At 65.9% G+C, this 67479-nt stretch overlaps 6 protein-coding genes across 6 annotated transcripts; 3 read left to right on the forward strand and 3 right to left on the reverse strand.

Annotated features, from left to right (window-relative positions):
* Positions 1-218: 218 nt before the first annotated feature.
* On the reverse strand, positions 219-37139 carry DCTN1 (dynactin subunit 1; the record flags this gene model as incomplete). The annotated part of the gene is made up of 27 exons (XM_057399889.1): positions 36965-37139; positions 33337-33585; positions 31893-31971; positions 29103-29134; positions 14605-14793; positions 14040-14237; positions 13215-13419; positions 12347-12425; positions 11451-11610; positions 10422-10526; positions 9566-9757; positions 8726-8842; positions 8119-8271; positions 7496-7656; positions 6792-6960; positions 6484-6552; positions 5736-5798; positions 5515-5664; positions 4706-4867; positions 4342-4473; positions 4089-4217; positions 3831-3973; positions 3060-3226; positions 2529-2543; positions 2021-2154; positions 718-907; positions 219-359 (listed from the first exon to the last, which is right to left on the reverse strand). Coding segments are annotated over exons 1-27 (3616 nt in total), but the record flags the coding sequence as incomplete, so codon positions are not given.
* Positions 37140-42557: 5418 nt separating this feature from the next.
* LOC130594163 (uncharacterized) lies at positions 42558-45708 on the forward strand. Its single transcript, XM_057399886.1, has 4 exons — positions 42558-42603; positions 43587-43741; positions 43823-43989; positions 44317-45708. The coding sequence occupies exons 2-4, from the start codon at positions 43591-43593 to the stop codon at positions 45607-45609; spliced, it is 1611 nt and encodes a 536-aa protein (XP_057255869.1). The 5' UTR covers positions 42558-42603; positions 43587-43590; the 3' UTR covers positions 45610-45708.
* Positions 45709-45852: 144 nt separating this feature from the next.
* Positions 45853-48238, reverse strand: LOC130594157 (retinol dehydrogenase 12-like). Its single transcript, XM_057399880.1, has 6 exons — positions 48075-48238; positions 47217-47456; positions 47052-47141; positions 46790-46978; positions 46163-46269; positions 45853-46077 (listed from the first exon to the last, which is right to left on the reverse strand). The coding sequence occupies exons 1-6, from the start codon at positions 48229-48231 to the stop codon at positions 45883-45885; spliced, it is 978 nt and encodes a 325-aa protein (XP_057255863.1). The 5' UTR covers positions 48232-48238; the 3' UTR covers positions 45853-45882.
* A 2656-nt stretch (positions 48239-50894) lies between these two features.
* LOC130594160 (DNA-directed RNA polymerase II subunit RPB1) lies at positions 50895-51679 on the forward strand (the record flags this gene model as incomplete). The annotated part of the gene is made up of 3 exons (XM_057399883.1): positions 50895-51014; positions 51156-51298; positions 51550-51679. Coding segments are annotated over 3 exons (393 nt in total), but the record flags the coding sequence as incomplete, so codon positions are not given.
* Positions 51680-51921: 242 nt separating this feature from the next.
* Positions 51922-59444, forward strand: WDR54 (WD repeat domain 54). The gene is made up of 10 exons (XM_057399881.1): positions 51922-52011; positions 52673-52895; positions 53951-54013; positions 54717-54783; positions 55355-55411; positions 56059-56186; positions 57277-57377; positions 57446-57608; positions 58630-58704; positions 59248-59444. The coding sequence occupies exons 1-10, from the start codon at positions 51992-51994 to the stop codon at positions 59377-59379; spliced, it is 1029 nt and encodes a 342-aa protein (XP_057255864.1). The 5' UTR covers positions 51922-51991; the 3' UTR covers positions 59380-59444.
* A 1399-nt stretch (positions 59445-60843) lies between these two features.
* Positions 60844-65914, reverse strand: LOC130594164 (rho-related BTB domain-containing protein 2-like). Its single transcript, XM_057399888.1, has 7 exons — positions 65692-65914; positions 64657-65603; positions 64410-64528; positions 64148-64298; positions 62941-63029; positions 62644-62749; positions 60844-61050 (listed from the first exon to the last, which is right to left on the reverse strand). The coding sequence occupies exons 1-7, from the start codon at positions 65811-65813 to the stop codon at positions 60887-60889; spliced, it is 1698 nt and encodes a 565-aa protein (XP_057255871.1). The 5' UTR covers positions 65814-65914; the 3' UTR covers positions 60844-60886.
* Positions 65915-67479: the final 1565 nt, after the last annotated feature.

Consider the following 67479-nt stretch of genomic DNA (forward strand, 5'->3'; position numbering starts at 1 on the left):
GACCCTCACCTGACCCATAGGGACCCCCATCTGACCCATAGGGACCCTCACCCGACCCATAGGGACCCCCACCTGACCCATAGAGATCCTCACCTGACCCATAGAGACCCTCACCCAACCCCCAGAGACCCTCATCTAACCCATGGATACCAACATCTGACCCACAAAGACCCTCACCCGACGCATGAGTCCCTCAGCTCACCCATAAAGCACCTCACCTGACCCCCAGAGCCCCCATGCACCCCACAGAGCCCCATCCTGCGCCCCCCCGCCCCTCCTCACCTTGAGGCTGTCGATGGCGTTGCTGAGGGCGCAGAGCCGGGCCGTGTGCTCCAGCAGCCGCGCCGCCGAGCTCCGCGCTGCGGGACCGGGTGTGAGCGGGGCCGGGGCAGCCCCGAGGGGAGGGAGCTGCCTCCTGCCCGGAGCTTCGGTCCAGCCACGCACCGGCACCGGCACCGGTGCCTGGCACCAGGGGAGGGCTTTGGGGCCTCCCGGCAGGGCTGAGCCTGAGCCACAGTGGCCCCAGGGAGCAGCTTCAGCCCCCCACGTGTAACCTGGTGCCCAGAGCCCCGGGGACGGGCGCCTCATGGGGACACCGGGATCTCGGTGCCGCAGGGGGGAGCCAGGTCAGCGGGGAGCACCCCGGGATCAGGGAATGGTTTGGGTTGGAAGGGCCCCAAAGCTCAGCCGGTTCCGACCGCGCAGCCCCGGACCTACCGGACTTGGCCTGCTTCACGTCCACCACCTTGGCGTTGGCGCTCATCTGGTAGAGGGTCTCCAGGAGCTGGCTGCTCTGGCGGTAGAGCTGCTGCGTGGCCAGGCCCTCCCCCTGCTTGCTCCTGGCCACAGACACCTTGGGCACCTGCAGCGGCGGCAGGCTGGCCAGCTCCATCCGCATCCGCATGCCCTGCCAGCCAAGGAGGAACGGCGTTAGGGCAGGCGGTAACGGGAGGAACCTGGCATCTTAAACACGCTGCATCCCATGCACACCACATCCCACATGGACTGCATCCCATGCAGACCACATCCCATGCACACTGCATCCCATACGGAGCACATCCCATGCACACTGCATCCCACATGGACTGCATCCCATACAGACCACATCCCATACACACTGCATCCCATGCACACTGCATCCCTCATGGACCACATCCCATGCACACTGCATCCCTCATGGACCATATCCCATGCACACTGCATCCCATACACAATGCATCCCCCACGGACCACATCCCCTGCACACTGCATCCCGCATGGACTGCATCCCATACGGACCACATCCCATACACACTGCATCCCATGCACACTGCATCCCTCATGGACCATATCCCATACACACTGCATCCCTCATGGACCACATCCCCTGCACACTGCATCCCATATGGAGCACATCCCATGCACACTGCATCCCACATGGACTGCATCCCATGCGGACCACATCCCATGCACACTGCATCCCTCATGGACCACATCCCATGCATGCTGCATCCCATGCACAGTGCATCCCTCATGGGCCATATCCCCTGCACAGTGCATCCCGCATGGACTGCATCCTACATGGACCACATCCCATCCACATTGCATCCCTCATGGACTATATCCCATGCACACTGCATCCCTCATGGACCACATCCCATGCACAATGCATCCCGCATGGACTGCATCCTACATGGACCACACCCCATACACACTGCATCCCATGCACAGTGCATTCCTCATGGACAATATCCCATGCACGCTGCATCCCATACACACTGCATCCCTCATGGATCACATCCCCTGCACACTGCATCCCGCATGGACTGCATCCTACACAGACCACATCCCCTACACACTGCATCCCATGCACAGTGCATCTCTCACGGACCACATCCCATACACACTGCAGCCCATGCACAGTGCATCTCTCACGGACCACATCCCCTGCACACTGCAGCCCACAGGACGTTCCTCCCCAGCCTCCTGGACCCGCTGCAGCTGGAGCCCAGGGCCGGCCCCAGGACCAGGCTCTCCTCACCTTGAGCTGGTTGTTCTCGTTCTTGAGGTGCTTGATGGAAAGCTGCAGAGCATCGATTTGCTGGAGGAGAAGGGGCGAATCCTTCACCTGGACAGGTCCTGAGCCACCTCCTGGCGCCTGCCCGGCACCGGCACCTACGGATGGACACAGCAGCACCAGCGTCAGCCACCACCACCATGGATGCCACGATGGGTCAGGATGCTGCGGTGGTGCTGGGATGGCTGTGGTGGTTCTGAGCATGCTGTGGTCGTGCTGGGATGTCTATGGTGGTGCTGGGCAAAGGGACAACCTCTGCCCACGTGTGCCCCATGGGAAGAGCTGGGGCTGCGCCAGGCTCTGGGCCCCATCACTGCCAGGGCTCCTGGAGCTGTTTGGGAATGCTCTGAGCAGGCGCCGGAGCCATCCCCTGCTCATCCCAGCCCCACGCTGGGTGACCCGGGATGCAGTTCCCCCCCCCGGCATGCACGGGGCTGGGAGCATGCGGGAGCGCCCGTGGAGCAGCCCCTACCTCGCTGCGGCTCCTCTGCAGCAGGGACGGGAGCAGCGGGGGACAAGGAGAACCGGAGTCAAAGCCAAGTCAAGGCCAAGGGAGCTCTGCTCCTCCCCACCGCGTCCCTGAGCCCGGCGGCAGCACCGGGCCCCACGGCCCAGCCCGTGCGGGGCTGCAGGCAAGACACACACACCCATGGGTGCCCCAGGGCAGCCCGCAGCGGCCACCTCCTGCTGAGCTGCTCCTTCCGCGCATCCCCATGCAGGGATGCAGCAATGAGGACCCAGAGAGGCACCGGAGGCCCCGTGTGCCCTGGGCTGGCTCCGTGGAGGTGCCACCACTGCCCTGCCCATGCAGGGATGGATCTGGATCTGCTTGGACACCGCTGCGGGATCTCCACGCTCCCAGGCCCTGCAGCCCGAGGCCCTCCTGCCCTCTCCATCCCCTCTAAGCCGTGCCCGGCTCCTGGCTCCATTCCAGGCTGCAAATCCCCCCCCTGCCCCAGGAGCTGCAGAAGCATCCAAGTGCTCCGGGATGCTGGGACCCCACCTCCGGCAATGCCGGACACGATGGAGGCGACGCCGGAGGCCGGGGCACCGCGCAGGCCCTCGATGGTCCTCTTGGACTGGTTGTTCAAGCGCTGCTTCAGCTCCACCTTCTCCGACTCCAGCTGGTCAATGTCGGCCTGCAGAGCGTCCATGGTCTCCTCGAACTCCCTGGGGAGAGCACACGGGGACATGGGAACGGCCGGGGATGCTCCTGCCAAGGGCTCCTGCCTTTGACCACTTGAGCACTGCCAGGGATGGGGCAGCCACAGCTGCTCTGGGCACCCTGTGCCAGCGCCTCAGCACCCTCCCAGGGAAGAGCTTCTGCCTAAGAGCTCATCTCAGTCTCCCCTCGGGCAGGTTCAAGCCATTCCCCTTGGCCTGTCCCTACATCCCTTGTCCCAAGCCCCTCTCCAGCTTTCCTGCAGCCCCTTCAGGCACTGGAGCTGCTCTAAGGTCTCCCCTTAGGGAGTCTTCTCTCCTCCAGGCTGCCCCAGCCCAGCTCTCTCAGCCTGGCTCACAGCAGAGCTGCTCCAGCCCTCGCAGCATCCCCGTGGCCTCTCTCCAGCAGCTCCACGTCCCTCTGGTGCTGCTGCCCCAGAGCTGGGGCCCTGAACAGGAGCTTTCCCAGGCCCCTCGTGCTCTGCCCTGCACCATGATCACTGGTGCTGAGCGTGCCGCTTCCTCTGGGGATCCTCCTCCCACATCCCCAGACCCCCCAAGCCCTCCTGCCCGCTCCTCCCCACGGCCCCTCCCCGTGCCCCCCCCCCCTCACTTCTCTTTCTTCTTGAGCAGGGTCTGGGTCTCATCCAGCTTGGTCTGGATCTTCTCCACGCGGTCATCGGCGTCCTTGGAGGCGCTGTCCAGCTTCTTCTCCAGCAGGCTGAGCCGCACGTTGGCCTCGCTGAGCTCCTCGCCCTGGGGCAACGGGGGGGGCAATGGGGGGGCTAAGGATGCCCGGGGGAGCCTGGCCACGGGCACAGGGCCCCTGCAGCAGGCACCGGCTCCCGGCCGCGCTGCAGGAGGAGCTCACCTTGATCTTGAGGGACTTCTTCAGCTCCTTGATGACCGTCTCCCTGTCCTCCAGCTTCAGCCCCAGCCCCTCGGCGTCGGTGATCTCGGCGCGGAGCGCTGCCGCCCGCAGCTCGGCCGGGGGGGTGGCCTGCGAGGGGCAGCACGGGGCAGCGTCGGCATCGCGGCGCCTGCACGGAGCCGCACGGCAGCGGGGGACCCGCGGGCACTGCAGCGCGGGCCCGGCGCTCCTCGGGGGCACAGCTGAAGCCCACCTTGGTCTGGGGCCTGTCGGCGTCGTACTCGCCCTCCTGCATGGCCGTGGCCATCTTGTTCATGGTGGCGATGAGGATGCTGCAGGACTGGCGCAGGCACTCGTAGGGGTTGATGCCCTGGGCGCCGTAGATCTGCGAGAGGCAGGAGGTGATGGGGGCCCCGCTGCAGCCCCCTCCCGGCACCCGCAGCCCCGAGAGCTGCAGCGCTCTGGGAGCACAGGATGGAGCCGGGAGCACAAAGCTCCTTGCCAGCCCCTGCCCGCATCCCCAGCTCCCCACAGCTCTGCCCCCGAGCTGGAGGGTGATGGGTCCTTGCTTCCCCCGCACCCATAGGGAGCAGGGGGCGTGGGGAAGGCTCCCCCACCTGCTCGCTCGCTTTGAAGGCCAGGTCCTCGAGCCGCAGCGCCGGCAGCCCCTCGTTCTCGGCCAGCGGCGCCAGGAGCTGCGCGCCGGCGGCTGCCACCTCCTGCAGCACGGCCACCACCCACGTGAGGTGCTTGCGGCACTCGAGCAGCGTGTCCGAGACCTGCGCGGCACGGCCGGGGTTGGAGCGGGGCGAGGAGAGGCTCCCTCCCCAGGACCCGGGCCTGGACCCCCCCTGTGCTGGGAGCACCCCGGAGCGGGAGCAGCAGCGCCGGGAGGGGATCCTGCCCCTCTGCTGTGGGGTGGGGAGAGCTGAGAGCGGCTCCAGGGGCTGAGGGGGGTACAGGGAACGTGGAGAGGGGCTGGGGACAAGGGAGGCAGGGATGGGATGAGGGCTTCCGGCTGGAAGAGGGAAGAGCTGGGTGGGATGCAGGGAAGTTCTTCCCTGTGAGGGCGGTGGGACACGGGAAGGGGTTGAAGCCGTGGCTGCCCCATCCCTGGCAGTGCTCAAGACCAGGCTGGACACAGGGCTTGGAGCAAGCTGCTCCAGTGGAAGGGGTCCCTGCCCGTGGCAGGGCTTGGGGCTGGATGGGATTCAAGCTCCCAACCCATTCCCTGATTCCTTGACTCCACAAAGGGACGCTCCAGCAGAAGCAGCCGAGTGCTGGACAAGGGAAGGCCACAACGTCCCCGTCTCCATCCCAAGCAGGAGCCCAAAGACCCCCCCCAGCCCCTGAGCTCTCCCCTTCACCCGCAGGGCAGCGCCCACCCCACCCCACACCGCGCCATGCTGCACCGGGCCCCGCTCACCGCCGGCCCGAAGCCCAGCGCCGCGGGGATGCCGGGGGCCTCGGTGCCGGGCATGCGGCGCCGGATCTTCTTGCAGAACTGGCGCACGTCGCTGCAGGAGGTCTCCAGGTCCTTGAGCAGGATGGCGAGGTCGGAGGCCTCCTGCCCGCCCTGCGCACACGAGGGGGCTCAGCACCCGCCGCGCGCTCAGGACCCCGCGGGACGCCCCGGCCCCGCTGTACCTGCAGGAAGGCGCGCAGGCGGCACAGCTCCACACCCATGCAGTCCAGGGCGCTCTGTGTGAACTGAGAGCGGAGCAGCAGCCTCAGCCCCGGCGCAGCACGGCCACGCGGGCATTATGGGATGGAGCCTCCATAGACCTTAGTGCTGACTGCCCCGTCCCTGGCAGGGCTCGGGGCCGGGCTGGACGGGACTTGGGTGACACGCTCTATAGGGTGAGGCGTCCCTGCCTGGGGCAGGGGCTGGGACTGGATGATCCCAGTGCAGCCCTTCCGTGACTCCACAGCCCCAGGGCTTACAGGAGCAGCAGAGCAGGCACCAGGCAGGTTCTGGGCTGCTCCAGGGGACACGGGTACTCCCCATAGGAGCTCAGGGCACTACAACACTCCCTACAGGCACCGGGTTCTCCGTGCTCTCCTGCTGCTCTTCTCTCCCTGTGAGACATCTATAGGGCACATGGTCCTGTGTCTGCTTCCCCGTTCCCTGCCCTGGGAGCCCTCATCCCCTCTGAGCCACCCCTGGGTGCTGGCAAAGGGCCTGTGATGGGAGAGGGGGAGCGGATGCACTTCACCTCTCGAGGGGGCAGAAAGGGCAACGCCAGGTTGGACACAGGGGCTTGGAGCAAGCGGCTCCAGTGGAAGGGGCTGGAGCTGGATGGGGTTAAGGTCACTTCCCACCCAAACCACTCTGGGATCTGATGGCTCCATGAAAACCCGCCCCAAGGACGGAGCCAGGTTTTGCCCCCTTCACCTTGATGTGGTCAGCCAGCTGCATGGTGCAGTCCTCAGCCTGGTCAGACAAGTGGATGCTGTAGAGATGCTGTGGAGAGACAGCAGAGGTGAGCACCCTCCAATGCTTCCACACACACAAACAGCCCCCCGGGGAGACCCCAAAGCCCCAAACGCAGAGGGTTTGGCCTCAGTTTTAACCGGGAGTGAACTCCCCTGCATCCAAGGGCTCCACTTCCAACCACAGCACGCCCCAGCGGGGCTGCACCAGCTCCTGACCCTGCAGGACCCCCCCAGCCCGGCCACGGGCACTCAGCCCCATGGCCCCACCTGGTAGTACTTGATGGCCTTGGTGAGCGGCTCCACGTTGACGGTCTCATCCAGCTGGTCCTTGTGCAGCAGGTCGATGAGGAAGTCCAGCGAGCGCTCGTGGACGCTCATCTCGGGGTACAGGGTCCCCACCTTCTTGTACACCTCCACAGTGCACTTGTTGAGGGCCCTGCGGGGCAATGGGATGCGTTGGCTCTGCTGGGGGGGGGGAAAGGTCCAGGGGTGGAAGTGGGGTCTCGGGGACCAGAGGTGCCGCGGTGTTAAGGAAGGGGTTTAGGGCGGAGCGGAGCTGCAGGGATGGGCTCCACCAGGGGCCCCAGGCAGCGCCGCCTGCCCTGAGCACGCGCTAGGAGGAGCAATGGGGGGTGGAATGGAGGCACCGGGGCCAGGATCTCGTGTGCTCCCTGCGGGGATGGGGAACCACACGGCCCGGGGGGAAACAGGAGCCGTCCGCTGCTGAGGCAGAGCCAGCGCGCCCGGCTGAACCCTGAGCCTTAGAGCTGAGCCCAGCGAGAGGCTGGGGAGCGGCTCCCGGCAGGATGGAGCCAAGGAAAGCACCAAAGCTCCGGCGAGGAACGAGCAGCAGGCGCTGGAGAACCGGATCCCGGCGCGGGGCGGGGGGAACCGAAGAGGGATTGAGCCCATCCCTAAGCACCCAACGGGATCCCTCCGCTGCCCCCGGGGACGCCTCCCGGGGTACTCACTGCTCGTAGCGGTGCAGCGTGGCCTGCAGCAGGCTCAGCGAGTACACGAGCCCCGCGGCGAAGCTCAGCTGCTCCCCTGCAGCCCCGCGCAGCCCCGCGCGCTCCGCGCAGCTCTCGCTCAGCTCGAAGCGCTCCTGCGCCTGTTTGCTGATGAGCTCCGCCTGCGGGGGGGGACGGGGACCCACGGTCACATCCTGCCCCCGCTGCCCCTGGGATGGGGTGAGGGGACCCTAAAGCTCCTCCAGCCCCTGCCACGGGCAGGGACCCCTTCCACTGGAGCAGCTTGCTCCAAGCCCTGTGTCCAACCTGGCCTTGAGCACTGCCAGGGATGGGGCAGCCACAGCTTCTCTGGGCACCCTGTGCCAGCGCCTCAGCACCCTCACAGGGAAGAGCTTCTGCCTCAGAGCTCATCCCAGTCTCCCTCCCCTCTGGCAGGTTCAAGCCATTCCCCTACAGGCCCTTGGCCAATTTGGAAGTCCTCAAAGAAGGAAGCATCCCAAATCCCGGATGCGAGCGGCACAGCAAGGGCAGAGGCATCCCCCGGAGCCACCAGCTCCCGGTTAACCCCGGCTCGGTGATGATCCCCCCCCAGCCCCACGCAAGGCCCCGAGGCCCGGCCCCACCTTGCAGATGAGGCGCGGGATGAGCAGCAGCACCAGGACGCAGTCGTGGTCGCCGCCGTGGCGCAGGAAGCTGTCGGGCATGAAGGAGGTGAGCAGGGAGACGTGGCGGTTGGCCTGCTGCACCTCCATCTGCCGCAGCTCCATCTCGATGGCCTGGGGGGGACGGGACAGCGTCGGGAAGGCTCAGCCTGGAGCAGGGGAGGCTCCAGGAGACCTCAGAGCAGCCCCAGCGGCCACAGGAAACCCGGAGAGGGGCTCCCTGACACCCAGTGGTGCCCTGGGCAGGTGCCCAGCCCCAGGCACGGCAGGAGCCTGGTCCCACCGCCGCAGCAGCAGCAGCACCGGAAGGCTCTGGAAGCAGAGCTGCTTTTCCTCCTGCTCCAAGAGCCCTGCCCTGCACAGCTCCGCTGCCCACTGCTGAGCCCACGGGTCCCATCCATTGCGCCCCACGCTCCTCCCAGCAGCCACCCAGCTCCTCCTCGCTGGCACGAGCCCCACGGGCGAGCACCACGAGGGAACACCCGGAGCCTGGTGCCCGGACGCTGCTGCCGGTGTTGGGGGGGCCAGGAGCACCCCAGGAGCTCCCCAGGAGCCGGGGCTGCCCTACCTTGGCGTGAGCCTTTGTCTCTGCAAACTTGATCTTGAAGTCGAACATCTCGGGCGGAGGCTGCTGCTGCTTCTCGGCAGAGGCTTCCTGCTGGCTCATGAGCTCCCGGTTCACGTCCTGGCACGGGGAGAAGGGAGATGAGGCGCGGGCAGCAGCACGGAGCAGGCACAGCCCCACAGCCCCTGCAGGGCTGGAGCAGCTCTGTTCTGAGCCAGGCTGAGAGAGCTGGGCTGGGGCAGCCTGGACAAGAGAAGGCTCCTGAAGGGGAGACCTGAGAGCAGCTCCAGTGCCTGAAGGGGCTGCAGGAAAGCTGGAGAGGGGCTTGGGACAAGGGATGCAGGGATGGGATGAGGGCTTCCAGCTGGAAGAGGGAAGAGTTGGATGGGATACAGGGAAGTTCTTCCCTATGAGGACGTTGGGACATGGGAAGGGGTTGAAGCTGTGGCTGCCCCATCCCTGGCAGTGCTCAAGGCCAGGTTGGACACAGGGGCTTGGAGCAAGCTGCTCTGGTGGAAGGGGTCCCTGCCCGTGGCAGGGGATGGGGCTGGAGGAGCTTTAAGGTCCCTTCAACCCAAACCCTTCCATGATTCCCTGACTCTCCATCCCCAGCCGAGCTCCCCACAGCCCCTTCCTCAGGCGGGGCCGGGTGCAGCACTGGGCGCTCACCGCGCGCCGCACGCAGCGGTGGGTGCAGGTGAGGAAAGGGAACACGGGAGCTTCCCAAGCTCTCACCGGCAGCACCGCGGTAAAGCCAAGGCCTCCCCATGGACTCCCCCCCACCTCGTCCCTGCCAGCCCCGGGCAGCTCCGTCCACCCCAGCCCCGGGGGCTCCGCACACACCTGCAGGTGCGCCGTGAGCTGCCGGTACTTGCTGATGGTTTGCTGGTAGTCGGCCAGGGTCTCCTGCGCGGCCTCGACGCGGCGCTCGGCCTGGCGCACCCGCGCCGCCGCCAGGTCCAGCTGCTCCCGCAGCTCCAGCTCCGTCTCCCGCGCGTTCTCCTGCAGCTCGTCGTTCATCTCGTTCATGGCCTCCTGCGGGACGCGGCCACGGGGGTTGGTATTGGTGCGGGGGAAGGGGCATGGGTATGGGGGGTGGGGCATGGGGTACGGGGTGTGGGGGTGGATATGGGGTATGGGGTATGGATATGGGATATGGGGTATGGAGTATGGGACATGGGGTAGGGGGCATGGGACATGGGACATGGGGCATGGGACATGGGACATAGGGCATGGGACATGGGGTATAGGACATGGGGTATGGGGAATGGGATATGGGGTATGGATATGTGATATGGGACATGGGGTATGGGGTATGGTATATGGGGTATGGATATGGGATATGGGACATGGGATATGGGGTATGGGGTATGGGATATGGGGCATGAGGTATGGGATATGGGGTATGGGGCATGGGGCATTGGACATGGGACATGGGACACAGGGTATGGTATATGGGGTATGGATATGGCGTATGGGATATAGGATATGGGGCATGGGATATGGCAAACGGGACATGGGGACATGGGATATGGGATATGAGATATGGGATATGGGATACAGGACACAAGTCACGGTACATGAGACATGGGACATGGAATATGGGACACAGGACATGGGATATGGGACATGAGACACAGGACACAGTCACACCATGGGGGCACCCTCTGCCACCCCCCCACCACACGACCCTGCTTACCAGGTCCCCGACGGTCTCGCGCAGCTCCCGGACCTTCTCCTCCAGGTCCAGGTTTCTCTCCGTCAGCGTCTCCACCATCTCCTCAGCTCCCAGAGCAGCATCCACCTGCAAGCACACAGCACATCTCATCCCATCCCATCCCATCCCATCCCTTCCCATCCCATCCCATCCCATCCCATCCCTTCCCATCCCATCCCATCTCATCCCATCCCATCCCATCCCATCCCATCCCTTCCCATCCCATCCCTTCCCATCCCATCCCTTCCCATCCCATCCCGTCACCCCCGAGCTGGGGGTGCTGCAGTGCTCCAAACTCCTTCCCTACCCCCTGGGATCCCCCTACCAAGCTGCCCCCATGGCTTGTGGCTGTGTCTCGGGCCTGGGGTGAGGCTTTGCTCCTCCTGGGAGCAGAGCAGGAGCCCAACAGCGACTCAAACCCGCGGCCCCTGAGGGTGGGAGGTTGAGGGGGGCCCTGGCTTCGGCTCTTGGCTGCTCCGGGCTCTTCAGCTGCAGCACCGGGCACGAGGCTGAGCAGCTCCACGGTGCTGATCCCCCCACTGAGACCTGAGAGCCCTGGGTCGAGGCTCCCCGTGCTCCCTGTCCCCTGAGCACCCAGTGAGCGCTGGTGCCCCAGCACTGGCAGGGCCACGGGCAGGCCGGGCTCTGCACGAAGCAGCATCACCCCAGGGAAGAGCCCATTGCCTGCACAGCTCAGGCCAGTGCTCGGGGGCTGCAGCGGGGGGATTCCCAGCCCGCTCTGCAGTGACTGCAGCTCCTTCCCAAGGGCAGCCCCATTCCTGCCCCGGGGCCCAGCCTGGCCGGGACAAGCCCCACAGGGGTGACCCAGGCAGGGACAAGTGATGGAGCGGCGCTGAGCGAGCAGCGACCCCAGAGCAGCCCCAAGCCCCACGGACGCCCTGTGCCCAGGAGCCAGCCGTGGCCGGGCAGGGCCCAGCTCGGTTCCATCGCCCCCGTTGCAGGCTGTGGGGTCACTGAGGGACGGGCCCCATGCCCGGCCCGGGGCCTCACCTGCTCCTTCAGCTCATCGACCGTCTTCTCCGCCTGCTTCACCTCCTCCTGCAGCTTCTCCCTCTGCTGCCGCAGCGACTCCAGCTCCGTGTTCTTCTTCTCCATTTGCTTCTGCAGCTTCACGTGCTCCTGCTTCTCGGAGGCAGACAAGTCCCGCATCCTTCAACAGAGCAACCGGAGCCGTCAGAGCCTGCAGGGCCCCGGGAGCCGGCAGCAGCGGCACTGCCCTGCCCAGGCCCTGCTCCTGGGGGCTCCAGCGGGGAGCAGCTCCGGGGGTACCCAGAGAAGAGCTCGTGGGCAGCGGGGGATGAGGAGGCACCTTCCTTCAGTGCGATGGGAGCGACAGGGAGAGCACAGAGATGGGAATGTGGGAAAGGGAGCAGGAAGGGAAGGAGAGGAAAGGAGAGGGGAGAGGAGAGGAAAAGGAAAAGGAAAAGGAAAAGGAAAAGGAAAAGGAAAAGGAAAAGGAAAGGAAAGCTGCGAATGGGACAGGCTGAAGCACAAGGACAAAGAACCCAAAGCAAACGGAGCCGCATTCATTCACCGCCTTCCAAGCGGGCCCAGCTTTGGATGTCCCTGCCAGGCACTCCCTGGTGCTTCCCATCGGGAGGGGACCCTTCCCACCCCTCCTGGCGCCCAGGCCCAGCCACGGGGGAGCACGGGGTGTTCCCACACGGGGGGCTGAGGGGCACAGGGACAGCGCTGGGGGCACCTCCAGGCTCTGTGGCCCCAGGGGATGGGCTCATGCAGGGAAAGGAGCCGCAGAGCTGAGCCTGGGGCAGGACCCGTGCACAGGACGGAGCCGCAGCTGCACCAGGGCAGCCACGACCGGGCCGGGTCGAGGGGACCTTGAAGCCACCCAATTCCAGCCCGGGGCAGCGCAGGCCGAGCCCTACCTCACCAGAGCCTCCTTGAGCCGGGCGTTCTGCTCCTCCAGCTGCTTCACCTGGTAACTGGAGGCTGCTCCATCCGAGCCTGGCGCGGAGCAGTGGCACCGGTCAGCGCCACGCCAGCGCCCGCGGGGCTGGGGCAGCTCAGGTCCCACCGGTGCCACGGGCGCCCTCAGCCCCTGAGCCTCAGGCTCCAGCCAAAGCAAACTCACACCAAGGACCCTGCGCATCCCAGTTACTGCTCCATCCCCTGCACACCAGTCCTGTGCTGCCTGTGCCCTCCAGTGCCTTCCCATCCCATCCTCCCATCCCATCCCTTCCCATCGTATCTCATCACATCTCCATCCCCATCCCCATCCCCATCCCATCCATCCCATCCCACATCCTGCCACATCAGCTGCTAGGGGCATGGCTCTGGTTTCAGGTGAATGCCAATACTAGAGGTCACAGAACCACAGAACCCCAGACTGGTTTGGGTTGGAAGGGACCTTAAAGCTCCTCCAGCCCCAACCCCTGCCACGGGCAGGGACCCCTTCCACTGGAGCAGCTTGCTCCAAGCCCCTGTGTCCAACCTGGCCTTGAGCACTGCCAGGGATGGGGCACTGTGGGATGCACCTCTCCGTGTGTTTAACGGCTCCTCTGCTGCTGTGAGCAGGGTTTAAAGCCCACCTTGAACACCAAGAGCTCAAAGGCCCCAGGGAATCCAACCAAGGCATCCCACAGATGGGGGGTGCTCAGTGCAGCCATGGGGCTGGAGCAGTAACGGACAGAGCCCCTGCGTGACCTCCCATGCAGCGTCCACCCCGGTCCAACACCCTCTGGGGTGCGATGAAACCTAAGCCTGAGCAGGAGCCCAAAGGCCGCCCCTTCCCACCTTTCTCCTCAATCTCGTGCTTCAGGATCTCCAGGTCCATGGTGAGGTATTCCACCTTCTCCTTGAGGGAGTCCACCTCCTGCTGCAGGGACTCTGCCCGCTCCTCTGCCATCTCCTTGTCCAGGGTGGCCATCTCGATGGCGTCAGCAGTGTCTGCCATCTCCTCCATGTAGCGCTCCTTGGCCTCCAGAGCATCCTTGGCTTCCTGTGGTCAAGCACAAGGAGGGGAGGGGAGGAGAGCCAGGAAACCTTGTGGCAAGCAACGGAGAGACCCCCTCATAACCACGGAGTCATGGAAGCATGAGCCAGGGTGGGAAAGAGCTTCGGGATCATCCGCTCCAAGCATTCCCCACCGGGGAAGGGGCCCATGGGGACACAGGGATGCACTGGGAGGGGCCCATAGGGACACACTGCAAGGATGGGGACACACATGGGGACACACAGGGATGACACACTGGGAGGGGACACACATGGGGACACAGGGATGCACTGGGAGGGGCCCAGAGGGACACACTGCAAGGATCCCATGGGGACACACAGGGATGCACGGGGAGGGGCCCATGGGGACACACAGGGATGCACTGGGAGGGGCCCATGGGGACACACAGGGATGCACTGGGAGGGGCCCATGGGGACACAGGGATGCACTGGGAGGGGCCCATGGGGACACAGGGATGCACTGGAAGGGGCCCATGGGGACACAGGGATGACACACTGGAAGGGGCCCATGGGGACACACAGGAATGCACTGGAAGGGGCCCATAGGGACACACTGCAAGGATCCCATGGGGACGCACTGGAAGGGGCCCGTGGGGACGCCCTCACCTTCTTGGCCTCCTTCAGACGCCTCTGGAGCTCAGCCTGCTGCTCCTGCATCTTGCTCTTCCACTCCTGCACCTGCTCCAGCTGGATCTTGTACTTCTCCAGCTCCTTGAGCTTGGCCTTGTCTTCGTTGCGCTTTATCTTCAGCGTCTCCAGCTTCTCCTCCAGGTCCCGGACCTGAGCCCGCAGGTTCTCCTCCTCCTGCAGCCCCAACCCGGCATCGCTGCAGAACCCACCCCGGGCGAGCTCCCTGCGCCCTGCCCTGCTCCCTCCTCGCCCTCCTGCCCCACACCCTTCCGCAGCTCCGGCTTTAAGCAATGATGACAAAGCAGGAGGGAAATAAGGGTGTTAAAGAGCAGGACCGGGGTAAGTGCTGATAGATGGGAGCACCACAGACACCCCCCTGGGAGGCATCGGTCCCACCGGGGTGCTCTGTGTGTCTCGAGGCGGGAGGGTCCCCAGCGTGCATTCACCCCGATCCGTTCCTGCTCCCCTGCCCGCGCCCCCCCCTCCTGGGACCCTTTGGGGTCTCCCCCTGCACCCAGCACCCCCCAGGCCTCATCTTTACCTTTGTGGGTGATGGGACGGGGGGCGCGAGCGGCGAGGCCAGGCTGGGCGAGGGGATGATGGGTGCCACCAGCGGGGTCTGCGCGGGGGTGCTGGGCTCGCTGCTGCTCATCTCCCCCCCCGAGGCCGAGGCCGAGCCCGAGGGTCCGGCCGTGCCGCTGGACGCGGCGGAGCTGGGGGTCCGGGTGGGCTGGAACAGCAGCACAGAGGGGTCAGGGGGGGCCGGGACAACGGGGGTGATGCTTCCAACACCAGGTGCCAGACCCACACTTCACAGAACCCCAGAGTGGGGAGGGTTGAAGGGACCTTAAATCCCATCCAGCCCCAACCCCTGCCACGGGCAGGGACCCCTTCCATAAAGCAGCTTGCTCCAAGCCCCTGTGTCCAACCTGGCCTTGAGCACTGCCAGGGATGGGGCAGCCACAGCTGCTCTGGGCACCCTGTGCCAGCGCCTCAGCACCCTCCCAGGGAAGAGCTTCTGCCTAAGAGCTCACCCCAGTCTCCCCTCGGGCAGGTTAAAGCCATTCCCCTTGCCCTGCCCCACAGACACCCACTGCTGAAGGCAGGGACCACGCTGTCACCCTGCCTGGTTCACAACCCAGAGCAGGTCTCATTCTGCTGCAGGAGGCAGGAGCAGCCCCGCTCCCTCCCGCAGGAGCCGGGATTCCCTCTCCCTGCAAACCCTCCCGCACCCACTCCTCACCCTCCACCCAGCCCCATCCCATGGGTCAGCCCAGCCCCATCCCATGGGTCAGCCCAGCCCCATCCCATGGGTCAGCCCAACCCCATCCCATGGGTCAGCCCAGCCCCATCCCATGGGTCAGCCCAGCCCCATCCCATGGGTCAGCCCAGCCCCATCCCATCGGTCAGCCCAGCCCCATCCCATGGGTCAGCCCAGCCCCATCCCATGGGTCAGCCCAGCCCCATCCCATGGGTCAGCCCAACCCCATCCCATGGGTCAGCCCAACCCCATCCCATGGGTCAGCCCAGCCCCATCCCATGGGTCACACCCAGGGATGGAGCAGGGAACCGCGTGTCCTTGGCAGAGGTTTGGGTGCTCCAGCCCCAGAACCTGAAGCACACAGAGACGGGAGCAGGGATGGTTTTCCCCCATCCACCTCCACATCTGCAATCCCAACGGGACACATCAGTGCCCAGGACCACAGCAAGGCCACCCGGTGCTGGGGACAGAGCACTGAGCCCAAGGGGGAAGGACAAGATGACTCAGCAGCATCCAGGGGAGCTGGCGGAGCCTGGAGCACCCAGAGCAGCAGGAACTGCTCCCACAGCACTGGGGGGCTGCTCAGACACTGCCCCCGCTGCGATGGCCCCGGGTCCCTCAGCACCCCCTGCTCTGCCCCTCCTGGAGCTGTGCCCTGCAGCCCTCACCTCTGCGTGGGTGAATTCAGTGCCTGGCTCCCTGCGGTACCCCCGGAGCAGGGGCTCAGCACCTCCACCCCATCCCACCCCTAAGGCAGCAGCAGGCAGGTCCCCAGCACGCTGGATCCCCTGCCAGCTCCTCAGAACCAGAGCCGAGCTCCCCCAGCTGCAATGGGTGCAAGGGGCCGGCAGCCCCGTCCCTCCCGGGCTGGGAACGGTCTCTGGGGCACCGAACACCATCCCCAGGAGCTGCTGCAACGGAGGCGTTCTCATTCCTGCAGCTCCGGGGGTTTAAACCCTTCTGGGAGTGAAGGAGATCCAATGGGAAGTGCCCTCAGAGGCTGGGAAACAGCAGGAGGAAGGAAGCAGCAATGTAAGAGGGACAGCGAGAGCGAGCTCTGCCACCGGCCAGCCCGGGCATCCCTGATGCTCCAGCCCTCAGAGGAGCTCCGGCTGCGAGCACCGGGTTTGCTATGGGGCTCTGCACAAGGGGGGTTGTCCCCAGTGATCCAGACATGGCTCCAGAGCAGCTCATCCCTCTGGATGGGGACACGGCTCCAGAGCAGCCCATCCCTCTGGAGCACCTCATCCCTGTGGAGCACCTCATGGCTCCGGAGCACCTCATCCCTCTGGATGGGGACACGGCTCCAGAGCAGCACATCCCTCTGGAGCACCTCATCCCTCTGGAGCAGCTCATGGCTCCGGAGCACCTCATGGCTCCGGAGCACCTCATCCCTCTGGAGCAGCTCATGGCTCCAGAGCACCTCATCCCTCTGGAGCAGCTCATGGCTCCAGAGCACCTCATCCCTCTGGAGCAGCTCATGGCTCTGGAGCACCTCATCCCTCTGGAGCACCTCATCCCTGTGGAGCACCTCATGGCTCCGGAGCACCTCATCCCTCTGGATGGGGACACGGCTCAGAGCAGCACATCCCTCTGGAGCACCTCATCCCTCTGGAGCAGCTCATGGCTCCGGAGCACCTCATCCCTCTGGAGCAGCTCATGGCTCTGGAGCACCTCATCCCTCTGGAGCAGCTCATGGCTCCGGAGCACCTCATGGCTCCGGAGCACCTCATCCCTCTGGAGCAGCTCATGGCTCCGGAGCACCTCATCCCTCTGGAGCAGCTCATCCCTCTGGAGCAGCTCATGGCTCCGGAGCACCTCATGGCTCCGGAGCACCTCATCCCTCTGGAGCAGCTCATGGCTCCAGAGCACCTCATCCCTCTGGAGCAGCTCATGGCTCCGGAGCACCTCATCCCTCTGGAGCAGCTCATGGCTCCGGAGCACCTCATCCCTCTGGAGCAGCTCATCCCTCTGGAGCAGCTCATGGCTCCGGAGCACCTCATCCCTCTGGAGCAGCTCATGGCTCTGGAGCACCTCATCCCTCTGGAGCAGCTCATGGCTCTGGAGCAGCTCATGGCTCCAGAGCACCTCATCCCTCTGGAGCAGCTCATGGCTCCGGAGCACCTCATCCCTCTGGAGCAGCTCATGGCTCCGGAGCACCTCATCCCTCTGGAGCAGCTCATCCCTCTGGAGCAGCTCATGGCTCTGGAGCACCTCATCCCTCTGGAGCAGCTCATGGCTCTGGAGCAGCTCATCCCTCTGGAGCAGCTCATGGCTCTGGAGCAGCTCATGGCTCCGGAGCACCTCATCCCTCTGGAGCAGCTCATGGCTCCAGAGCACCTCATCCCTCTGGAGCAGCTCATGGCTCTGGAGCAGCTCATGGCTCCAGAGCACCTCATCCCTCTGGAGCAGCTCATGGCTCCGGAGCACCTCATCCCTCTGGAGCAGCTCATCCCTCTGGAGCAGCTCATGGCTCTGGAGCACCTCATCCCTCTGGAGCAGCTCATGGCTCTGGAGCAGCTCATCCCTCTGGAGCAGCTCATGGCTCTGGAGCAGCTCATGGCTCCGGAGCACCTCATCCCTCTGGAGCAGCTCATGGCTCCAGAGCACCTCATCCCTCTGGAGCAGCTCATGGCTCTGGAGCAGCTCATGGCTCCGGAGCACCTCATCCCTCTGGAGCAGCTCATGGCTCCGGAGCACCTCATCCCTCTGGATGGGACCGTGCTCCGCACACGGTGCCGGCCGGAGCCGGGGGCGCGGCGCTGCTCACCTTGGCCCTGCGGGCGGTGCTCTGCAGGCAGCGGGAGGCAGAGAGGAGGGACAGGACAGGACAGGACAGGACAGGAGAGGACAGGAGCAGAGACAGAGCCCGCAGCAGCGCCCGGGCACGGAGAGAGACAAGAGACAAGAGACAAGACAGGAGGGCCGTTAGTGCGGGGAGCCCGGCGCCGCGGGGAGCCAGCCACGGGAACAGAGCCCGGAGCATCCCAGCAGGCTCTTCCCTAACCCAGGACCATCACCACGGCACCGGCCGGGCTGGCCATGAGGGGACCCCTAAGGAGGGGCTGGGCAGCACGACCAGGGCTGTCCTGAGCAAGGGGCTGTATTCAAACACCATCTTCCCCTCCCCTCAACCCCTTGGGTCGCTGGAGGGACCCGGCGGTCACCACCAGCCCCGCACCGCGATGCTGCAGCCCCGGGCTCTGCTTCCCCCTTCCGGACACAACCCCATGCACAGCACCCGCCTCCCCCCTTTATCCCATTACCTCATCCGCAGCTTAAAGTACCCAGGAGCAGAGGATCAATAAAGCCTCAACCACACGATCCCATGGGATTGAGGCACTTAAAGCCCATCAGCAGCCGCTCAGTGCCTGCAGCCCAGAGGCAGGGCCTGATGGCCACAGCACCGCTCCCACCACCCCGTTTCTCCCCAGCACCCAAAGCCATGTCCATATTCCCACCCAAACCCAGCTGAGAGCCCTTCCAGCTGCTTCCCTCCCTGTTTCACCAGCACCCCCCCGCCGCAGCAATTACTCCTGCATTATCCCAAATCCTCTTTGCTCACTTCCAGCCTTTCCCAGCAGCCTGCACTCAACAGGAGCCTCCTTCCGATACCATCTCCCATAACATCTCCTGCTGGCACAATCTGCCTTGTAATGGCCACAGGAAGAGCTGAAAGCCCTCAGATAAACACGGGCTCACTGAGGAGCAGGGGAAGGCTCCTCAGGAGCACTCCAGCATCCTTGGGACTTCTCATAGGGCTAAACAGGGATTGCATTGAGTAACACCAAAGAGCTCATCCCAATCTCCCCTCTGGCAGGTTAAAGCCATTCCCCTTGTCCTGTCCCTTTAGGCCCTTGTCCCAAGCCTCTCTCCAGGTTTCCTGGAGCCCCTTTAGGCACTGGAGCTGCTCTCGGGTCTCTTGGAGCTGCTCCATCCCATCTCCAGCCTGTGCTTGTGCTGAGACTGCTCCCACAGCAATAGCAAGCCCATGGGCCGTGGGCTGGGCACTGGCTGAGGAGCATCTTCCCCAGCTCAAACCACACCAGACCCTGGAAAGCAGGGAGAAAGCTCTCAGTAACCTCTAAAAGCCATCGAGGCTGAGTGACAGCGATGATCCCGGTGTCATTCTGCTCTGCTGTGAGGTGTAAGGCCATTTAAGTCCCCCTCCATGGAACAGATCATTGAATCCCAGCCTGGTTTGTGTTGGAAGGGACCTTGAAGCTTCTCCAGCTCCAACCCCTGCAGGGCAGGGGCACCTTCCACTGGAGCAGCTTGCTCCAAGCCACGTGAAGCCCATGAAGAGCTGAGGTGGCAGCTCCAAGATCCCTGGATCAGCAGCTCCTGGCACAGCGGGTGCAGAGCGATGCTCCAGCAGGGATCCCACTGCTCCGTCCTCCTCTTCCTCGGAGCCGGACCCTCCCGCACGCTCCAGGCTTTGGTCCCTCCTGGATCCCAGCTGCAGCTCCCCCAAACCACACTGGGTGTTTCTGATGCTGGGTAATGGTGCTCCATGAACATCTGATGGCCTGATCCAGCCCTGGCTCCCCCGGTGGGTCCGGAGCAGCCACACTTGGGAACAAACTCTGCTCCCAGCAGGGAGAACTCTGCCAAAGCCGCTCCTGGGCACCAGCAACCGCCCGTGGTGGGGACAGCATCGCCCATGTCCAACGTGGGGCTGCAGGTCCTGGTCCTGCAGGTCCCTCTCGGCCTGGTTCTGCTCCGAGTGCGGGGTCTCGACCCAAACTGGATCACGGATCACTGGCAGGGCCGCGAGCCCATTGGTGCCAGCACCTCCTCGGCGGGCAGGATGGGCGCTGCCTCATGGAACACGGCTGCTGGGCAGCGTCTGGAGGCTTCTGACGCAGGAGAGAACTTCCCAGGCTGTGAGTGCCGCTGCAGAGCTTCCCCTGAGCACCCCCAGAGGGTTTCCAGCAGCTCCAGCATTAACCCAGCGATGGGCAGGAACCAGCTCCCGCTGGTGCTGATGCCACCAGCACAAGGACACGTCCCTGGGGGGGCTCCTCCTGGGGTGGCATTAACGCTACAAGGGGGGTTGTACATCAAGCACCTGCACGTGTGCTCCCCCCGATCCCGGGCAAGGGGAAGGAGCAGGGCAGCAGGATTGGAGCCAGCGGCGCTCGGGTCTGTTCCCCCGTGCCAGATGGGTGCTGAGCCCGGGGCTGCTCCCTCTGCCCCAGCACCGGTGGAACTTTGCCTCTGGAGGTGGATTAAGCAGCAGCTCTTCGAGTAATCCCCATAGAGCAAAGTATTCCCCGTGCCTGGTGAGCTCATGGAGCCACGGAGCTAAATCAGGCGCTGCTGTCACGCCGCTGTGAAGCCTCCTCCCTGACACAGCACCGGCAGAGCTGCACCCCTGTGCCCCTGCCCAAACACCCTCACTTCTGACTCCCGGAGGGGAAAACCTCAGCGTTCCTCCTTGAGCGCATCCTGGATGTGCCAAAAATAAACCCGAAGGAGGCCCCGGAGCCGGGACCGGGCTCGGGAACAGCCCGGGGGGGTGCAGACACCACAACCCTGCGGGGATGCTGCGAGCAGCGCCCGGGGTTCCGGCTCCCGTCGCTAAGGTGCAAAATCCCGTTGTTAGGAACATGGAAGACGCGGGAGGCAGCGCCGAGCTCCGCCGCTGCGGCGCCGCTGCAGGCACGGGCAGGTGACACGGAGCGATGGCAGCGCCGGGATCCAGGAATGCTGCCGCTTCCTCACGCTGCTTCCCACCCAGCATCATACCCCCCCCCCCAGCATCCACCGGGACCGGGGAGCGGCTCAGCCCCGGTGCAGCCCCGCAGCGGTCCCGGGGGAAGGGGCGCGCTGCGGGGAGCGGAGCCGGTGCGGATCGTACCTTGCGGAGCGCCGGGGCCTGCCTCATCCTGCCTGAGCGAGCCGCGACCCGCGGCGGGCGCAACCACGGGCGGCGGCACCGGCAAATGGCTGCGGCTCCGCGCTACCCGCGCTCCATCCGCGCCGGCTGAGCGGGAGGCGCGGGGGGCCCGGCCCGCAGCCCCCGGAGCCCGCAGCCCCCGCCCCGGCCGGTCATGACATCACGGGCGCGCTCCTCTCCGCCCGCCCCGCGGCACCGGGGGATGCTCCGCGGGAGCAGCGGCTCCGCCGCTCAGCACCGCCCCGGAGCGGCCGCATCGCGGAGCTCCGGGCCCTGGCGCGGCGGGGACGGAGCCGGGAGCAGAGCAGGGAGCGGGGGGGGGACGCGGGCTCCGAGCCACAGCATCCGCCGGGGCTGCCGCTCACCGCCCAGCCCGATGCCAGCACCCCCTGCCAGGGCAGGGACTGAGCCCATGGAGCCCCAGCCTGGTTGGGGTTGAAGGGACCTTGAAAGCTCCTCCAGCTCCAGGGACCCCTTCCACTGGAGCAGCTTGCTCCAAGCCCTGTGTCCAACCTGGCCTTGAACACTGCCAGGGATGGGGCAGCCACAGCTTCTCTGGGCACCCTGTGCCAGCGCCTCAGCACCCTCACAGGGAAGAGCTTCTGCCTCAGAGCTCATCTCAGCCTCCCCTGGGGCAGGTTAAAGCCATTCCCCTTGGCCTGTCCCTACATCCCTTGTCCCAAGCCCCTCTCCAGGTTTCCTGCAGCCCCTTTAGGCACTGGAGCTGCTCTAAGGTCTCCCCTTCAAGAACCTTCTCTTCTCCAGGCTGTGAAATATCCTTGCTCTGAAAGCGATTTCAGTGCCTGTCAGCAAACACTCCACAGTGATGCTCTCCCAAATCACTCCTCAGGGTTCCCCAGTGTCACAGCGAGCACCCGCAGCCCTGCTCCAGGGGAACAGAGCCCTGTGGATGGTACCTGAAGGTCTGCACCAATTTCACCCTAAAATAAACCCACTTTGGGAGCTGAGCATCATCTCTTTGACCCAAACACCTCCATCCCTGGAGTGCTCTGCCCCGCTCTGAAGACCAATGGAGGTGATGGTCAGCAGCAGCACCGCGTGCCCCATGGCAGGAACTGAACCATGCACCTGGCACCCCTTGGTGCAGCAGTCATCCCAAAGGCCTTGGGGTGCTCCCAGTTCAGGCGACAGCCACCATCGAGCTGGGCTTCATCACACATTAGAGCTGATGAGCGGTGGCTGAGGACAGCCTTTGGGTGCAGTGGGATGGATGCTCTCCACGTGGGAAGCTGTCATCTGGCTGGATTCCCCAGGCTGAAGGACAGGACAGAAGCAGCATTCCAGTGGGATGATTCTTCTGCCCTAAGGTCAGATCCAGCCTTGTTCCATCCTCCAGCACCTGAAACATTGCCTGAGGCCCAATACATGGTGCCTGCCTCCAGTGGTTGCAGTGCAGGAACATTGCTCTCAGTGGGGTCCACTCCATCACCACACCAGTGACAGCCAGAGACCCACACGGTGCTGGGGGGTGTCAGGAGGGGTCTGTGGGTCCTTCAAGAGTCTCCAAGTCCTGAGGTTTGATTTGGTTTGAACCAGTGCAAGTCCTCCAAAGCCTCCAGTACCATTGAACCAGCAGCTCAAACACGTGGCTGCGAGCCCCAGGGCACAAGTCCCCAAAGGACAAAGGATTATGGAGCAAGTCATAGAGCAAACACAGGTATCCCACAAGGACAACCCCTGCAGGAGGCAAGGCCTCCATTGCTTTCTATCACCTCAATCACATCCCTGGGACCATCGGTGAAGCACCCACCCTGCATCCATGTCCTGACATGGACCCTCAGGAGCTGCTGGTCCCAGGACCCAACAGCAGGCACTGGAGCTGCTCTAAGGTCTCCCCTTCAGGAGCCTTCTCCTCCCCAGGCTGGCCCAGCCCAGCTCCCACCCCCTGGTTCCAGGGATGGGGATGCTCCCGCTGCAGGCTCAGACACAGCTTTAAGGTACCTGAAGGCTTTGGAAGCTGTGGGTGGCCAGGGATGGAGCCGTCCCCTCCACGCTGCGGCTCCAGCCACAACCCAAATACGTGCTGCCCATTCCCAACCAGAACCCGGATCATGGCGCTGAGCCCTTCCCTGCACAAAGGAGCCCCATGGAGCTCACATGGATCCAACCCCTGTGAAGAGCATCAGGGATGTTACAGCTCTGAGGAAGCAGCTCCTCCCCTAACACACATCTCTGCTTCCCCAATCCAGGAATCCCGAATCCAGGAATCCTCTCCTCAGCCGGGATCCAACCCGCAGCTCCCGGAGCTGCTCTCTGGGCAGAGCAGGATGAGAAATGGAATTCCACGATGGAAAAGCGCCCGGGGGATGCTTCAGAGCTGGCCCTCGCACACCTTCAGGGATGTGGAAGTGATGTGTTCATCGTACAGCGTGCGGAGCAACAGGAGCCTTCAGCAGCCTCACAGGCGATGGGATCGTGGAATCGCAGCCGGCGCGGAGCGGGAGCAGCCCGTGGTGCTGCCAGGGTTAACCGGGCCCCTTCCGTGGTGCCAGACGCTGCTCCGATGGCCCCCAGCCCGCGGCACAGACCCTGCCACAATTCCTTCCTTTAGAAGGAAACCATCTGGGAGCAGATGGCTCCGCGCTCCCACCGGGATGAACGGGCCATCTGCTCCCACACAGAGCCGCGGCCCCACGGGCCATGGATGTGGGACATGAGAGCGGGATCAATGCCCCCAGGGAGGGGTGAAGCCAGGCTCCTGACAGGGCTCTGAACAAAAGAGGCCCAGCTCCGGCACAGGGAATGCGGGCCGGGATGCTGAAAGGAACAGGGATGCTGAAAGGAACAGGGATGCTGAAAGGAACAGGGATGCTGAAAGGAACAGGGATGCTCCTGGGGACGGACACAGGCAATTCACTGCGGGGAGCCCAGCATCGAACTGGCTTTAGGTCGTGCTGTTATCAAAGGGGTGGTGGGAGACAGAGCCCTGTCCCCACGGTCACACAGCCCAGGGGCATGGGGACGGTGCTCCCTGTGCATGTGGCACCAGGGCCATGGTTACCATAGGATCCCAGCATGGGGTCAGTGGGAAGGGACCTCAAAGCTCCTCCAGCTCCAACCCCTGCCACGGGCAGGGACCCCTTCCACTGGAGCAGCTTGCTCCAAGCCCGTGTCCAACCTGGCCTTGAGCACTGCCAGGGATGAGAACAGCCCTGTGCCAAGCATCTGGAGCCTTCAGCCTTGCTCTGCATCCTCACTGTCCCAGCAGCCCGGGCAGGAGCAGCTCAGGATGGAGCAGACCCCCCTTGGCTGCAGCTCCCAGGCACGGACCAGGCCCCTCTGTCTCCCAGCAGAGATGGAGGAGACAGAACCCATCCCGCTCCAAAAGTGAGCAGGAAACACCCAGGGATGGCCCAGGAGCATCCGACCACGCTCCAGCACCCCGTGGGCAACGGCAGGATCCACACAACAGCCACAACCTCAACAGCAGGAGGCCCTGCCCCACTGCTCCCGGGGGGCCCAGAGGCAGGCGCGGAGCCAAGGCCGGCAGGGGATGTTCTCTGGTGAGCACCATCTGGCACCAGGGCAGCTCACAAGGCGCTTACCGGCTATTTTAACACGCCAAGAGCCGCCCTAAGCTCACAAATGAGGATTTCCCTGCTAATCACGGCGCTATTTTGGGGTGCCCTGAGGCTGCCACGCGCTGGTGCAGGGCAAGAGCTCAAAGGAGGGCACGGGGAGCTCACAAGCTCATTAAAGGCTGCAGAAGCTGCATCCTGAGGTGGCTCAGCCCGGCCCCCTGAGCAGGATGGATCCATCCGACCCCATCTCCACGCAGTGCTGCTGGGAAGGGCTCTCTGGCAGCGCGGGTGCAGGGATGGAAACCCCGGCCGTGGGGCTGGAGGAGCAGGGCAGCAGCACCGCGCTCAGGAGCAGCTCTCCCCATCGCCCCACAGAGCCCCGGCTGCAGGCTGGAGCCCCACAGGCGGGCAGGGACCTCGGAGCGGAGCAGGGATGGAGCTGGGCGCCAGGGAGAGCTGCTCCCGGTGCTGCTGCATCGCTCCTCAGCCGGGCCCTTCCCATGGGCAAGTGCTGGGATCACATCCCCAGCCAGGACTCCACATGGTTGGAACAAAGGCACGTCCAGGATGGCACCAGGAGGCAGCAGGTACCATGAACAAAGGCACATCCAGGATGGCACCAGGAGGCAGCAGGTACCATGAACAAAGGCACGTCCAGGATGGCACCAGGAGGCAGCAGGTACCATGAACAAAGGCACGTCCAGGATGGCACCAGGAGGCAGCAGGTACCGTGAACAAAGGCACATCCAGGATGGCACCAGGAGGCAGCAGGTACCATGAACAAAGGCACGTCCAGGATGGCACCAGGACGCAGCAGGTACCATGAACAAAGGCACGTCCAGGATGGCACCAGGACGCAGCAGGTACCGTGAACAAAGGCACGTCCAGGATGGCACCAGGAGGCAGCAGGTACCATGAACAAAGGCACGTCCAGGATGGCACCAGGACGCAGCAGGTACCATGAACAAAGGCACGTCCAGGATGGCACCAGGACGCAGCAGGTACCATGAACAAAGGCACGTCCAGGATGGCACCAGGACGCAGCAGGTACCGTGAACAAAGGCACGTCCAGGATGGCACCAGGAGGCAGCAGGTACCATGAACAAAGGCACATCCAGGATGGCACCAGGAGGCAGCAGGTACCGTGAACAAAGGCACGTCCAGGATGGCACCAGGACGCAGCAGGTACCGCATCGCGCCCTCGGCCGGGGTTTGCTCCTCTCCTCTCTCAGAGCATTCCCACACCAAGAGCCAAAGATGGGCATGAGGAACCCCTGCCGAGCCCCCTGCACCTTTCGTTCGTGTTGGTACTAAGGGGCAGGAAAGCTCTGGGGCTGGGGAAGTGCCATGGACAGGCTGGCTGGGGGGGAGCTGCAGGACCCACGTTCAAACCAACCTGGGCCTTGCCTCCAAGCCCCAGAGCCCATTTCTGGGCAGCGCAGAAGCTGCTCCCAGCTCCTGGGGCTTGGTCTTTACCCCAAGGGTTGAACCATTGCTCACCCACGGGGTAACAGTGCTCCTGAGAGCCATCAAATCCACCAGGGTGGGAAGGAGCTTCAGGATCACCCAGTCCAACCATTCCCAGCACTGCCAAGGCCACCTCTGCCCCATGGCACTGAGGCCTCGGCTCCACGCTGTGTGAACACTTGGAGGGCCGGTGCCTGCAGCCCTGCCCTGGGCAGCCTGTTCCAATGCCTGAGCACCCTCTGGGGCAGGAATTGTTCCTCAGCTCCATCTAAACCTGCCCTGGGGCAGCTTGAGGCCCTTTCCTCTTGTCCCATCCCTTGTTCCTTGGGAGCAGAGCCCAGCCCCTCCTGGCTCCATCCTCCTGTCAGGCACTTGTAGGGAGCCATCAGGTCCCCCTGAGCCTTCTCTTCTCCACACTGAACCCCCCCAGGTCCCTCAGCCGTTCCCCATCACCCCTGTGCTCCAGGCCCTGCACCAGCCCCACTCCACCCCTCAATGTCTCTCTTGCAGTGATGGGCCCAGCGCTGAGCACAGGATCCGGGGTGCCCAGCACAGCAGAGCCCCGCAGGGCTCAGGGCTGGGTGATGGAAGCTTCCCCCCGGCTCCCCCCCCTCCCACCCACCACAGCCCCCCCCTTCCCCCGCAGGCAGTGCATGCAGCGGGCAGCATGCAGCGGGGCGGTGCAATGGGACGCGGCGGTGGCTGCATGCAGCCGGGGCAGGCAGGGATGCGATGCGCGCACAGACACCACCTTTTTGGGTTTCACTCCGCGCTGCGTGAGGAGGGAACAAAAGGCACAAGGTTAGAGCCGAGCCGCATCGCAGCGGGGGGGCACCTGCCCCAGCGCCAGCCCCAGCTCCCCACGGCGGGGAGAGCCCCAGAGGAGGCACCGGGCTCCCTGCGGGAAGGAATCCACGCGGGAGAACCCCACACACCCCTACGGCGGCTGAACGGGGAGGGCAGGAGATGGGGCTCACCCTGAACCCCCCCATCCATCACCTTTGCTCCAGCACCATTGACCCACCTCCCGTGGGATCTTTGCTGGCGCTGGATACATCCATAGGAAAACAGATTCCCCCAACAGATCCCCTCCATCAGCACTTGCAGGGAGGGTTAAACACGGGAGCTCAGCCACACCTGGACCCTGGGGAGGGGGATCCCCCAAACCAGCTCTCCAACACCGCCTGTACCTGCACCCACCGCCTTGGGTCAGGCACTCCAAAGGGAAGAGGAGCCTGCATCCAGCCGGGATGCTTCACATCACACATGGAACCACATCTGCCCCCTTCCCTCGGGCCATGCAGGAGCTGGGCACACACAGCCAGCACCTGCCTGGACCGGGATGCTCATTCTGGCCTCACTTCCCATACATCAAGCCAAGCGGGATGCCCCAGAGCATCAGAGCACTTCACACAGCAGCATCTCCAGCCCAGAACAGCATCAGGGAGCTCCATCTACCAAAACATCCCACCCCAGCAGTGGCCAGCACCAAACTCCCAACCTCTTACACTGGAAACCATGGTAACTGTGGTTAACGGAGGTAACTGGTAACAGGGAACCGATAACTGATGCTGACAGACTGGAGGTACCACTGGCTCTTTCAGCTGGGCTTCCTCAGGCCTTGCACACACAAACCCCTTTGGTTCATCTCCTCTCCTACGTCCTTCTCCCAGTGGGAGCAGCAGGATTCCTTCCAGCTCTCGGTGATCCCTCCTGCAGCCCTGACCCCGGGGCAGGGACCCCGGCAGCGCCACAGGCCCGCAGTGGGAAAGGCTCCTCTCCAAGTCACATCCCACCGGCAGCAAAAGGCACTCCCGGGATCCTCCACACCCCGGGAGGACAAGGAGGGAGCTTCCTCCCCACCCTGGCCTGGATGAGGCTCCCGACCTGCTCCTGGGGGCAACACGCGGCTCCCAGCCCACAGGCACGCTCACCACCGCCATTCCCAGCCTCCGGAGCACGGCCTTCCCTGGCCTGACCTCCAGCACCTCCAACCGCGCCTGCCTGGGGTCCAGGCAGCTCCGGCAGGGACCTGCTCCCTTTGGGATGCAGCCACCCCCTCCGGACACAACCTGCACCGGGCTGTGCCCCGGGGATCCCCGCACCCAGACCCGCACCGTGCACCTCCAGGGAGAGCCCCCGTCCCGTCCCGTCCCGTCCCGTCCCGCGGTGCATGCAGGATGTCAGGCTCACTCCCCACAGGAGCCCAGCCAGGAGCAGGCATTGAACCAGATAAAGCTGCCATACAGGAAGCTGTTGGGGTTATTCCTCAGGCACCGGTTCCTGTCAGGAGCTGGAAAGTGCCATTTCCAGGCCCTTGCTCCTGGGGGGTTGGAGGAAAAGCGTTTTTCCAGGTTTTATTATGGAGCACCGAGCGGGAAAGGGCTTAACCAGGACTGGGGCTGGCAGACACCATCCCCTGGGCACACGGTGAGCGCCCGTGTGTGCAGTGCTCCTGTGCAGGGCTGAGCTGCAGGGAGGGACCCCACTGACAGCACTGACCCTAGGGACACCAGGGACACCAGGGACACCAGTGACAACAGTGACACCAGTGACAGCAGTGACAGCAGTGACACCAGTGACACCAGTGACCCCAAGGACACCAGTGACCCCACTGACTCCAGTGAGACCACTGACACCAGTGACACCAGTGACCCCACTGACATCAGCGACACCAGTGACCCCAGGGACCCCACTGACTCCAGTGAGACCACTGACACCAGTGACACCGCTGACACCAGTGACCACAGTGACACCAGGGACCCCACTGACACCAGGGACCCCACTGTCCCCACTGACACCAGTGAGTGGTGCCCCTGCCCAGCCATGACCCCAGCTCCTCCCAGCCACACGGGCTCAGCACTCACCAGTTTGCTGCCTTTGGTGGCGTCCATGGAGTCTGCAAAGAGGAACAGAGGCAGCACCGTCACGCCCGGCTCCAGCACCCCATGACAGGAGCATGGAGGGGGCTCCCAGGGAGGGGGGAAGCAGAGGCCAGGACAGAGCTGGGAGCAGGGCACGAGGGAGATCACGGAACCCCAGCCTGGTTTGGGTGAAGGGACCTTAAAGCTCCTCCAGCCCCAACCCCAACCCCTTCCACTGGAGCAGCTTGCTCCAAGCCCCTGTGTCCAACCTGGCCTTGAGCACTGCCAGGGATGGGGCAGCCACAGCTTCTCTGGGCACCCTGTGCCAGCGCCTCAGCACCCTCACAGGGAAGAGCTTCTGCCTAAGAGCTCAGCTCAGTCTCCCCTCGGGCAGGTTCAAGCCACTCCCCTTGGCCTGGCCCTACATCCCTTGTCCCAAGCCCCTCTCCAGGCTTCCTGCAGCCCCTTCAGGCCCTGGAGCTGCTCTGAGGGCTCCATGGAGGCAGAGGCATGGGGTCACGCAGAGCTCCCAGCCCCACGGCCTGGCTCTGAGCACCCCAGCAGCAAAGAGCTGCAGCCGCCTCCACCGCAGCACCCGCAGCAGCACCCACTGACATCACCTGCAGCCGTTGCCATGGGAACCCTGGCGAGGAGCTACATCCCAGCACCTGCATCCCTACACCCACATCCCTACACCCGCGTCCCCACACCCACGTCCCCACACCCACGTCCCCACACCCACGTCCCCACACCCACGTCCCCACACCCACGTCCCCACACCCGCATCCCCACACCCGCATCCCCACACCCGCATCCCTACACCCACGTCCCTACACCCACGTCCCTACACCCGCATCCTTACACCCACATCCTTACACCCGCATCCCTACACCCGCATCCCTACACCTGCATCCCTACACCCACATCCCTACACCCGCGTCCCTACACCCACATCCCTACACCCGCATCCCTACACCTGCGTCCCTACACCCACGTTCCCACACCCGCATCCCTACACCCACATCCCTACACCTGCATCCTTACACCTGCGTCCCTACCCCCGCGTCCCCACACCCACATTCCTACACCCGCATCCCTACACCCGCATCCCTACACCCACATCCCTACACCCGCATCCTTACACCCGTGTCCCTACACCAGCGTCCTTACACCCACATCCCTACACCCGCATCCTTACACCCGCGTCCCTACCCCCGCGTCCCCACACCCACATTCCTACACCCGCATCCCTACACCTGCAGCCCAGCCCAGCCCAGCCCAGCCCCAGCGGTTCGCCCATCCCGGAGGGACCGGAACTCACGCTTGTGTCCCACAGGAGCAGAGGGGCAGAACCCCCTCCCTGACCTGCTCATGCTCTGGGCTGCAGCCCAGCACACGCGGTTCAGGGTTTTCCTCACGTTCCTGTGCATTTCCTGCACCCACAGGATCTTCCCATGGCTCAGCTCACGCCCGTTGCTCTTGTCCCATTGCCTGGGCTGATCCCTCAGATCCCCCTGAGCTGCCTCCTCTGTGGAGGCTGGAAGGAGATGACCTAAAGGTCCCTTCCAACCCCCCCACCCCATTGCTCTCCAGGCCCCGCTCCCCCAGGCCCTCCTCACAGGAGATGCTCCAGGCCCCTCGTCATTCCAGCAGCCCTTCCCTGGCCTTGCTCCAGGAGCTCCATGTCTCTTGTTCTGGGGAGCCCAGACCTGGACATAGGGCTCCATGGGGAGGCCCCACTGGGGCTGGGCAGAGGCAGGATCACCCCTTCCCTGTGGAATGACCTCCCCAGGGAAGTGGTGACTCCCCAGTGTTGGACTCTGTTAAGACTGGGCCAGGTTGGACACAGGGGCTTGGAGCAAGCTGCTCCAGTGGAAGGGGTCCCTGCCCGGGGCAGGGGTTGGGGCTGGAGGAGCTTTGAGGTCCCTTCCAACCCAAACCAGTCCAGGATTCATTTGAGGAATTGTAAGGCAGAAAACGGAGCATTCAGCTGGGAATTCTGGATTGAGGAGACTGGAACACCCCAGGAACATTGTGGGATGTTCCCCTGCCGCAGCTCCCCCAGGACAAGGTGAAGGCCAGACACCAGGACACGGTGCCAAGCCTCATTCCCATTCCAGTCATGGGATGGATAGAGCCAACATCCCCCACAGGAGCCCCCAGCCTGGCACCCGGGGCCAGAGGCTGCCATGGGCAGGAAGCTGGCCTGGATCCATGCTCCCAGGATCCTGAGCGTGCTGCTGAGTGACTGCTCCACAAAGCGGAGCCCAACGGGAGGCAGAGCTCTCAGGGCAGCTCAGAGCCAGGAACGGGCTGCCCGGCAATGGGAAAGGGAAGGAAGGCTCCACATGGTCGGGGCCAAGGAGGTGGGAATGAGGCACAGCCTGAGCGGGGATTTCACAGCATGACAGTAAATCAGCTCTTCCTCCCACAGCCTTGGAACAGTCCAAGTCCTCCTTCCACACAGCCATGCCTGCGGGCAGGAGCTCCCACCCCTCTGGGCTGGATACCCCGTCCCTCCAGGAAGGATCTCCCACCCCGTTCCCACCAGGCAGACTTTCATGGTAAGCACACACCAGCCCAGAGCAACTCTTGCACACAGTGCTTCCCTCTGGGATCCCAAAGGCCACCCGGGACCATGCAGGGAGCACCCTGGGAGAGGTGGATGAGCAAGGGGGGAGCTGAGGCAGGGCCAGAGCTGCAGCCAGTGCCCACCCCCAGTGCGTGGACCCCGCTGGGTGCTGGTGCTGGAGCAGGGGAGGGACGGGGCTGGGGCACACAGAGCTCCTGTACCTCTCTTGGGGACCTTCAGGGCAGCAGATTCCGGGGTCTCTGGGGAGGTTGTGTCAGCTCCATCTTCAAACACCTGGATCTGGGGAAGCACAACAACAGTTATTGCACAGGAACGGGGTAAGGGCGCTGGCGCAGGGTGCCCAGAGAAGCTGTGGCTGCCCCATCCCTGCCAGTGTTCAAGGCCAGGTTGGACACAGGGGTTGGAGCAAGCTGCTCTGGTGGAAGGGGTGCCTGCCTGTGGATGGGGTTGGAGCTGGAGGAGCTTTAAGGACCCTTCCACCCAAACCAGGCTGGGGTTCTGTGGCTGTTCCAGCTCTTGTGGCTCCCCACATCCCCCTGACCAAGGCAGGACACCGGGCACTGCTCAGGCCGGTGCTATGGAGCAGACCCAGCACACAGGCTCCATCCTTCCCCAGGACACAGCACCCAGCCCCGGGAGGGACCTGCTGGGGACTGCACGGAACAGCACAGCCACCACCCAAAACCTCGGCAGCTTCCCCACGGCTGCAGCTCATTTACCAGTGACCGGAGGGCTCTGAGCCCACGGGAAGCCACCGGGTGCCGGGAGCCCCAGAGAGGGAGGAGGAGGGAGCTGTGGCCGGATCTACAGCAGGAACTGCGGGAAGGGGACCCCTGAACCCCCAGCACCACCTGTGCCCCGGGCACTGGTCCTGAGCGAGGGAGATGGAGCTTGTCCTGGATGGGCAGAGCTGAATGAGCTGGGTCATGGGAGCCTGGGAGCCTGGAATGGGTTGGGTTGGAAGGGACCTCAAAGCTCCTCCAGCCCCATCCCCTGCCACGGGCAGGGACCCCTTCCACTGGAGCAGCTTGCTCCAAGCCCCTGTGTCCAACCTGGCCTTGAGCACTGCCAGGGATGGGGCAGCCACAGCTTCAACCCCTTCCCATGTCCCACCACCCTCATAGGGGAGAACTTCCTCGTATCCCACTCAGCTCTTCCCTCTTCCAGCCGGAAGCCCAAACTCCTCATCCTATCCCTGCATCCCTTGTCCCAAGCCCCTCTCCAGCTTTCCTGCAGCCCCTTCAGGCACTGGAGCTGCTCTCAGGTCTCCCCTTCAGGAGCCTTCTCTTGTCCAGGCTGCCCCAGCCCAGCTCTCTCAGCCTGGCTCAGAGCAGAGCTGCTCCAGCCCTCGCAGCAGCTCCTGATTCTCCACTTTGGAGACAAAATAAAAGCATTCCCTCTCTCTGGAACTCAGGAACCTTTCCTCACCGAACTCACCCGCACCCGCGTCAGGACAGGCCCTTACATCAGGCTCAACAAGACACCGAGTGCAAGGATCCCTCACACGACGGAGCCTGGAGAGCCCAGAGCCATCGCGGTCTGCCTGGGGCTGAAGGAACCCTGGCTCTTCCCCCCCTCCCCAGGTGCCCAGGGCCCTTTTCCTGGTGGATAAGGAGCGGGGAGCAGCGCCCGGCAGGGCCGTACCTGGGACTGGCGCACGAAGATGCCGTGGTTCTCGTCGCAGGTGAAGTACCTCCTGCCCTGCACCGTGCCGTCGTTCTTGCCCTTCGCCTCGTCCAGGATCACCCCCACCCACTTGCCCGTGGCGAAGAGCGTGGCGCCCACGTAGGCCACGGTGCCGCGGTGCCCCTTGCCGATGACCTCCACGCGGGAGCCCACCTTGAGGGGCCGGCTGCTGCCCTCGGCACTCATCCTGCCGCCGGAGCTGGGGGCCTGCGGGCAGAGCACAGCGTTACACACACACGCACACACACACACACACACACACACGCAGCTCCAGCAGCAGCCAGGGAAAGGCAATTCCTTCCCTTCCCGCTGCCAAACAGGAAGCAGGACAATGGCAAAGCCCCACTGAGCCCCGCGCCGCTGGCAATGGACACTCCAGGCTCCCGAAGCCCATTCCTGAGGGTTATCGGCTCTGGGACATCAAACCCAGCAGCAGGCACCAGCGCAGCCCCATCTGCCCTCAGCAGTGCTTGCTCCCTCTCTTTTCCTTTCATCGGACACTGCTGGAGCTTTCCAGCCTCCTGGAACACCAGCTCGGGAAGGCACAGCCCACCCCGGGCACAACTTCCCAACCACTTCCCGGTGTCAGGGGTCCTGAGGCTCTGGGGGCCCATCCAGCCACGGAGCTGGACCAGTGCCCGGCCCGGCTGCATGGCGGGCACCAGTCCCCAGTGGGATGCATGGGGTTCAGGCTGTCCCGGCACGGAGCTGGATCAGCTGCATCATGGAACCATGGAATGGGTTGGGGTTGGAGGGGGCCTTAAAGCTCCTCCAGCTCCAACCCCTGCCATGGGCAGGGACCCCTTCCACTGGAGCAGCTTGCTCCAAGCCCCTGTGTCCAACCTGGCCTTGAGCACTGCCAGGGATGGGGCAGCCACAGCTTCTCTGGGCACCCTGTGCCAGCGCCCCAGCACTTCACAGGGAAGAGCTTCTGCCAAAGAGCTCATCTGCACCTCCCCTCTGGCAGAGCTCTGGGCAGGGGACAGGTCCTGGGCGCCGGTGCTGAGCTCAGAGCTGCAGGGGTGACCCCTGCATCCCTGCATCCCTGCGCTCCCACCCCTCAGGGCTCCTCCCTCATGCAAGGAGCTGAAGCCTCAAAGCGTCGCTCAAGCACACATCAAAGTTGCAGCCGTGCCCCAGCACAGCAACAACGCGGGAGCAGCTCCGGGATGAGATTCCCACCGCAGCTCCCAACCCCAGCCGGGCCCCGGAAGAGCTCTGCTCCCTGTTAACCTTCCTCAGAGGCCTGGGAAGAGCTCTGCTCCCTGTTAACCCTGGTTATTGAGAGCGCGGGGTGCTGCCACGGCCCTGGAAGGGGATCAGGGGTCACCAACCCGGAGAGGGGCTTTGGCCGAGGGATGCAGGGACAGGACGATGGGAATGGGTTCACCCTGCCAGAGGGGAGGCTTGGGCTCCCTGACTCCTGTGCTCCCAGGCATCCAGAGCACCAAATCTGCTCAGGCTTCCCCAGGATAAAGCCCCCAGCGTGGCGCTGGCTTCATCCTGCTCAAGGCCGGAGAGCAAGGACTCAAACAGGGGTGGTTTGGGTGTCTCTGGACACCCCAGCACCAGGCACAGCACCGAGCACGCACCCCCAGACCCCTGTCACGGACACCCCAGCCCAGCCTTGCTCCCCACAGCACTGATCTCAAAGTGCATTGGCTCTGAGCTCAGCCCCTCACATCCTGCCCCCAGATCCCACCCCAGGACCAGGACAGAGCCAGCAGGGCTCAGCTGGACACATCACCCCCCCACCCCACTGCCCCCAGCACCAGTGTGAGCAGCGCCACATCCCACAGCATCCCTGCGCTGGGAACACATCCCCGCGCTGGGAACCACATCCCTGCACTGGGAACACATCCCTGCACTGGGAACCACATCCCTGCACTGGGGACACATCCCTGCACTGGGGACACATCCCTGCACTGGGGACACATCCCTGCACTGGGAACCACATCCCTGCACTGGGAACCACATCCCTGCACTGGGAACCACATCCCTGCACTGGGAACACATCCCTGCACTGGGAACAACATCCCTGCGCTGGGAACCACATCCCTACACTGGGAACACATCCCTGCACTGGGAACCACATCCCTGCACTGGGAACAACATCCCTGCGCTGGGAACACATCCCCGCGCTGGGAACACATCCCCGCGCTGGGAACACATCCCTGCACTGGGAACACATCCCCGCGCTGGGAACCACATCCCTGCACTGGGAACAACATCCCTGCGCTGGGAACCACATCCCTACACTGGGAACACATCCCTGCACTGGGAACACATCCCTGCACTGGGAACACATCCCTGCACTGGGAACACATCCCTGCACTGGGAACACATCCCTGTACTGGGAACCACATCCCTGCACTGGGAACCACATCCCTGTACTGGGAACCACATCCCTGCACTGGGAACCACATCCCGTCGCTGGGTAGCTAATGCCTGCACTTGGTTCTCATGCCTGCACTGGGAACAACATCCCCCCGCTGGGAACCACATCCCTACACTGGGAACACATCCCTGCACTGGGAACACATCCCTGCACTGGGAACACATCCCCGCGCTGGGAACCACATCCCTACACTGGGGACACATCCCTGCACTGGGAACAACATCCCCGCGCTGGGAACCACATCCCTGCACTGGGAACACATCCCTGCACTGGGAACAACATCCCCGCGCTGGGAACCACATCCCTACACTGGGGACACATCCCTGCACTGGGAACACATCCCTGCACTGGGAACCACATCCCTGCACTGGGAACCACATCCCTGCACTGGGAACACTGGAACACGCCAGGATCCTGCACAGGAACGCACTGAGACCCCCATGGAACACAGCAGGACCTGCATGGGGAGGGAAAAGGAGCTCCCCGGGCACGCACTCGCTCTGGGCCGCCCTGGGCCCCCTCTGCTCCCTGCAGTGCCCACGGCAGAGCCCAGAGCCCCCATCCCAGCACATTCCCAGCTCCGTGCCCTGGCCCAGGCACAGGTCCCCGTGAGGGCTGTGCTGGGGGTGGGATGGGGCCTGAGCTCGGCTGCAGCCCATGGGGTACTCGGCCAAGCTGGCAGCGGAACGGGGCCTCTGTCCGGTCCCAAACACAGGGAGTGGGGACCCAGCATCACTGCAGGAGGGACACGAGGACACAGGAGAGGCAGTGCCCGGGCTGAGGCTGCCCCGGCCCACGGTAAAGCCTGGAATCGCTTTGGGAGCCCCCTGGGAAGCTCCGCACCGGCTCAGGCAGCCGGGAGCCGGGCAGGGAGGAAGGGAAAAGCCAGGATGCGGGAAGGGAAAGCAGCCCCTGTCTCTGTGCTGGGATCACTGCGGGGCCTCGCTGCGCAGCCGGGCTCGCCCAGCACAGCCCAACTTCAGCCCAGGGGACACGGCCTGGTGCAGGGCAGACCTCACCCGGCCCTGCCCATCGGAACGGGCACTGCCAGGGAGGAACAGCTCAATTCCCAGGCGCAGGAAGGCCGGGAAGCGCCCTCCAGCCCCCAGCACCACCCCCGGTACCTGCCAGTGCCCCGCTAGCAGCAGCACAGGCAGGAGCTGGAGGTGAGCTTCCCCCCCGGCTCACCCGGCTGTACGCGTGCCTCCTGCCCTGGGCCATGCTGCCGCTGCCTCCTCTGCCTGGAGGATAACGGGGCCGGAGGGAACGGCCTCACTTCATGGGGCTCCAGCGGCGGTTTCCCACGTCCCAGCCGATCCCAGCATCCCGCCGAGCCCCGGCTGGGCGCGGGGAAGGGGGAAAAGCCCGTTTCCCAGAGGATGCTTTAAGGATGCGCCGGGATCCAGCGCAGCCGACGGGAGGATGGATGGATGGAGGAGCCGCTGCGGTAGAGCCGCCGCACGGAGCCCGCTGGGTCCTAACGCCGCCCCGCTGCTGCAGGGGGGATGGCACCGGGCCACGCCGCCGCACCGGGAAGGACAGAGCCGCCTCCGGTCTGCCCTGTGCGGGCGGCACCCGGGGCTGTGCACAGGGGACACCCCGCTCCCCCCACCCCGGGCACCACCACGGCCATGGCTGTGCTGGCTCTGCGCTCCCATGGGCCCAGGTTTGCCCCTCAGCCCCATCTCGCTCCTCCAGCCCCACAAACCGGGGTGACCGGGCACCGGGACACAGGGGCTGTACCCAGCACGTACCCCCCCCCCCCCCCCCCGCACCATGGCACGGGTCAGGATGTGCAGGCGACGGGAGGCACGGGGCTGACATGGTTAACGCGGGGATTTCACACCATCAATCGATGATTGTCCCTTCCCCGGCGATGTGAATGGCTGTGATTGAAGCCAGCAGCACCCTGCGAGCTGCCTGCAGTGAAACGGCTGCCTCTGAACGGCGAGGGGACGTGGGGATGCCAGGCACGCCAGGATGCTGCAGGCACCGGCACCCAGCACCCAGCTGTGCCCACGGACACCGGCACACGTCCGGCAGCAAACCCAGAGCCACACCACGGAGCTCCGTGAGCGTGTGTGTCCTGTTGTAGCCCCTGAGGCAGTGACCACGGCGAAGGGATGAACTACAAGGAGATAAAAAGGTGCAGAGGGTGCTGCTGCAGGCTGGGAATGGGGAAATCCCCCTGTCAAAGGCTGGCTCTTCCCACAGGGCCATAGGAATAAGAGGACACCCCAAAGCCAGGAAACCCCAGGGACACCCCAGGAGGAGCCTCCTCCAGCGCCACCAACCACAGCTCAAGGTGCATTCCCATTCAGAAGAACATGAGGCACTTGGGGCTGGTTTCCCCTCCCAGAGCTCTCCCGTTTTCAACCTGAAGCACAAGGGACCTGGGGTTCCACCACCCAGCCAGGGACTTGTTACCCTTCCCAAGAGCCATGAGAATCCTGCAATCCACCAGGCTGGAACAGAGCATGGAGAGCACCAAGTCCAACCATCGCCCAGCACTGCAGAACCTGGGGATGCTTCACATCAAATCCTGTGGTTAACCCAAGAGGAACAAGTCTGTGGCAGTTTTAAGACCCACAAGGAGAAGGGGGAGAAGTTCAGGTCAATTAAAGCTGAATTAAGACATTAAGGAACATCCAGGCTGGCTCCAGCCATCAACTAGACTCTCCTCATCCATCCTCCCTCTGCAGCCGGAACACCGTGCTCAGCCCATGGAGGACACAGAGAGCCTCAGCTCCAGTGTCTGGGGAGCCCCAGAGCACAGCAGGGACACAAACCGCACAAGCTCCACCCCCCTGCATCGGCATTCCCTAATCCCATAGGACACAACGGCTGGAGCCCACGAACAGGATGTGCTGGGCCACTCCATCTACACCAGGCATTCCTCAGCAAACCATGGTTTAGACAAGATTCTCCCAAGGACAGCCCAAAGGGCAGGACAAGACAGCCCAAAAGTTGGAGCAGATGATCCTTGGGGTCCCTTCAACCTGGAACTCTGTAATCCCATGAGGAGCCTTTGACGAGGAGTCTGTGGATGAACATGGAAATCCCTGTCCTGGAGGATCCAACACCAGCACCCGCCAGGATGCACCACTTGAGCACCATTCACCACTTCCCATTTAGTACCTGCGCTATGGATGAAAATCCCCTTTTCCCTCCAAACTCCAGCACTCATTCCGGATGAGTGCTCCGCCAACCAGACCATCCCAGAGGAATCCATGCCCTGGTGCTTCCAGAGGCTGCTGAAGCTCCCAGGAGATACAAGACCCCAGAACACACCCAAGGGCCTGCTTCACCTTAGAGCTTTGAAGTAAGGTCATTGCTTTAATGTCCTTCACTGAATTTCATCTGGAAGTCACGGAAACGCCAGCATTGCTGAGGCCCACGGCCCCACCTCTTCCCACCCGATCCCCACGTGGCTTTTACCCAGGAACAGCACATACCGTGGGAGCTGTGCGTGCCCAAATCCACCTGGGAGTGCTCTGGAGACCTCTGCGCACCCGGGAGCCTCAGCTACAGCCCGGGCCGTGCTCTGGGCATCGGGGCTGGGACAATCCTCATCCAACCACCTGCAAAGAGGCACCAAGGGCTGAGATCCCCACGTGTGGGGGGTGAGGAACCATCGCCCCCCCCCCCCCCCCCAACCAGGGACACCCCATGGGGCTGTGCAGGAGCTGCCTGACCCCCAGTGCAACACCCGCCCCTATGGACAAACACCACCAAAGAGCCAAGGAAGCATCAGGAACCTTCAGACTTGGTCCTGAAAGCTGCGATGGCTTTAACCTGCCAGAGGGGAGGCTGAGATGAGCTCTGAGGCAAAAGCTCTTCCCTGGGAGGGCGCTGAGGCGCTGGCACAGGGTGCCCAGAGAAGCTGTGGCTGCCCCATCCCTGGCAGTGTTCAAGGCCAGGTTGGACACAGGGGCTTGGAGCAAGCTGCTCCAGTGGAAGGGGTCCCTGCCCGTGGCAGGGGTTGGAGCTGGACCAGCTTTAAGCTCCCTTCAACCCCAACCAGGCCGGGGCACGGCGATGCTGAGCTTGGCCCCAGCCCAGATCGCAGAGGCTGATCCCGGCGCTAGGACCCTGCGGGGTGAGCGCCCGGAGCCTGCGCCATGCGCGGCTGCAGCACCGGCTCCGCCGCAGCCGCTGCAGCAGCCACCGGGCAGCGCCGCTCGCCGGGATGTGCCGCGGAGCTCCCGCTGGGAATGACGCCGGAGCCACGGCGGAGCCACGGCAACGGCCCGGAGCCGGCAATGCTGGAGGAGGTCAGTGCGGGGCGGCTCGAGCTCATCTCCATCAAACACCCCCCTTCCCGAGCCCTGTCCCAGCCACATGGGGGCATTCCCGGGAGGAGCTGATCCCAACACCCCGGTTTACGCTCCCAGATTTAGCGCAGCCAAACCCCTTTCCTCCCTGGGCTGGGATCCCCCGCTGGGCACTGCTGCGGGAACACAACCACCTCGGCTTCCCCTTGGGGGCTGCCTTCAGGAACTTCTCCCTTTGCCCACTCCCGCCCTGTGCCGTCCCAGGCTCCATAAACCACTTCATTAAACACAGCCGCATCCCCTGTGCTGCCGGGAGCTGCCGCAGTCGCTGTCACCGCTCTCCCTGCTCCTCTGCATCCATCAAACCATCCCAGAAGCAGCCACGTGGGAAGAGAGATCAGGATCACCCAGTCCAACCGCTCCCAGCACTGCCAAGGCCACCTCTGCCCCATGGCACTGAGGCCTCCCCTCCACGGGGTGGGAACACTTGGAGGGCCGGTGCCTTGCAGCCCTGCCCTGGGCAGCCTGTTCCAATGCCTGAGCACCCTCTGGGGCAGGAATTGTTCCTCAGCTCCATCTAAACCTGCCCTGGGGCAGCTTGAGGCCGGTTCCTCTTGTCCCATCCCTTGTTCCTTGGGAGCAGAGCCCAGCCCCTCCTGGCTCCATCCTCCTGTCAGGCGCTTGTAGGGAGCCATCAGGTCCCCCCTGAGCCTTCTCTTCTCCACTCAATCCATGAGCTACATTCAAACTGGGAAGCTCCTTGGGAACAGGCACAACCCCCCCTGCACTCATCAGGGAGGCTGTGTGTGATGGACACAGCCGGAGCTCACCCATGAGATACCAACACCAGGAACCAGCAGAGCCGGGGTTTGTTTCATGGGAAGAGGTCTGGGATGCGCAGAGGCTCCCAAGGTCGGTGCAGCCTCCTCAGAGCCGCTGCCCCAGCTCAGGTTGTGCCCCTTACACTGCCCGGGGACATTTGACCCCTGCAGACACCAGAGCAAAGGGGGTGCTTGGGAAGCTCCAGGTTGTAACAAGGGCTCTGCTCTGCTCCTCACCTGTCCCCAAGGGGGTCTCAGAAGAGCCCTGCCCCATCCCCATGATGTGACAAGAGGCGGCTTCACGCTTCTCAGCCATCAACAGCCACAACACAGCGGGGTGAATTAACCAGGTATCCAAATCGGGCATCAGGGAATCCCAGCCTGGTTGGGGTTGAAGGGGCCTTAAAGCTCCTCCAGCCCCAACCCCTGCCACGGGCAGGGACCCCTTCCACTGGAGCAGCTTGCTCCAAGCCCCTGTGTCCAACCTGGCCTTGAGCACTGCCAGGGATGGGGCAGCCACAGCTCCTCTGGGCACCCTGTGCCAGCGCCTCAGCACCCTCACAGGGAAGATTCCTCCTCATCTCCCACCCAACCCCACCCTCTCATCAATTCACACCCATCTCTGCATCAATTATCCAGAGGCCGAGTCAGTCCCCCCCTTCTCCCGACCAAACCATTCCCAACCCAACATCCAACCACTGCACGTGCGGTCCTGGTGCTTCCTAAATCCTGCTTCTCCCATCTCTTCGCTTCCAAGCGCATTTCGGCTGCACCTCTGCCTTACCCCAACACTGCACCGGCACAGCCCGGGGGGGGACGGACGCCAACCGAGGCCCCCAGCGGGGCGCAGGAGCCCCCATGGCAGCGCCGGTGACCGCGCTCCCTTCCCTCCGTGCAGGTCCCTCCTCCTGCCGGCCCCGCAGACGCCAGCGCCGATTCCCGCCGGGATTCCAGCACCGCCCCGAGGAGCTCGGGGAATCACCGGGAGCACCCGAGCCGGGCGCGCCGCGAGCGGCTTTGTCTGCACAGAGCCCAATGGCGGCCCCCTGAGCACGGCGGCTGCTGCCCCGCAGGGGCCCCGCACGCACCGGGACCCCGTCACCAACCCTCGGGCCCCTCCCCACGGGGGCAGCCCCCCCAAAACGGGGCCCACCGGAGGAGTCCCCCCCCCCCCTCACACAGTCCCATGGCGGGACCGCTCCGCATCCAGCGCCGCCCCTGCCCTGGCCCTGTCCCCACGCACCGGACACGGACACGGACACGGACACGGACACGGACACGGACACGGACACGGACACGGACACGGGCCCACACCGAGCCCCCCCCCGGGCACGGGCCCCCCGGTACCTGCCACGGGCCGCTCCCAGCGCCGCCTCCCGCAGCCGGAACCCGTCGCGGCGAAGCCCCCGCAGGCCCTCGGGGCTGCCCCCGCGCTGCCGCCCCGCCCGGGCGCGCCGTCGTCCGAGCTTGGCGTCAGGCACCGCCAAAGGCAGCCCTCGGGGGAAGAAGGGCGGAAGAAGGGCGGAAGAAGGGCGGAAGGGGCCTCCCGCTGCGCGCATGCGCAGGGCGGGCAGTGAAGCCGCGGAGGCCCGCAATGGCGGCGGTGAGAGGCCGGGCCGGGGGGGGCATGAACCTGGGCACCGGGTGGGGCCCGAGGGCGAGGCGGAAGCCCCAGCACGGGGCGCGGCGGGGCAGGAAGCGGGACGGGCCTGGACGGGCCGCGGAGCCGCCGGTAAGTGCCGCCGGCCCGGTCCCGTGCCCTCGGCGGGTCCGAGTCCGGTTCCGGTCCCGGTCCTTGGTCTCGTCCCTCGGGGGGGTCCCGACGCCGCCGGTACGCGGGGGGCGGCTCCTCCGCGGTGTCGAACGGGAACTTCCCGCTGAACCGGGCCCGGTCCGTCCCAGTGACCCCGCCGTGCCCGGGGCTCGGGGGGGCGTCCCCTGTCCGTGTGTCCGCGGGTCACGGGGCGCTGACCCCTGTTTGCCCCCCCCCGGTTCTCTCCCCGTCCCCGGGTCCCGCTCCCCGTCCCCGCGCTGCCCCCCGCGGCCCCGGGCCCCCGCTGGGGGCTGTTCGCGTCCCCCCTCCCACCGGCACCCCCGGGTCCCATCCACCGCCTGCGCGTGGCCGGTGACTCATGGTCCCCTCCCGGGCACAGCCCGGCCCCGGCGCCTCCGCCCGGGAGCCCGCAGCGGGCACGGGGGGGTCACAGCTCGGCCGTGCGGGCAGCGGAGGGGGCCGAGGTGGGGCTGTGGGAACCAGCTCAGGGGCACCCAAAGGGCTCTCCTGATCGGGCTGGAGGGCTTTGGGGTGACGGGAGCTTGAAGTGCCTCCGGTCCCAACCCCAGGACCCCTTCCACTGGAGCAGCTTGCTCCAAGCCCCTGTGTCCAACCTGGCCTTGAGCACTGCCAGGGATGGGGCAGCCACAGCTTCTCCATTCAACCCCTTCCAGTGTCCCAGCACCCTCAGAGTGAAGAACTTCCTCGTATCTCCCCCAGCTCTTCCCTCCTCCAGTAACCCCATCCCTACACACTGTTCGAGAAGCCCCTCTCCAGCTTTCCTGCAGCCCCTTTAGGCACTGGAGCTGCTCTCAGGTCTCCCCTTCCAGAGCCTTCTCTTCTCCAGGCTGCCCCAGCCCAGCTCGCTCAGCCTGGCTCCGGAGCAGAGCAGCTCCATGGCACACGATGCTCCGTACCCAGCCAGCCCGTTCTCCCCACAGGCCGATGCCGAGGCGCAGGGAGGTGCCGGCGCTGGGCAGCCTGTGCCTGCAGAGCCTGGTGCAGCACATGCAGAGCCTCTGGGTGAGGGACTACAGCGACAATTACCTGGATGAGTTCCAGTTCCGCTTCGTTATGGGCCCCTTCAACGACCTCCGTGAGTGCCAGGGCCAGGTGAGGAGGTTCTGAGGGGTGAGCGGGGCCGGGATCCCGCTCTGACCCCGCTGTCCCCCCGCAGCCGGAAGCGCGGTGCAGGAGCTGCTGCGGGTGCTGGCCGAGAGCCGGCGCCTCTCACGGGCAGCGCTGCACCTGCTGCTGCTGCCGCAGCTGCGGGAGCTCAGCCTCAGCCCCTGCCCCGGCCTCGCCAGCAACGGCATCGCCCGCTTGCTCGCCCTGCGCTGCCAGGTACGGGGTGGGCCTGCCCGGTGCAGGGGGCAACCTCTGTGAGGCTGGGGGAATGGGGTGCGCACACTATGTGGGGCTGCAGACGTGGGGTGATGGGTGCCAACGCTGTCTGGGGCTGGTTGAGCAGGGCTGGGGGTGTCTGTGCTATGTGGGGCTGGGGGTACCCACACTCCATGGGGCTGGGTGGGCAGGACAAGGGGCTCCCACCCTCCGTGGGTCAGGTTGAGCGGGGCTGTGGGTACCCACCACCACCAGCACCACCACCCAGGGTGCCCCATGGGAGGTGATGAGGAGGACCCGCGCTGACAGCCTCGTGTGCCGCAGCAGGGCCTGAGCTCTCTGGACCTGCGTGGCTGCAGCCGGCTCTCTCCGGCAGCGCTGGAGGCGGTGGTGGAGGCGCTGCCGCGGCTGCAGCGCCTGGTGCTGGCGGCCACGCAGGCAGAGGAGCGCGTGCTTTCGGCGCTGGGCCGCCGCTGCCGAGCCCTGCGGGAGCTCGACGTCTCGCACTGCCGGAACCTGGCCCCCCGTGCTCTGCGCTGCCTGGCCTTCGACCCGCTGCACCGGCGCCGGGGCTGCCCCACGCTGCGCGTCCTGCTGGCCCGCGGCCTGGAGCTGGCAGGGGATGGCGGCACGGCCCCGGCCTCGGCGCTGGCCTTCCTGCTGCTGGCACTGCCGTGCCTGGAGTTCCTGGCGCACGGCGCTGTGCCGGACACCCTCCGCCTCCTGCATGAGCAGGAACTGGATGGTGCGGAGGATGCCGATGGCTTCCCCTCACTGCAGGAGGCGGCGCGGTGGCGGGGGGTAACGCCGGGGGGGGCCCGGCTCACGCTGCCCCTGCGGCGCGTGGAGGATGTGGAGGAGCCTGACCTGGCTGTGGTCCGGGCCATGTGTCCGCAGGCCGAGGAGGCCAATGTGTGGTTGAGAGACGGCACCGGCACTGCGGAGCTGCAGCGCTGGGGCTCCCTGTCCCGGCTGACGCTGGGCTGTGCCGAGGGCCGGGCGCTGGCGGGGCTGGTGCCGGTGCTGCAGAGCCTGGGCCCGCGCCTGCAGAGCCTGACCCTGCACGGCTTCTGCTGCCACGACGGGCTGGCCCTGGTGGCTGTGCTGGCGGCGTGCCCCGGGCTGCAGGCCTTCAGCGCCGAGCTGCACCTCCCGCCGGACACCGGCACCGAGAGCGGGGAGCCGGATGAGGAGCCACCACGCTGTGCCAGCGACCCCCTGCCCCGCGGCTGCCCCCAGCTCCAGACCTTCTCCTTGACGCTGGCTGGCGGCACCGGCTCCGGGCTGGCGCTGGGCACCACGCTGAGCCCTGCACTGACCTCGCTGCTGCGCCACGCGCCACGCCTGCAGCGCCTGCGCCTGCTCGCCATCCCCTTCCCACTGGATCCGGTGTTCCAGGCGGTGCTGGCGGCGCCGGGGCCGCCGCTGCAGGAGCTGCAGGAGCTGAGCCTGGCCGGGAGCCACGTGTCTGGCCGCACCGTGCGCTTGCTGCTGGCTTCCCACAGCCGCCTGCGCCGCATGGACCTGAGCCGCTGCCGCGACGTCCACCGGCGCGACTACGACGGCTTCCTGCAGCGCGTGAGGAAGCAGCGCCTGGACCTGGACATCGCCTGGGAATAGCGGCACCGGCGGCACCTGCCTTTAATAAAGGAGCTGTGCTGCCGACGGCGGCACCATCGCGGTGACTGTTTTGGCACAATGGAGCCCTGTGGCTGCTCTTCCTTTTGGGAAGGGGCTGGAGGAGGTGCAGTGCTGCATCCTGGTGCACTCTGGGGTGTGCTGGTGCAGCGCCTGGTTCCATGGCGCTTGGTGCCGCGCAGCCTGCGTGGCCCCTGTGAGCTGCTGGTGCAGCGCCGCGCAGAGCCATGGTGTCCCCGTGCAGAGCCACTGCTGTCAGCGCCGGGGGCCGCGGCTGAGCCCTGTGAGCCGCTCGGACTCGTCCCACAGTTCCCGGGCCAGGCGGGCGTCGCGGGCGGCAGCCGAGGGCAGCTCCAGCTCGCAGTCGCTGTTGAAGTACTTGCCCGTGATGCCCGCGGCCTCCTCCGACACCGCGCAGTAAATGGTGCTGAGGGCCCCTTGTGCCGCCGACTGCCAGGGCAGGGGTCAGGAGGGGCCTGGCTGCCCCCTGGGGCCGTGGGCTGGGCAGTCCCAGCACGTGCTGCCCCCAACTCACCTTCATGAAGGGGCGCATGAGGGCAAAGAGCGCCCGGACAGCCCAGCTGAAGTGGTGCATGATGTTGGTGCTCACCACACCGGGGCTCACGGCGTTGGAGGTGACCCCTGTGGAGCCGTGGCATCAGCACCACCCTGGAGCCACAGCACCTTCCCGCTGCTCCCACCCTGATCCTGCATCCAGTGCCCATCCCAGTGAGAGCAGCACCCCCGAGCCTGGCTCTAGCTGCCCCATGCACTGGCACCACGGCCACATCCTAGGAGGGGCTCCAAGGGCAAAACCCCAATGTGCAGCCCCTGCGGCGTGGGGCAGCGGCACAGGGTGGTTGGGATGGGCAGTGGAGCTGCATGGCACGGCACTGCATGGCACAGCACAGCACTGCATGGCACTGCACGGCACCGCATGGCGCGGCACTGCATGGCATGGCACGGCACCGCATGGCACAGCACAGCACTGCATGGCACCGCACGGCACCGCATGGCGCGGCACTGCATGGCACAGCACAGCACTGCATGGCACCGCACGGCACCGCATGGCGCGGCACTGCATGGCACCGCACGGCACCGCATGGCGCGGCACTGCATGGCACCGCATGGCACAGCACTGCATGGCACTGGCGGCACCCACCTGTCCCCCGCAGGCGCCGCGCCAGCTCGGTGCTGAAGAGCACGCCCATGAGCTTGCTGCTGCTGTAGGCGGCGTCTCCGCCGCGGGGCCGGCGCTGCCCGGTGAGGAAGCGGCTGTCGGCGGTGCCGGCGCGGTGCCGGAACGAAGCCACGGTCACCACGCGGGCGGGCGCCGAGGCCTTCAGCAGCTCTGCGGGGAGGGCAGGGCAGGCGCTGAGCGGGGGTCCCCGAGGCGCCGCGGTCCCGGCCGCGCCCGCGCTCACCCAGCAGCAGGTTCGTGAGCAGGAACGGGCCCAGGTAGTTGGTGGCGAACGTTTGCTCCAGCCCCTCGGGGGTGACGGCGAACGGCAGCCCTGGAACGGGGCGTCTGCGGTGGGTGCTGGGGGCCCGGGAGCTGGGCGCGCACCGCGGGCGGCCCCGGCACTTACCGGTGACACCGGCGTTGTGGACCAGCACGTCCAGGCGCGGCTCCTCCCGCAGCACGGCGCGGGCGAAGGCGCGCACCGAGGCCAGCGAGGCCGTGTCCAGCTCCCGCAGCAGCACCGCCGCGTTCCCGGTGGCCGCCCGGATCTCCTCCAGCGCCGCCCGGCCCCGCTCCCGGCTCCGGCACGCCAGGATCGTGCGGGCGTTCCGGCGCGCCAGCTCCAGCGCCACGCACTTCCCGATGCCTGCGGCACACGGAGCCGGCACCGGCTCATCCCCGTGGAGCGGGGGCCAGGGTCCATGGCCCCGTTCCCTGCTTCCGGGCAGGGCCATGGACGGGGACCCCACGCGTGCCTTGCATGTGAGAGGACCCCCCTTCCCCACAGGTCCCACTGCCACGGCTGTGCCAGCGCCGATCCCCGGTGCGCACGTGCACGCCCCAGCAGCACGGTGACCGTGGCTACCAGCCATTAACTGGCCCCAGAGGCCGGGCAGGCGCTGCCCAGAGCGCACCGAACTGCTCCCGGGCTGAGGGCACCGGGACCCCGTCCCCGTTGTGCAGCAGCCGGCGGCCAGCGCGGTGCAGGGGACATCCATGGCACCGGTGCGTGCCCGGGAACCCACCGCCGGCCACTCCTGCAGCCGCATGCACCAAGCAAGGGCTGCGGGGCCGCGGCTGGAGAAAGGGACCCTGTGTGCCCCCCACAGCACGGTGCCGTCTTGCCATCACCCTTGCCTCAGCCCCTTCCCATCCCAGGGCAATGGGGCGCTGCCACCAGCTGCAGCTGTGCAAGGAGGGTCCCAAGGCCGTGGGGAACCCAGCCCTGCAGGCACGTCCCGCTGCCCCGCCGGTCCCAGCTCACCGCTGTTGGCCCCGGTGACAATGACGGTCCTGCCGCTCAGGTCCGTGGGGCACTGCCGGGGGTCCCACACGCGTCTCCTCCGCGCCCAGAGCAGCAGCCCCAGGAGCAGCGTGAGCAGGAACCAGCTCGGGTGGCGGCAGGCGCTCGGCACCTCCATGGCCGGGGGAGGGCAGAGTCCGGCCGGGGACCTTTGCCCGGCGCCGCACCAAACTGTGGCTCTTCAGAGGCAAATCCGCGGCGGTTTTGCAGCCGGAGCCCTGCAGAGCCGGCGAAGGGCCCCGTGGTGGCTCGGCCTCACCGGCCGCGGTGGCTTTGGGTGCAGGGACCAAACGGGCCATCCCCGTGGCCGCGGGGCTGCTCTTCACCAGGACGCAGGAGCCGGGTGACACCAACGCCTTTGGTTTATTGGGTGCCTGCAGCACGGCGCTCACTGCTCGCCCGTCACCCGCCCGGCCGCGATGACGGCGGGGGGCTCGCTGGGGCAGACGGGTCTCAGCTCCCCCGGCTCCTCCTGCTCCTGCTCCCGCTCCCCGTGCCCCCCGCGCCGCACGGAGCCGCCCCAGCGCACGGAGACGCCGGGCGCCAGCCGGGCCGGGTCCAGCAGGGAGCCCAGCGGGCGCGGAGCGGCGCCGGGGGGCGGCCGGGACTCAGCCGCCGCGGGCTGGGGCTGCGACCCCGCCGCAGGGACCGGGCCCCGGCTGCGCCGCCCGGCTCCGGGCTCCAGCACCTCCACGTGCGGCCGGATCCAGCGCTCGGGCCGCCGGCCGGGACACGGCCCCGGGACCGCCAGCACGGAGCCGGAGCCGCCCCGCCTCGGGACGCTGCCGCACGGAGCCCTCGCTGACCATAGCGAGAAGACGCTGCTGCGGGAGAGCGGCGGCAGCCGCGGCTTGTGGCCGCTGAGCGCGGCGCTCCCCTCCTCGCCGCCGCAGGGCCGGGGCGGCCGGTCCGGCCCCGGTGGTTCCGGTGGCGCGGGTGGCCTGGCCGGGCGGAGCGGGGCTGCCCGCGGCACCGGCGCTTGGGCACGGGCTGATTTGCCCTCGAGGAACCGGGGACCGGAGGCCGCCTCGTCCTGCGGCGGCTCCGGCGGGGGCGGGGGCGGCCCCGGCGCGGTGTCACTGCCGCCGGAGGCATCACCCGGGAACGGGGTCTCCACCGGGGAGGATCCAGCGTCCGCCACCTCATCGGGGTCCTGCTGCCCAACCGGGAGCGGGGGGCATGGGTCAGAGACCTGGGGGCGGAGGGGGAGCTGGGGTGCGCTGTGGGTGCCGACGGTGCTGCTGCTCGTGGGGTAAGGAACCCCCCAGCAGCACCCAGCACCCCCCGGGCAGCCCCATGGAGCAGAGCCCTCGGTCTGGGGGACGAGAGCAGCCGGGGGGTCCCTGGATGGGGCCCTTCGCGTGTCTCACCTCGCCGGGGCAGCACCGGGTGCTCAGCACGGGCACGGCGCCCTCCGCCCAGGAGTCGCTGGTGCAGGGCTGGGGCTCCTCGTCCTCTCCCTCGGGATCCAGGGTCCCCTCGTCCCGCAGCGGGAAGCGCCACTGGGCCATGTGCAGCAGCACGTCCCGCACGTGGCCCACGGTGAAGGGCACCCGCTGCCGGCAGAACCGTGGTGAGCCCCCGGAGCCAGGGAGCCATTGAATCATGGAGCCAAGGAACCAGGGAACCACGGATCCAGGGAGCCACGGATCCAGGGAGCCAAAGAACCAGGGAACCACGGATCCAGGGAGCCACGGATCCAGGGAGCCATGGAACCAGGGAAACATGGAACCAGGGAGCCATGGAACCAGGGAGCCAGGGAACCAAGGAGCCATGGCACCAGGGAAACATGGAACCAGGGAGCCATGGAACCAGGGAAACATGGAACCAGGCAGCCATGGCACCAGGGAAACATGGAACCAGGGAGCCAGGGAACCATGGATCCAAGGAGGCAGGGAGCTAGGGAACCATTGAATCATGGAGCCAAGGAACCAGGGAACCATTGGATCATGGAGCCAAGGAACCAGGGAGCCATACAATCATGGAGCCATGCAACCAGTGAACCATGGATCCAGGGAGCCAGGGAACCATTGAATCATGGATGCAGGAAACCAGGGAACCACAGAACCATGGAGCCATGGAATCAGCCAGGTTGGAAAAGCCCTTTAAGCTGCCCAAGTCCCACTGTTCCCCAGCACTGCCCCATGGCACTGAGGCCTCGGCTCCACGAGGTGTGAACACTTGGAGGGCCGGTGCCTTGCAGCCCTGCCCTGGGCAGCCTGTTCCAATGCCTGAGCACCCTCTGGGGCAGGAATTGTTCCTCAGCTCCATCTAAACCTGCCCTGGGGCAGCTTGAGGCCGTTTCCTCTTGTCCCATCCCTTGTTCCTTGGGAGCAGAGCCCAGCCCCTCCTGGCTCCATCCTCCTCTCAGGCACTTGTAGGGAGCCATCAGGTCCCCCTGAGCCTTCTCTTCTCCACACTGAACCCCCCAGGTCCCTCAGCCCTTCCCCGGGCTCCAGCCCTGCCCCAGCCCCGCCGCCCTCCCCGCTCCCTCCGGTGCTCTCTCACCTCCCGCCGGGCCCTGGCGCGGCCGCACTGGCTCAGGACGCGCTGCAGCAGGTCCCGCAGGACCCCCCCCACGGCGCTGTCCCCCCGCTGCCTGCCCAGCTCCTGCCGCAGCCACGGGGCCGCGTGCTCCGGGCCCGCGGGGGGGGAGCCGGGCGGCGGCCGGGGCCGGTCCCCGCGGGGCCGGGACGGGGCCGCGCGCTCCCGGGACGGTGCCTTCTGGGGGGGGCGGAAGAGCGGGTGTGGGGACACGGGGCGGAGGGGGCAGCCCAGTGAGTGCCACTGGGGCCCAGGGCATCCCAGGGCATCCCAGTACCCAGTACATCCCGGTACATCCCGGTGCATCCCAGTGCATCCCGGTACATCCCAGCGCATCCCAGTGCATCCCAGCGCATCCCAGCGCATCCCAGTACATCCCAGTACATCCCGGTACATCCCAGTGCATCCCAGCGCATCCCAGTAAATCCCAGTACATCCCAGTGCATCCCACTACATCCCAGTACCCAGTATATCCCGGTGCATCCCAGTACATCCCAGTGCATCCCGGTACATCCTGGTGCATCTCAGTGCATCCCAGTGCATCCCGGTACAACCCAGTGCATCCCAGTACATCCCAGTACCCAGTACATCCCGGTACATCCCAGTACATCCCAGTGCATCCCAGTACCCAGTACATCCCGGTACATCCCGGTACATCCCAGTCCATCCCAGTCCATCCCGGTACATCCCGGTACATCCCAGTGCATCCCGGTACATCCCGGTACATCCCAGTCCATCCCAGCGCATCCCAGTGCATCCCGGTGCATCCCAGTACATCCTGGTGCATCCCGGTACATCCCGGTGCATCCCAGTGCATCCCGGTACATCCTGGTGCATCCCGGTGCATCCCAGTACACCCCGGTACATCCCGGTGCATCCCGGTGCATCCCAGTGCATCCCGGTACATCCTGGTGCATCCCAGTACACCCCGGTACACCCCGGTACATCCCAGTGCATCCCGGTGCACCCCGGTGCATCCCAGTACATCCCAGTGCATCCCGGTACATCCCACTATGGCCTAGCACAACCCAGCACACCCCAGTACATCCCAGTACATCCCAGTACACTCCAGCACACCCCACTGTACCCCAGCACACCCCATTGTACCCCATTGCACCCCACTGCACCCCATTGCACCCCATTGTACCCCACTGCACCCCATTGCACCCCATTGCACCCCGTTACTCCCGGCCCCTCCCACCTCTCCCATCCCTCCCGCCGCCGGACGCGTCCCCGTTTCCATGGTAACTCTGGCTCCGCCTCCAGGCTCACCGCTACGGTGACGTCACCTCGGCGCGCCGCCCTCTGCCTCATCACGCAGCGTCGCCGTCTCCATGGCTGCGGCCGTCACCGAGTGAGCGGGGACGGGAACGGGAACGGGAATGGGAACGGGAACGGGGACGGGGACGGGGACGGGGACGGGGGGTCCCGGAGGGGAACCGGGAACGGGAACGGGGGGTCCCGGAGGGGAACCGGGAAAGGAGACAGGGACTATGGGAACAGCAACGGGGAGTCCCGGAGGGGAACCCGGAACGGGAACGGGGAATACGGGAACGGGGGGTCCCGGAGGAGAACCGGGAAAGGGGACAGGGAATACGGGAACGGGGAATACAGGAACGGGGGACCCCGGAGGGGAACCCGGAACGAGGGTTCCGGTAGGGAGCCAGGAACGGGAGCGGGGAACCCGGGGAAGGGGAAGCCGGGAACGTGGCCGGTAACGGGGAACCGCGGAGTGGGGACGTGGGGAACCGGTGATGGGAACCGGGCCGGGAGCGGGGAAGCGGGGCCGAGACCGGGGAAAGAGACCAGGGCCGGGTACAGGAAGGGGGATCCTGGTGGGGAATGCGGGGTAGGGACGGGAACGGGGAGCGCGGGAGGGAACCGGGAACGGGGCCTCTCAGGGAAGAGCCCGGGCCGGGAGCGGGGAGCCCGGGGTTGGGGGGAGCCCGGTCTGCGGCGGGGCCGGCTCGGCTCGGCAGGAGCCCGTTGGCCGGAGCTGGCGGTGCCCGCTGCAGGTACCGGCGGGAGCAGAGCCTGCCGCTGCCCGGCAGCAGCGCCGCGCTCTACAACAACCTCAGCGTGCTCCGCCCGCCCGCGCCGCAGCTCCAGCGCTTCAGCGCCGTGCACGGGCACAGCCTCAGCCTCCTCAGCGCCGCCGCCGCCGGCCTCGGCCTCTCCCACCGGCAGCTCCCGGCCCGGGAGCCCGGCAGCGGCCTCAGCGCCGCGCTGCTCACCCAGGTACGGGGTCTGCGGCCACCGCTGGGCTGGCAACGGGAGGAGGGCTCTGCCCCGTGCTCCGCTCCGTGCCCCCTGCCCCGTGTCCCCCTGCCCCGTGCCCCCTGCCCCGTGTCCCCCTGCCCCGTGTCCCCCTGCCCCGTGCTCCGCTCCGTGCCCCCTGCCCCGTGTCCCCCTGCCCCGTGTCCCCCTGCCCCGTGTCCTCCGCTCTGTGTCCCCCTCCCTGTGTCCCCTGCCCTATTTCCACCTCCCCGTGCCCCCCACCCCGTGCCCCTGCCCGGCTCCCGCTGAGCCCTGTCCCCCTGAGCCCTGTCCCCCTGAGCCCTGTCCCCGCTGAGCCCTGTCCCCGCTGAGCCCTGTCCCCCTGAGCCCTGTCCCCCTGAGCCCTGTCCCCGCTGAGCCCTGTCCCCGCTGAGCCCTGTCCCCCTGAGCCCTGTCCCCCTGAGCCCTGTCCCCCCTGAGCCCTGTCCCCCTGAGCCCTGTCCCCCTGAGCCCTGTCCCCCTGAGCCCTGTCCCCCTGAGCCCTGTCCCCGCTGAGCCCTGTCCCCCTGAGCCCTGTCCCCCTGAGCCCTGTGAGCCCTGTCCCCCTGAGCCCTGTCCCCCTGAGCCCTGTCCCCCCTGTCCCCCTGAGCCCTGCTGAGCCCTGTCCCCGCTGAGCCCTGTCCCCCTGAGCCCTGTCCCCGCTGAGCCCTGTCCCCGCTGAGCCCTGTCCCCGCTGAGCCCTGTCCCCACTGAGCCCTGTCCCCACTGAGCCCTGTCCCCCCTGAGCCCTGTCCCCCTGAGCCCTGTCCCCCTGAGCCCTGTCCCCCCTGAGCCCTGTCCCCCGCCCTGTCCCCCTGAGCCCTGTCCCCGCTGAGCCCTGTCCCCCCTGAGCCCTGTCCCCGCTGAGCCCTGTCCCCGCTGAGCCCTGTCCCCCTGAGCCCTGTCCCCGCTGAGCCCTGTCCCCGCTGAGCCCTGTCCCCCTGAGCCCTGTCCCCCTGAGCCCTGTCCCCCTGAGCCCTGTCCCCGCTGAGCCCTGTCCCCGCTGAGCCCTGTCCCCCTGAGCCCTGTCCCCACAGGCATCCTGGTGCGTTCTGCCCTCGCGGGTGCTGCTGGTGCTGACTTCCCAGAAGGGGATCCAGGTGAGGTGGTGTCCGTGGACGGGGAGGAGGGAATTCCTCACACCACTGAGGATGAGATCGCTGGGGGGAGGGAGGGAGGCTCCTGGGGCCCTCCTGGGTCCCGCTGCGTGTCTGGGGCTGTCACCGTCTCTTGGGGACCTCCTGGGGCAGTGGTTGGGCCCGAAGCCGTAAAGGAATCATAGAATCCAAAATCCCATCTTAGGAGGGAGCTCAGGGATCGCCTGTTCCAGCCTTTCCAGGCACAGCATGACCGGACTGGGTGTCCCAGCACCCTGTGCAGCCCGGTGTTAACAGTGCCAGCGTTAGGAATCCACCGCTTTTCCTGGGGAGATCATTCCAGTCTCTGGTTGTTCTCACTGGGAAAGGTTTCCCTCTTGTGTCCAGTTGGAATTTCCCCAGCAGTAACTTGTGCCCATCACCCCTCGGCTTTCCCATGGCATTTCTTGTCCAAAGGGAGTCCTCATCTTCTCTGTAGCCCTTTAACTGCAGGCACATGGGATCAGCTCTCCCTGAGCCTTCTCTTTCCAGCTGGGCAGTCCCAGCTCTCTCAGCCTTTCCTTGCTCACTGCCCAGCCCTTGGATACCTTTGTGGCCCTTCCCTCCAGCCCCCCCCCGTCCCCATCGCTGTGTGCAGCAGGGACCACACCGGCCCCGGTGACCCCCCCGCAGCTCTCGCCCTCACCCTGGCCCTGTTCCTCTGCAGATGTACGAGGCCGACGGCTCCGTCCTGGTTTACTGGCACGCGCTGGACGCCGCGGAGCAGCCTCCTGGTAACGCCACGGCGGGGCCCAGCCCTTCCATGCACCCAGGGGGTCCCTGTGTGACCGGCTCCCAGTGCCCCCTGTGACCGGCTCCCGGTGCCCCCTGTGACCAGCTCCCAGTGCCCCCTGTGACCGGCTCCCGGTGCCCCCGATGTGACCAGCTCCCAGTGCCCCCTGTGACTGGCTCCCGGTGCCCCTGTGTGACCGGCTCCTGGTGCCCCGGTGTGACCGGCTCCCAGTGTTACCAGCTCCCAGTGCCCCCTGTGACTGGCTCCCAGTGCCCCAGTGTGACCGGCTCCAAATGCACCCAGTGTGACTGGCTCCTGGTGCCCCCTGTGTGACTGGTTCCCAGTGTGACCAGCTCCCAGTGCCCCCTGTGACCGGCTCCTGATGCCCCTGGTGTGACTGGCTCCCAGTGCCCCCGGTGTGACCGGCTCCTGGTCCCCTGGTGTGACTGGTTCCCAGTGTGACCAGCTCCCAGTGCTCCCTGTGACCGGCTCCTGGTCCCCCGGTGTGACTGGTTCCCAGTGCCCCCAGTGCAACCAGCTCCCGGTGTGACCGGCTCCCGGTTTCCTTGCAGCACAAGCCGTGTTTGCCCGTGGGATCGCTGCGGCAGGAGAGCGCTTCATCTGCGTGGGTGAGTGGAGCACAGGGAAGGATGGGAGGGAAGGCAGAGAGGGAGCCATAGGGAAGGACAGGAGGAGGTTGGGTGTCCATAGGGAAGGATGCAGGGTTGCTGGGTGTCCATAGGGAAGGATGCAGGGTTGCTGGGTGTCCATAGGGAAGGATGCAGGGTTGCTGGGTGTCCATAGGGAAGGATGGAGTGTTGCTGGGTGTCCATAGGGAAGGATGCAGGGTTGCTGGGTGTCCATAGGGAAGGATGCAGGGTTGCTGGGTGTCCATAGGGAAGGATGCAGGGCTGCTGGGTGTCCATAGGGAAGGATGGAGTGTTGCTGGGTGTCCATAGGGAAGGATGCAGGGTTGCTGGGTGTCCATAGGGAAGGATGCAGGGTTGCTGGGTGTCCATAGGGAAGGATGCAGGGTTGCTGGGTGTCCATAGGCAAGGATGCAGGGTTGCTGGGTGTCCATAGGCAAGGATGCAGGGTTGCTGGGTGTCCATAGGCAAGGATGCAGGGTTGCTGGGTGTCCATAGGGAAGGATGCAGGGTTGCCTGGTGTCCATAGGGAAGGGCAGGAGGAGGTTTGGTGCCCGTGGTGCCTGTTGGCGCAGCCGAGGGGTGGTGCTGGCAGTGATGTGTGTGTGTCCCCCGCCCCGGTGCCACAGGGACATCCTCGGGGCTGGTGCTGGTGTTTGACATCCCCCCCAAAGGCACCAACGTGGCGCTGAGCGAGGTCCTGGAGCAGCACGGAGCCGCCGTCACCGACATCGCGGCAGAGCAGGGCCAGGCCCCGGTAGGTCCTGGGGGCTCTGGTGGGGGGGCTTCAGCAGCGCTGGGTTTGTGGGTGTCTGCACGAGGGGTCCCACTCCTGGAGCAGCCACCCACAGCTGTGCCCGTGTTCCCGTCCCCGTCGGTGCTGAGCTGGGCTCTGCTGCCCAAGCACCTCGGTTCCCTGTTCCCCTGCTTGTGAGGCTCAGCCCAAGGGAGCTGATCCCTCACAGTCTTGCTGCCAGCTCAGGGGATCCCGGGATCCATTGGGATCCATAAGGCCCAGTGCTGGAGCATGGGAAGAGCTGTTGAAGTGTGGTCCAGCACCGGGACGGAGCTCCCCGCAGGGCAGCCTCTTCTGCCACCTCTCAGATGCACCAATTGGGTTCCTCATCATTGACCCCTTCCTCAGCGAGGCCACGTCCTTGCACCCTCTTACAGCTCCATTTAACTTCCGACCTGGCCTTGAACACTGCCAGGGATGGGGCAGCCACAGCTTCTCTGGGCACCCTGTGCCAGCGCCTCAGCACCCTCACAGGGAAGAGCTTCTGCCTAAGAGCTCAGCTCAGTCTCCCCTCGGGCAGGTTAAAGCCATTCCCCTTGGCCTGGCCCTACAGGCCCTTGGTCCAAGCCCCTCTCCAGGTTTCCTGCAGCCCCTTCAGGCACTGGAGCTGCTCTGAGGGCTCCCAGAGCTGCTCCATCCGGTGTTCCCCAGCCTGGCTTCGTGCTGGGGCTGTCCCCACCCAGGGCCGGTCCTTGCCCTCGTGCAGGACCCAGGTCCTGTTCCATCCGCCCGCCCCTCCCAGCCCTTGCTCCGTTGTTAACGCTTCCCACGGGGCAAGGACAGGCCCCGGCATGGGAATTCCGGTGCCTGGAGGCGCGGGTGCGGAGCGGGAGCGCAGGCAGGGACGCTGTGAGTCTTCCTCGAAAGCCAGCCCGTGCCTCATCGGCGTTGCCCAACGCGAGCGTGTTCAGGCGGAGGCTCCGGTGCCAGCCCTGCTCCCTGGTTAAACGGGGAGCGGTTAAACCCTACCCTGGGCCTGGCTGTGCCCTGCAGCAATGGGGCAGGGAGCACCTTGTGCTGATGCTGACCCTGACCCGGCTCTGCCCTGCAGGACGGCGCTGGAGACCTGGTGAGCGCCGACGACGCCGGGACCCTGTGTGTGTGGAGCACGGGCGAGGAGTTCAGGCTGGTCAGCAAGGTCCCGGCCTGTGGGTGAGCCCCGGGGCGATGATGGGGGGGAGCCGTGGGGCTGCACAGGGGTGACCCTGTCCCGTTCCCAGCTGTACCTGCTCCTCCGTGGCGCTGTGGCACGGGACGGTGGCCGCTGGCTTCGGGAATGGGCAGATCCGGCTGTACGAGGCGGCGAGCGGGCGGCTGCGCGCACAGGTCAACGCGCACGCGCGGTGGATCAATGCGCTGGACCTGGCACCGGAGACAGGGAAGGTACAGCTGGGAGCAGGGGTGTCCCGGCATCCCACCTGCATCCTTGTCTGCATCCCACCTGCATCCCACCCTGCATCCTCGTCTGCATCCCACCCTCCATCCCACACTGCATCCTTGTCTGCATCCCACCCTCCATCCCACACTGCATCCTTGTCTGCATCCCACCTGCATCCCACCCTGCATCCTCGTCTGCATCCCACCTGCATCCCACACTGCATCCTCATCTGCATCCCACCTGCATCCTCATCTGCATCCCACCCTGCATCCTTGTCTGCGTCCCACCCTGCATCCTCTGCATCCCACCTGCATCCTTGTCTGCATCCCACCCTGCATCCTCGTCTGCATCCCACATGCATCCTTGTCTGCATCCCACCCTGCATCCTGACCTGCATCCCACCCTGCATTCTTGTCTGCATCCCACCCTGCATCCTGACCTGCATCCCACCCTGCATCCCACACTGCATCCTCGTCTGCATCCCACCCTGCATCCTCATCTGCATCCCACCTGCATCCTTGTCTGCATCCCACCCTGCATCCTTGTCTGCATCCCACCCTGCATCCTGACCCGCATCCCACGCTGCATCCTCATCTGCATCCCACCCTGCATCCTGACCTGCATCCCACACTGCATCCTCATCTGCATCCCGCCCTGCATCCCGCCCTGCATCCCACCTGCATCCTGCCCTGCATCCCACCCTCCATCCCACACTGCATCCTGCCCTGCATCCCACCCTCCATCCCACACTGCATCCTCATCTGTATCCCACCCTCCATTCCACACTGTATCCTCATCTGCATCCCACCCTGAATCCTACACTGCATCCTGACCTACATCCTGCCTGCATCCCACCAGCATCCCGCCTGCATCCTGACCTGCATCCCACCTGCATCCCGCCTGCATCCCACCATCCCAAAGCATGCAGCCTGCAGTGGCCATGCAGGGGCTGCTCCCTGGCACTGCCATCTCAGTGCCCCCCCCGGACCACCGGTCCCCACAGCCTCTGTCCTGTTCCCTCTGCAGCTGCTCTCGGGTGCGGAGGATTCCTTTGTTCACGTCTGGAAGCTCAGCAGGAACCCGGACACCGATGATGTTGAGGTGAGTTGGGTGAGGAGAACCCCAGTGTGCTGGGCGCACCCCAGAGTGTGAGCAGCAGCTCAGGGAGGGGATCCTGCCCCTCTGCTGCGTGAAGGGGAGACCTGAGAGCAGCTCCAGTGCCTGAAGGGGCCATGAGAAACCTGGAGAGGGGCTTGGGACAAGGGATAGAGGGATGAGATCAGGTGTAATGGCTTCCAACTGGAATAGGGAAGGGTTGGATGGGATACAAAGAGGGTGGTGGAACATGGGAATGGGTTGAATGGAGAAGCTGTGGCTGCCCCATCCCTGGCAGTGCTCAAGGCCAGGTTGGACGCAGGGGCTTGGAGCAAGCTGCTCCAGTGGAAGGGGTCCCTGCCCGTGGCAGGGGATGGGGCTGGAGGAGCTTTAAGGTCCCTTCAACCCAAACCAGGCTGGGATACGATCCTCCTGCTCCCGCACTGCGGAGCTCAAGCCATGGCTCACGTTCCAGCCTCTGTTCCCCCCGTGCTGCAGTCAGGCCATTCCCGGGTGCTCCGGTGCCCCCTCCCGTGTCCTGTCCCGCAGATCCAGCACTGTCACGCCGAGCGCGTTCCCGACACCCAGGTCTGCGGCGCCCGCTTCTGCGATCCCGAGGGAAACTCCTTCGCCGTCACCGGCTACGACCTGAGCGAGATCTTCCGCTACAGCCGGGCCTAGAGCGCGCCTGGGGGGGGGCAGGAGAGCCGGGATGCACCGGGACCGGCGGCACTGAGGCTCCGTAAGCAGGGGGCAGCTCTGACCCCCGCCTTCTGCTCCATGGGTCCCAATGATGGGAATGCGGGTGAAGGTGGAACTGGGCCACGATTCCCTCGCTCCCAGCCTCACCCCACCCTCGCTGTGAGCAGGGAGCTCGCGCTTGGGGTGCTGAGTGCTGAGCCCCACATCAAGCCGCTCAGCCCCACATCATCCTCCCACCCCCCAGCCCTCCGGGGGCGAGGCAGCGGCGGGGCTGGGAGCAGAACCGGCTCCGCTCTTCCCAGCTCCGGTTCCACCGGGATCCGAGCCCGGCCCAACCGGTGCTGGGGGCCGGGAGCGCCGCCGGCCACGTCCCACCCGTGGGTGCAGCTCCGCGGGGCCGCCCTGCCCCGGGGCGAGCAGGAGCCGGTTCCGCTCCGTGGGGACGCGGGGAGGGCTCAGCCCCGGCCGCATGTGCGGGGCCGCAGCTGCTCTGCACCGGGCCAGCGGCTCCGTGCTCGCTGCCGCCCCCCGGGACCGGCCCCGGCCCCGCTGCTGCCACCGCGTCCGCCGGGGCTCCCCCTGCACCCCATTGCCCGGCCGGGCTGCGGTGGGCGCAGGGGCTGCTCCTGCCCCCCCGGGCGCTTCCCATGGGAATGCCGTGTCCCAGCAATGGAACCCGATGTGGCCCCAGGGACCAGCGCAGCCTCCGGCTCCGCTCCCAGGGCCTGGGGGGGCTCTGGGGGTGCCGCGGGGCCAGCGCAGCCCTTGGCGGGGGGGGGGGGGGGAGCTCCCCACATGGCCCCTCCTGCCCCGCTGCGGCTGCAGCCGGGGGCCCAGCTCCCCCCACGCTACCCGAGGCTATGGGGCACACACCCCACTCCATGTACCCCCAACCCCCCCCATGAGCTGCACCCCCATAGTGCTCTTCCCCCCCAGCTATGGGTCAGGACCCCCCACTCCTCTCTGGGTGCCCCCACTACGATAAATACACCCGAATGAAGCTGCCCCGTGTCAGTCCTTCCTGCGGCTGGGGGGGGGGATGGCACCGTGGGGTGACCCGGAGGCCGGGGGGGTGACACGGAGGCCGGGGGGGGGATGGCACCGGGGGGTGACCCGGAGGCCGGGGGGGTGACCCGGAGGCCGGTCCCGTTACAAAAAGCTTTATTAAAGGTTAAAAGAGCCGCTGCGAGGCGGGGGCTGCCCCTCGCGGTGCCGGGGCCCGGGGGGGGGTCCCGGGGGGGGCCGGAGCCGCGGTGCTCGTGTACAAAAGTCTACAAAGGGTTTGTGCAGTTGAGGCCGGGGCCAAGGCACGAGATGAGCAGGAAGGGGGGGCCCAGGCCGTGCCCCTGCCCTCCCACCCCCCCCCCAAAGCACCCAAGGACCCCCCCCCCCCCGCTCACAGCTTGGCCCCTGCAGCAGGGGGTGGGGGGGCAGCACCAGAGGTAGCACCAGCGATGGGCAGCGCCCGGGGGGGCCCGGCCCCCCCTCAGGACACGTGCGGGCGCCAGAAGCACCACTTGGGGCGCGGGTGCTGCGCGCGCTCCCGCTGCTCCTCGCGCTCGCGCTCCTTCTTGCAGCGCAGGTACAGGTCCTCCTCCTTCAGGTACCACACGGGCGGCCAGCGGTGCCGCTCGAAGTGCGCCCGGTTCTCTGCATGGCAAAGGATGGGGTACGGGGTGGTACGGGGAGAGGTAAGGTAGAGTACAGGATGGGGTATGGTGTGGTACAGGGTGGGGTACGGTGTGGTACAGGATGGGTACAGTGTGGTACAGGATGGGGTACGGGGTGGTACAGGGAGAGGTAAGGTATAGTACAGGATGGGGTATGGTGTGGTACAGGGTGGGGTACAGGATGGGGTACGGTGTGGTACATGGTGGGGTACGGGGTGGTACAGGATGGGTACGGTGTGGTACATGGTGGGGTACGGGGTGGTACAGGATGGGTACGGTGTGGTACAGGATGGGGTACGGTGTGGTACAGGATGGGTACAGTGTGGTACAGGATGGGGTACGGGGTGGTACAGGGAGAGGTAAGGTATAGTACAGGATGGGGTATGGTATGGTACATGGTGGGGTACAGGATGGGGTACATGGTGGGGTACAGGATACAGGGGGTACGGTGTGGTACAGGATGGGTACGGTGTGGTACAGGATGGGGTATGGTATGGTACAGGGTGATGTATGGTATGACACAATGCATGTTATGGCATGGCACAGCATGAGGTATGGCATGGCAACACATGCTTTGGCACAGAGCAGCATAGCACAACACATGGAATGGGACAGGAGAGTGGTATGGCATGGCAGGGTATGGCATGGCTCAGCATAGCACAGTATGGCACAGTGTGGTATAACACTTGTTGTGGCATAGCATGGCATGACACAGCACGGCATGGTATGGGCACGGCCTGGCACAGCCCTCTATGGCACAGTGCGGCATGGTGTGGCATGGTATGGCACAGTATGGCACACTATGGCACCGTACAGCACAATATGGCACCATATGGCACTGTATGGCACTGTATGGCACCATATGGCACTGTATGGCACAATATGGCATGGTATGGCACTGTGTGGCACACTATGGCACAGTATGGCACACTATGGCACCGTACAGCACAATATGGCACCATATGGCACTGTATGGCACAGTATGGCACTGTATGGCACACTATGGCACAGGATGGCACAGGATGGCACTGTATGGCACAATATGGCATGGTATGGCACAGGATGGCACACTATGGCACCGTATGGCACTGTATGGCACACTATGGCACAGGATGGCACAGGATGGCACAGGATGGCACTGTATGGCACAATATGGCATGGTATGGCACAGGATGGCACACTATGGCACCGTATGGCACACTATGGCACCATATGGCACAATACAGCACCATATGGCACAATATGGCACGGTATGGCACAGTATGGCACAGTATGGCACAAGATGGCACGGTATGGCACAAGATGGCATGGTATGACATAGTATGGCACCATATGGCACGGTATGGCACAATATGGCACGGTATGGCACAAGATGGCACGGTATGACACAGTATGGCACCATATGGCACCATATGGCACAGTATGGCACACTATGGCATGATATGGCACGGTATGGCACAATATGGCACCATATGGCACACTATGGCACGGTATGGCACTGTATGGCACAGGATGGCACCGTATGGCACAATATGGCACTGTATGGCACAGGATGGCCCGGCATGCAGCGTACCTGGGGACATGAACTTCATGTGCCGGGGGAAGCGGCGGCACACGCTGTTGTAGTTGGTGCAGATGTAGTGCCGGCACCAGGCCGCCAGCTGCTGCGCGTTGTGGAACTGCAGGGGGGGGAGAGGGTCTCACCCTGCCCGGGGGGCACTGCCGGTGCCACAGAGCGCCCCACAGCACCCCCTGCACCCCACAGCACCCCTCAACTGCCCACAGCACCCCTCTGACCCCCAGAGCACCCCCTGCACCCCACAGCACCTCCGTGACCCCCAGAGCACCCCCAACCCTCCCCTGCACCCACCTGCGTCAGCTCCAGGTAGAGCAGGACCTGCTCATCGATCTCCACCCGCTGCATGAACGCCTGCAGCAGCTCGTCCACTGCGTACTGCTCTGGGGGGGGACAGCGATGGGGTGGGGGGGACAGCAATGGGATGGGGGGGACAGCAATTGGGGGGACAGTGATGGGGTGGGGGGGACAGCAATGGGGGCGACAGTGATGGGGTGGGGGGGACAGCAATGGGGGGACAGTGATGGGGTGGGGGGGACAGCAATGGGATGGGGGGGACACAGCAATGGGGGGGACAGCAATGGGGGGGACAGTGATGGGGTGGGGGGACAGCAATGGGATGGGGGGACAGCAATGGGGGGGACAGTGATGGGATGGGGGGAGACAGTGATGGGGTAGGGGGGACAGCGATGGGGTGGGGGGGGACAGTGATGGGGGGGACAGCGATGGGGGGGACAATGATGGGGTGTGGGGGAACAGTGATGGGGGGACAGTGATGGGGGGACAATGATGAGGTGTGGGGGAACAGTGATGGGGGGACAGTGATGGGGTGGGGGGGACAGTGATGGGGTGGGGGGGACAGTGATGGGGGGACAGTGATGGGGTGGGGGGGACAGTGATGGGATGGGGGGACAGTGATGGGGTGGTGGGACAGTGATGGGGTGGGGGGACAGTGATGGGATGGGGGGACAGTGATGGGGTGGTGGGACAGTGATGGGATGGGGGGACAGTGATGGGGTGGTGGGACAGTGATGGGATGGGGGGACAGTGATGGGATGGGGGGACAGTGATGGTGGGGGGGACAGTGATGGGGTGGGGGAGGCAGTGATGGGATGGGGGGACAGTGATGGGGTGGTGGGACAGTGATGGGATGGGGGGACAGTGATGGGGGGGATGGACATGCAGGGGACACGTGCAGGGGCAGGCGCTGTGGCTGCAACACGCCCGGGGGCAACCGCGCTTGTGCGGCCCTTGTTGGTGAGAGGCATCGATCCCTGTGCCACCATCACCACATTGATGGGTGACGTCAATGGGGGCCCGGGGGGGGGGCAGGGAGGGTCTGGGGGGGGGTCAATGGGTGTCCAGGGGGGTGCAGGGCAACCGCGCTCATCCAGCTTTGGTTGATGAGGAAGACATCGATCCCCATGTCCCCGCCACTGCACGGATGAGTGACCCCAACGGGGGTACATGGAGGGGCCTGGGGGTGCCGGCGGGGTCTCACCGGTGAGCGCCTGCAGGCGCGGCAGGCAGAGCCGGTCGGTCAGGATGAGCAGCTCCATCGCGTCCAGGTCGGGCGCCGGGGTGAAGACCCCGGTGTAGAGGAAGTCGAGGACGGCACGGAGGGAGGCGCAGCTGGTGCCGGGCAGCGGGACCTGGGCACAGCGGGGAGCTCTGGAGCGGGGACACACTGGGGCCGGCGGCGCCATGGGCACAGCGGGACCGCAGGACCCCCCCGCCCGGTGTCCCCATCCCCGTGCCCTCACCTCAGAGGCGTAGCTCTCCCGAAAGGCCCCCCGGAACATCGCCATCATCCAGTCGCAGCCCGCGATGAGCAGCGGTTTGTGCGCCGGCACCGCGCCGTCGTCCACCCGGAACACCACGTCTGGCACCGCGGAGGGACGGTGTGAGCGCAGCATGGGGACCGGTACCCCCACGCCCGTGCCGGTCACCGCGTGCCACCCGCAGGGAGGGCAGGGTCCCGGTGATGCCCCCATCCAGGGCCCCCCGTACCTGCGAAGACGCCCTTGGCCAGGCACTCCTTGACGCGGTTGGCGCGGCGCACGTGGAAGGCTTTGGTGATCTCCTGGTTCATGAAGCTCTCCTTGTTGAGCACGTTGGCCACCATCATGCGCAGGTCGAAGACCTCCAGCAGCTCGGCGATGGTGGCCACGTGCCGCAGGTCGCCGCGGGCCTGGTCCAGCCGCCCGGTGTACAGGTACTCGAGCACGGCGCGGAACGGCTCCGCCTGCACGCGCGGCTCCATGCGCACCAGCACCATGCGGCGCTCCCGCCCCGACACCGGCTCCGGCACCGCCTCCCAGCTCATGCTCACGAACCCGCGGCCCCACGAGGACAGGTCCCGGACGCTGCTGTCCCCTGTGGTCCCCCCCACATCCCCCGTGCTGTCCCCTGCCACCGGCCGCCGAGCATCATCACTGTGACAGCCCCGCATCGGGGCGCTGCCGCTCTCAGCCGGGCTCCCCCGGTCCCCATCCGGGCTCTGGGTGCACGCAGCCGGCTCCTCGGCCCCCCCCTGCGGCCCCTCCAGCGTGAAGAGGTCGTAGAACTTGGAGCAGGAGGTGGCCAGGTAGACGCGGTGGGCGAACACGCGCTGCCCGCCCTGCAGCTGGAAGACGACGTCGGCGCAGAGCGGGGTGCGGAAGAGAGCGGCGGGGCCCCAACCGCAGCTGGTCGGGGCCTCGGGGACCTGGATGACCGGCGGGGGGGGCTTGGGGGGCAGGAACGGCGCCTGCAGCAGCGGCCGCTGCATCTTCTTCAGGTGAGACTTCCAGAACTGGAGGTGGCGGCGGGAGATGAGCGCGGCGCGGATGGCGTTGTCGAAGACGTCCTTGATGCCGAACTGCGCCACGACGCTGGTCTCGTAGTACGGCACCCCCAGCTCCTTGGCCACCTCGTGCCCGCGCTCCGGGGGCAGGATGTCCGTGGGCTTGATGGGCCTATGGGGCACACAGAGCGGGGCCGTGTCACCGCCGACAGGGCCCCATCCCCATCCCACCCCTCGGCGCAGCGCGGTGGGGGCCTCACTTGGCCAGGGGACGCCGGGCCCGGTTGACGGCCTCCAGGTCGGCGTAGCGCAGGTCCAGCTGGCAGCCCACCAGCACGATGGGCGTCCGCGGGCAGAAGTGCTTGATCTCGGGGTACCACATGGTCTTCACGTGCCGCAGGGAGTTGGGGTTGGCCAGGGAGAAGCACAGAACCACCACGTCCGACCTGCGGTGGGAGAGCAGCAGGAGGAAGAGGACGAGGAGGACGAGGAGGAAGAGGAGGATGAGGAGGACGAGGGGGGTGAGGGCAGCCTGGCCCCAGTGCATCCCGCTGTCACCCAACATCCCCAGGCCACCCTCTGCAGCCCACCTTGCTCAGGGAACAGCACTTCATTGACCGGGGACACCCACGGCTGGAGCCGGCTGCCCCCAGCATTGGACCCACCCCCGTGTACCCCAGAGGGCTCTGCCCCATGGCCCTCACGGAGCCGCACGGCCATGCCCAGGACAGACGATGTCCTGTGGATGGAGGGAGGAAGATGATGGCGCCCGGCTCTGTGTCACCACGGTTGGCCAAGCCAATGTCCGCCCCAGCTCCGTGACAGCACAGGACCCACTCCGACCCCAGCCCCCCCCGGATGGGCCCACAGGGAGCGGCCAGGCCCCGGCACCGTCCCTGCCCCAGTGCCCCGAGCCCCTTCCCGGCGCCCCACGGGCTCCAGGTCCCAGCCCGGTGCTGGCGCGTCCCGGGGCTCGGGGGAGCCTCCCCGGGCAAGGTGACAGCGGACGCGCCCGAGGTGCCAGCGGCCGCGGGTCCCCGCAGCCCCCGGGGGCCCTTATAAGGTGTCCGGGAGCAGCCACGTGGGCCCGAACCGGGCTTGTTTTTAGTCTGCGCCTTGCCAAGACGTGACCGGGAGGCGCCTCTGGAGCGGGGCCCGTGTCACGGACCAAGATAGCGCCACCGCGGGCCCCCCGCCAGCACCGGGACCGGCGCCACCGGCCCGGAGCCGAGGGACCCTCGGCGGGGGCAGCCCCGCGCCCCCCCGCGGTGCTGGGGCAGGGAAGAGCCGCGCTGGCCCCGGTGCCACCGGCGATAACGGCCTGGACGTGCCGGAGCGGGGGGGGGGGGGGGGTGAGGTCCCAGCACCCCCAGTCTGCCCCCAGCGCCCCCGGGCCCTACGGGGACGAACAGAGCGGGGTCACGGCGCCCCCGGGGTGCAGGGAGCTGCCTCCGGATGGGGCAGCGCTGCCGGAGCCCTCCCGAGGGTTTGGGGGGGGGCGCAAGGGGGCTCTTGGGGTGCTGGAAGGGGCACGAGGAGGCCCCTTTGGGTCCCTGTGATCGCGCTGGGTGGGGAGGGCTGAGGGGCTGCGGCCGGTGACAGCAGGGACAGCAGTGACACCAGGGACAACAGTGACACCAGTGACACCAGGGACACCAGGGACACCAGTGACACCAGTGACAACAGTGACACCAGTGACACCAGGGACACCAGGGACACCAGTGACACCAGTGACAACAGTGACAACAGTGACAACAGTGACAACAGTGACACCAGGGACACCAGGGACACCAGTGACACCAGTGACAACAGTGACAACAGTGACAACAGTGACACCAGGGACACCAGGGACACCAGTGACACCAGGGACAGCAGTGACAGCAGGGACACCAAGGACACCAGTGACAACAGTGACACCAGGGACACCAGTGACACCAGTGACACCAGTGACACCAGGGACACCAGGGACACCAGTGACAGCAGTGACAGCAGTGACAACAGTGACACCAGTGACACCAGTGACACCAGGGACACCAGGGACAGCAGTG

The sequence above is a fragment of the Pezoporus wallicus genome, unplaced genomic scaffold (assembly GCF_028554395.1).
Source record: "Pezoporus wallicus isolate ANWC-B61680 ecotype Strahan unplaced genomic scaffold, APGP_CSIRO_Pwel_v1 contig_10507, whole genome shotgun sequence".
NCBI classification, from domain to species: Eukaryota; Metazoa; Chordata; class Aves; order Psittaciformes; family Psittacidae; genus Pezoporus; species Pezoporus wallicus.

Excerpts from the sequence above, each read along its gene's own strand:
- LOC130594163 (XM_057399886.1), top strand. The coding sequence starts at position 43,591 with ATGCCGAGGCGCAGGGAGGTGCCGGCGCTGGGCAGCCTGTGCCTGCAG. Across the intron at positions 43,742-43,822 it reads GGGCCCCTTCAACGACCTCC|CCGGAAGCGCGGTGCAGGAG; the intron begins GTGAGTGCCAGG and ends GTCCCCCCGCAG. Across the intron at positions 43,990-44,316 it reads TGCTCGCCCTGCGCTGCCAG|GGCCTGAGCTCTCTGGACCT; the intron begins GTACGGGGTGGG and ends GTGCCGCAGCAG.
- LOC130594157 (XM_057399880.1), bottom strand. The coding sequence starts at position 48,231 with ATGGAGGTGCCGAGCGCCTGCCGCCACCCGAGCTGGTTCCTGCTCACG. Across the intron at positions 47,457-48,074 it reads TGTCACCGGGGCCAACAGCG|GCATCGGGAAGTGCGTGGCG; the intron begins GTGAGCTGGGAC and ends CGTGTGCCGCAG. Across the intron at positions 46,270-46,789 it reads GCGGCGCCTGCGGGGGACAG|GGGTCACCTCCAACGCCGTG; the intron begins GTGGGTGCCGCC and ends ACGGCTCCACAG.
- WDR54 (XM_057399881.1), top strand. The coding sequence starts at position 51,992 with ATGGCTGCGGCCGTCACCGA. Across the intron at positions 54,784-55,354 it reads CGCCGCGGAGCAGCCTCCTG|CACAAGCCGTGTTTGCCCGT; the intron begins GTAACGCCACGG and ends GTTTCCTTGCAG. Across the intron at positions 57,378-57,445 it reads AGCAAGGTCCCGGCCTGTGG|CTGTACCTGCTCCTCCGTGG; the intron begins GTGAGCCCCGGG and ends TCCCGTTCCCAG.
- LOC130594164 (XM_057399888.1), bottom strand. The coding sequence starts at position 65,813 with ATGTGGTACCCCGAGATCAAGCACTTCTGCCCGCGGACGCCCATCGTG. Across the intron at positions 65,604-65,691 it reads GCCCGGCGTCCCCTGGCCAA|GCCCATCAAGCCCACGGACA; the intron begins GTGAGGCCCCCA and ends TGTGCCCCATAG. Across the intron at positions 64,299-64,409 it reads GGGAGAGCTACGCCTCTGAG|GTCCCGCTGCCCGGCACCAG; the intron begins GTGAGGGCACGG and ends CGCTGTGCCCAG.